The sequence below is a fragment of the Xyrauchen texanus genome, chromosome 2, assembly GCF_025860055.1.
Source record: "Xyrauchen texanus isolate HMW12.3.18 chromosome 2, RBS_HiC_50CHRs, whole genome shotgun sequence".
Classification (NCBI taxonomy): Eukaryota; Metazoa; Chordata; class Actinopteri; order Cypriniformes; family Catostomidae; genus Xyrauchen; species Xyrauchen texanus.
Genome location: NC_068277.1, coordinates 58,928,953 through 59,001,041, shown reverse-complemented (window position 1 = coordinate 59,001,041; position 72,089 = coordinate 58,928,953). Strand labels below are relative to the sequence as shown.

Sequence of the window (72,089 nt, the reverse complement as noted above, 5' to 3'; positions counted from 1 at the left end):
ATTCAATTATTTTTTCATCCCTGGCAATCTCATAATATTCTGTTTACTGTTTATGTTTGCTATAATTCATATGCAGGACCATTTCATGTGTTTCCATTAAAAAAAGAATTTTTGTCTGAATCTATCTTGTCTATTTATACGTTTTCCATCTGTGTGTCTGTCTGCCTCCCTGTCTTGGTCTTTGCAGGCTCATTGGCAGCTGTAAAGTTGGAGAACATAATCACGAAGACTGCCTTACTGAAAGATGTTCGACAGCTGTCTCCACAGCATCAGACATTCTCCCTTGAGGTTTACCACTCCCACATCTTGCACTTCGCACCCAAGCACACAGGGTTTTCATACGTTGAGATGTATAGCAGGTCAGTGCTATCCAAGGAATAATACAGCCAATTATTATGCCTTTTATAGTAATAATAGTACCTATTATCATGCCTATTGTAGTAAAAAAAAATCTCAAATGTGTTATTTTGTAGGCTTCTCTTAGCGGCGCTGCATTACAATCACAATGCCAACCGCGAGACAGCACGGAAAAGTGATGGGACGGAGAAGTACTGTGTGCGGTATCCGCGCTTCAGAAAAGGTGCCCATGTGGTGTGTCCCATCAAAGAGGCAGCCTCATACGGTAAGCAGTGTCATGCAGTTCTATCATATTTTGAGATGGCTCACGAGACATCTGTGATCAGTGGCAATGATCTTTATTCAGTATTATTATTATTATATCTGCAGGTTATGCAACATCATTGATGAAGGCCCTTCAGGAAAGCTACACCCATTCACCTGCAGCTCTTCGAGAGGTTAGCGCTAATTTGTCCTCCGATGCACCCGCCCCCATCGCTAAATCCTTCGAACAGGTTCCTAAGGAGGAGGCCGTCAGCCTCTTCCTAGCCCGGCAGTCACGCTACAAGAGAACCTAAATTCACATTATTATTATTATTTTTTTCCACAGACAAGTCCAATGATTTAGTTGTAAGTATTTATTTTAGTTGTTATTTATCTTCTTTCCTTCTGTCCCTGTCATCTCATATGGTGGTGGTTTCCTGTATTCTGCATGTTTTGTGTGTTGTTGCTTTGGTTTTACTTTGCACTAAATCATTACTTTTTTCGTCTTTGTAAGTGGCATTAATTGTCGCTGTACCCCATTCAAGGGGTCCTGCATGCTGCATGTCTGCTCCTCTGTCTGTTATTTGCATGAAATTTGTTTTATGTAATTCAAAATAATTTACCAATCATTTTACCTGTGCCTTGTCAACCTCTGTGTGCGGTGTTGTCTGGGTTCACTGTGTGTCAGCTTGATATGCTTTTGCATGTGTCACTGCATATGCATTCATGAAAGAGTGTGAGTGTGTGTGAGTGACTGTGTGTGAGTAAGTGAGTGTGAGTGAGTGCGAGAACCATCAGTTGACCCTCAGGTAAGACTACACTTTTGCAGGCAAAAGAAACAATGTGCAAAGGTTTCAGGTCTAGCCCTTCATCAGTGGGCTTTTTTTATATAGATTTGTTTACTTGCAACCTGTGTCTTTGTTCAGTAATCCTTGTCCTTGTTCAGTAAATGTTTAGTAACCCTTACAAGCAATGCCAATAAACTGTTTTTTCTTATTAAAATTCATGTGTTCTGTGTACTTTATAACATTTTAAGGGCAATTGGGCGATCACAACAGAATAAACAATTATTTTTATTCATTCTCATCCAAACGAGGCCATTGAAAGCCCTGATAGGTTTGGTCACCACTTTGGAAGTTTTGTCTGATGGTTGAAACCACACAAGAGGGTAGAGGCTTCCTTATACTCCTCCCTAAAACTCCATAAGCCCAGCGTATAGCCTGCCTGTACGCAGTGTACCGGTATTGCCTAGGAAGAAGTAGGAAAGATTCTTAAGTTTTAAACTCTGTAAGTAGGTTGGAAACGTCATTTGAAGCCTGTCTCTTATGCATGTTTGTGCATGCAACACATCTTCTGTCACCTATTGCTGTTGTTCAAAGGACTCAGTGTAAAAACATTGGTAAAGTAAACATAAACCATGAACATACTCGTGCGTGCTGGCTTGAAGGGGACCATGATCCTGTCTGAAGTGTGAATATGCTATTTGTAGCACAAACGGATTCAGGCAGCATGCCTCAAATCCAGGATGCTGCGTTAGGCACGTTACATCTGCTGGCCGAGGGGTGAGATCCTCGACCAGCGACCAAAACGCACTCACCTCCCTACAACACAAGCTCTCCACCACAGTTTCCATGGGACGACAACGCCCACACAGACACCTGCCAAACACAGCGACACAGACGCTTACTACTCACTCACTCCCTCTCCCGGTAAGCCTGACGGTGTCAATGACAATCAATCACGAGGAAAACTAGTTGGCACTATCAACAATAATCACAGTGATGACGCCTACTCGGCGTCGGCTACGGCGAAACAACATTTTCACCGGAGAAAGAGGTAAAAGCTTAGAAATAAAGCATAAAAGTTATTGTATGCACTGCTGTTCATAGACTACTAGCTCCAGCGGTCATTGCTGCATTTCTAAATGATAGCAACTCACCAGGACACTACACCAACTCTCCATTCATTCTCCTCTGACCATGCATCTATTTGTCTTTGACGGCCATCTGCTCTCGGTATTTCCTCATTCGCCCTCTCACGTCTAAACGGTTCGAAATTGTATGGCTGTGGGCCATCATAAATGTTAACTGTGGGTCTTGCCACCTCTTCCTCATCCCAGTTAGACGCCATAGTAGTCAGTGCTCGTCTGCTAGAATTAGTTCAAGTAGCTGAGAACGGCTGAGGCTACATTCCACCGCGTCTACCTCATGTGACGTCATCGCCGAATCGCGAAAAAATAACCGTTTCTAACCAAAAACTGGACTTTAACACCATTTTGGAGACATTTCTAACTTTATATACATATCTTGACTGCTTTATCTACCCATTAATCGACAGTGGTGTTTAACCTGCACCATGGGCTTTAATGGTTTAAAATACAATCTAAGATGGCTTCATGAGGGGACCAGGCCAAAATAATAATCCTCCTCCCTACAATTTTCTATATAAGCAAACTGTTCAAAAAATATAAATAAAGTCAAGCAATTTAGTACTTACATTTAGCACACTTCACAAGAATGTAGAAAAATACACAAAAACACTCAAACACGACAGTTTCTGGGGCAGGAGAATCAAAAATCCCTGACGACACACTCCCTCTTCCACGAAAGGAACGTCTAGGTTATGTATGTAACCTCAGTTCCCCGATGGAGGGAACGAGACGTTGTGTCAGAGAACGACACTAGGGGTCTCTCTTGAGCGCCGATATTCACCTCTGTACTATGAAAAAAGGCCAATGAGAGTTGGCAGCCAGTATTTGCATGTCCCGCCCCCGGACATATGGGTATTTAAGCGGCGCAAATACGGGAGTTCATTCAGGATTTTTCTGTGGAGCCGGAAATGGTCCGGCCACAACAGGGGCTCGGCTCAGCGACGTGGCAAGGGGGACACAACGTCTCGTTCCCTCCATCGGGGAACTGAGGTTACATACGTAACCTAGACGTTCCCCTTCTGTCGCTCTCTTACGTAGTGTCAGAGAACGACACTAGGGGTCCACTTAAAAAGCGCCATGCGCTGAGCCGTGTACGTGATCCGCTGATACAGGAGCGAGCAGGTATTCCTACGTGCAGAACGACCAACTGTATCAGGCCGCGACGTACCCTTCCCCAATGCCCCATTTAAGCCATCAGGATTCCTTATCGTTACCCCGGAGGGGGAACAAGGTGACGGCCGCCAACATGGGAACGGGCCAGCCTGGCTGGGCCTCTTTTCTCTCTATGTTTCTTGCATAGAGCAACTACGGCCGGGCCCTTACACGCATTGAGGGAAGGGGGTCTTAGCCCTTGGTAGGGTGGGGAAGACCCTGCGGAGGCCACACCTACCCGGAGGGGAGGCAAATTTGAGTGGCACATACATCGCATGGCCTATACCTAGGCCTTATGCGGAACAGTAGTGCGGTGGTAGCACCAGCCTCAGAGAGGGGGAGCACACAGCACGGCACCTGAGGTAGCTGTGACTGCCTAAGGGAAACACGCGCCAACTCACGTGAGGGGACAGAACCGTGGTTTTACACACAGGGGAGTCCGAGCAGGAGGCCTTACCTGTGGGGCCCCTATACCAGTACAGGGTAGCTAGCGGTACCCGCAGTGGTTTGGGTCGGCGAGTCCCTCCGCGAGAACTGCGACCCGCAAGGGCTAGGGGAGGAGCCAACCAGTGTCCCAAGCCTGGGATCTCCTGGGAAGAAGGCGCACTGTTTCCCCTGGTTAGGGGAAGGGCGCTGGGTGCAAGCGATCCACCCGGTCAGATCGTCGGCATGCCACTGAGTTCCTACGGGCTCAGTACCTGAGAGAACACGGGACTAAACTGACTCAACTCGGAGATTGTAGAATCTCGCAAAAGTGTTAGGTGTTGCCCAGCCCGCAGCTCTACAAATGTCTGCTAGGGCAGTGCCCCTAGCCAGTGCCCATGAGGACGCTAACACTCCTGGTGGAGTGGGCTCGGACCCGCAAAGGGGGGCACAGCCTGGGTGTGATAAGCCAGGGAAATGGCATCGACAACCCAGTGGGCGAAGTCTCTGCTTGGAGACAGCTGCCCTTTCTGCTGTCCCCCAAAGCAGACGAAGAGCTGCTCAGAGCGCCTGGTGCTCTGTGTGCGGTCCAGGTAAATACGTAAGGCACGTACCGGACACAGCAGTGAGAGGGCTGGGTCTGCCTCCTCCCGGGCAGCGCTTGCAGGTTCACCACCTGATCCCTGAAGGGTGTGGTAGGAACCTTGGGCACGTAGCCCGGTCGCGGTCTTAGGATCACGAAAGTGTCTGCCGGACCGAACTCCAGGCAGGCGTCGCTAACAGAGAACGCATGCAGGTCCCCGACCCTCTTGATGGAGTGAGCGCGATCAGCAGGGCAGTCTTGAGAGAGAGGGCCCTGAGTCCAACTGAGTCAAGCGGCTCGAAGGGGGGTCTCCGGAGTCCCATCAGGACGACCGAGAGATCCCAGGAGGGAAATAGGTTAGGCCGGGAGGGAATCATCCTCCGGGCACCTTTTAGGAACCTGACGATTAAGTCGTGCTTGCCAAGAGACTTGCCGTCTACCGTGTCATGGTGGGCCGCGATAGCAGCAACATACACCTTGAGGGTGGAGGGGGACAGCCTCCTCTCCAGCCTCTCCTGAAGAAACACGAGCACTGACCTAACTGCGCACTTCTGCGGTCTTCGGCTCGGGAAGAACACCAGTTCACGAACAGACGCCACTTCAGGGCGTAAAGATGCCTGGTCGAAGGGGCTCTGGCTTGGTTAATAGTGTCTATGACGGCTAAAGGTAGGCCGGCTAGACCCTCCGCGCCCGGCCCAGGGACCAGACGTGGAGTTTCCAGAGGCCTGGGCGCGGGTGCCAGAGCGTGCCCCGTCCCTGAGAAAGAAGGTCCTTCCTCAGGGAATTCGCCAGGGAGGGGCTGTCATAAGGAGCGTGAGATCCAAAAACCACGTCCGGTTGGGCCAGTAGGGGGCCACCAGAGTGACTTGCTCCTTGTCCTCCCTGACCTTGCATAGCACTTGTGCAAGAAGGCTCACTGGGGAAAAGCGTACTTGACGCAGCCCCACGGGCCAGCTGTGTGCCAGAGCATCTGTCCCCAGGGGAGCCTCTGTGAGGGCATACCAGAGCGGACAGTGGGAGGTTTCCTGGGAGGCAAACAGGTCTACCTGGGCCTTGCCGAACCTGTCCCAAATCAGCTGGACCGATTGGGGGTGGAGCCTCCACTCTCCACCAGGCAAGGTTTGTCTTGACAGCCGTCCGCTATCACATTGAGGTTGCCGGGATGTGAGTGGCGCGCAGCGTACTCCAGTCGCTGCTGACTCCAAAGGAGGAGACGACGGGCGAGCTGTGACATGTGGGGAGCGTACTCGCCTTGGCGGTTTATGTAAGCCACCACCGTGGTGCTGTCTGTCCTGACCAGGACATGTTTGCCACGAATCATCGGAAGAAATTTCTTCAGGGCAAGACGAACGGCCAGCAGCTCTAGGCAGTTGATGTGCCAGCGCAGCGGCCTTGGTTCCACCGGCCTGCGGCTGCGCGCCCGTTGCACACGGCGCCCAACCCAATTTGGAGGCGTCGGTTGTAACCAGAACGCGACGGGACACCTGCTGCAAGGGTACCCCTGCCCGAAGAAAGCAGAGGTCTGTCCAGGGTTTGAAGGTTTGGAGGCAGGCAGTGGTAATTTCCACGCCGCGCGTGCCGTGGCGCCATGCTCGCCTCGGACTCGAAGTCTGGAGCCAATGCTGAAGTGGTCGCATATGCATCAACCCTAGTGGCGCGACCGCCGCGGAGGATGCCATATGCCCCAGGAGCTGTTGGAAACGCTTCAACGGGACCACGGTGCCTGGCTTGAAGGAAGCGAGGCATTCCAGCACTGACTGAGCATGCTCGTTGGAGAGACGTGCTGTCATTGAGACTGAGTCTAACTCCAAACCGAGAAAAGAGATGCTCTGGACTGGGGTGAGCTTGCTCTTCTCCCAGCTGACCTGAAGCCCCAAGCGGCGGAGGTGCTCGAGCACCTGGTCTCTGTGTGCGCATAGTAATTCCTGCGAGGGGCCAGAATGAGCCAATCGTCGAGGTAATTGAGTATGCGTATGCCCGCCCTCGTAGCGGGGCAAGAGCCGCCTCTGCGACCTTCGTGGAAGACGTGAGGGGACAGAGACAGGCCGAAGGGGAGGACCTTGTACTGATACGCCTGGCCGTCGAATGCGAACCGTAGAAAGGGTCGGTGTCGAGGGCTGAATTGAGACGTGAAAGTACGCTGCCCTTCAGGTCTACCGCTGCGAACCAATCTAGATGCCGAACGCCAGATAGGATTTGTTTCTGGGTGAGCATTTTGAACGGGAGTTTGGACAGGGTCCGATTGAAAACTCGCAGGTCCAAGATCGGTCGTATGCCACCGCTTTCTTGGGTACAACGAGCAAGGGCTGTAGAAACCCTTCTTCGTTTCGGTTGGAGGGACAGGCTCTATCGCGCCCTTGATTAGAAGGGAGGCGATTTCTCGCACAGGGAGAGGGCATGTTCGGCGTGCACTGTGGAGGAACGAACGCCCAGGAAGGGGGCGGAGACCTGGCAAACTGAATTGCGTAACCGAAGTCGAATGGTCCGGTGCAGCCAGCGTGACGAAGCTGGGCAGAGAAAGCCATGCCTCTGCGCTCTGTGCTAGGGGCACCAAGGGGACAAGTATTTTGGACGCATCCGGGCGGGCTTCGCGAGCGGTGCGGAACAGGTAACGCAGCGCCGGGAGGCTCTGTGGCGCCCCGAGGCTCTGGTGCTGAGAATAAGCTCAAAGCACTTACCTTGTTCCACGCACCGCAGGGGCGGTTCGTGACAGAGGAGGAGGTCTGATGTCGGTGTCCTCTGGACTCGTCTGAACCGCCGCCGGGAACAGTCGTGGGCTGAGGGCGGAGCACCGCATCCTGGGCACGGACTGTTGAGGCCTGAAACAAAGTGCCGGAGAATGGCATTTGCGGCCATGTGACCCAGAGGTAAAGGAAATAGCTCTTTATTGAGAATTTGGGTACCGCAAATGAAAAACACAAGATTCTCCTCCCGCCCTCCACCGGGGACGGAGCTGTCTCACCATCTCCGAGCTAACTTCTCGCCCTCTGGGTCCGCTGTCTCAGGGACGCCTGGGAGCCTTCCGGGTCCTCGACGGGTCCGTGGAGGCAGGGGGCGACGCTTCCTGCGGTTTGCTCGACGCTGAGGCTGAGAGCTGGGCCCAGGTTGGGGCGGAGCAGAAGGTCTTCTGGCCGCAGGAGGACGCCTCGGCAAGCAGATGGGGCCTGGGCCGTGGCGGCAGGCTTGCGGCGCGGCATGATGTGAGAAATGGCCTCCGCCTGCTTCTTCACCAGGGAGAACTGCTGGGCAAAGTCCTCCACGGTGTCACCGAAGAGGCCGAACTGGGAGACAGGGGCGTTGAGGAAGCGAGTCTTGTCGGCTTCACGCATCTCAACCAAGTCCAGCCATTGCTGACGTTCCTGGACCACCAGAGTGGCCATCGCCTGCCCGAGTGCCCGCGCTGTGACCTTCGTCGCTCTCAGGGCGAGGTCGGTCGCTGAGCGCAGTTCCTGCAGCGTGTCGGGATCAGGGCCACCCCTGTGCATGTTGCGGAGTGCCTTGGCTTGATGGACCTGCAGGAGAGCCATGGCATGCAGGGCGGAAGCGGCGCGTCCGGTAGCGCTGTAGGCCTTCGCGGTGAGCGAGGATGTTGCTCTACAGGACTGGAGAGGGAGTACAGGGCGGCCCCGCCAGGTGGTAGTGCTTCCGGGGCATAGCTGGATCGCAACAGCTCTATCCACCTGGGGGATCTCCGTGTACCCGTGGCGCGCTCCGCCGTCGAGGGTGGCGAGGGCGGATGAGCAGGTGGCACGACGAGTGGAGAGGCTTTTTTCTTCTTTTTTCTTTTTGGTGCTCTCCACGAAGACGTCAGCTCATCATGCACCTCCGGGAAGAAAGGTACTGGGGGGGCGAGGCTGTGAGCGCCCAAAAACCAATCGTCTAGCCGTGATGGCTGCGGGGAGGATGGAGGGTTCCAATCCAGGTCCACGCTATTGGCTGCCCGGGAAAGCATATCGGACATCTGCGCGTCGGCCTCCTGCTGGGCGTGCAAGCCCGGCGGCAGCCCAGAGGAGCCCTCAGCGTCAGAGCCCACGCCTCCGATGTCGCGGCAAACTCATCTGCTTCCATCGCCTGAGGGTAGGCAGACTGGCTGTGAGGCGAGTCGCCGCCACCTCGAGCGAGGACGGAGTCAACGAGCGTGCCGGGCGCTGGTGGTCCGAGGGGGCATACCCGGCGAGCTGCACCCGCTGCCATCCCCAAATCGCCTCCATCGCCAGCCGCATCGTCCTCAATCCCGTGGGAAGAAGGAGCGACACGGGCGGCTGAGTGGCTTGCTTACGTAAGCAAGCAGCGATCGCTAACGTTGTCATGGTCATGTTCTCGCAGTGAGAACATGAACCATCCACAAACGCAGCCTCTGTGTGATCACTGCCCAGACACACGAGACAACGCCTGTGGCCGTCGGAAGCGGAGAGTACTCTACCGCATCCAGGAACAACACAGGGGCGGAAGGGCATCTTTAAAAAGACGCGCCCTTAAAAGGACGTTCACGCTGCTGTGTTTTTGCTCTTTTAGAGAAATTACTCTTTTAGAAGGAAATAACTCTTTTATGAAAGAAAGTCTCGTGAGAGATCTTTCTTATTTCTGCAACTGTCGATGCGCTCAGGGGCAGGAAGTGCACAGCTGTGCAACCAGGAGAAAGCCGCTGTTGTGCGCCGCAGAATCCAACAGCATGCAGCAGAGGATAGCAGGAACTCGGTGTGTAGTCACGCAGCAAACTGCAAACACGACCATCGGCTCCGAAGAAATTTTCTGAATGAACTCCCGTATTTGCGCCGCTTAAATACCCGTATGTCCGGGGGCGGGACATGCAAATACTGGCTGCCAACTCTCATTGGCCTTTTTTCATAGTACAGAGGTGAATATCGGCGCTCAAGAGAGACCCCTAGTGTCGTTCTCTGACACAACGTAAGAGAGCGACAGAAGGGGAACTCTGGCTTATATAGCTCAGATCCTGGTCATATTGATAATGATTGCTTGCAGCTTCTGCTTCAGCTCCTTCATTGAAGAGAGAAATAAGAAAACACAGTGAAAACCTGCCCCCAGCAGGCATATAACAGCATTACAACAACAATACCACGTCAACCCGCATAACATTAAAATAGGTCTCAAGGACATAACAATACATATAATTAGTGTTGTCAAAAGTTTTTTTTTTTTTTTTTTTTATTGCAATATAAGAACAACAAAAATAATTTACATACAAGAGTACATATAACCATACAAGTCAAGGGTTAAAAAAATAAATAAAAGAAAGGCATTTTACAGAAAAAACTTATATCTATTAAATAGCTGTAAGGTTTTTCTTGCTTTTAAGTTTTTACTTTTAGATATTGTTTCTAAATATATTTTAACATCGCATTTTTCTATTCCATTTGACTTTATGAATATAATAACGGGCAATTATAATAATTAAATCAAATATACTAAACAGAATATTTTTATCACCATCAAATGAAAAACATTTTAGCATAACATCAACTTCTTCAAAGTTAACAAGAATCATATCTTTTCTTTGTAAATAATTATTGAGTTCTTTCCAAAACATTTGGATCTTGGGACACTCCCAAAATAAATGAACCATAGTCTCAGGGGAAATTTTTAGATTGAAGAAGAGAATGCAAGAAAATATTATTACATCCAGAACTTGTGAAATCCTTGCCCTGCAGCTTGATACAAGCAGTAAATTCTTCAAATGTTTGTAAAGAAGAATAATTATTACATTCTAATAGCCTCAAAATTTCCTTGGGGATGGCATGTAAAACCAAAAAATATTGGATAGGATCAACTGAAAAGTTATAAATATGAACAAATTCAGGATAATTGTATAAAACACCATCTTTTTTGATCAACTGTTTAACCCAAATAATTCCCTTTTCAAACCAATTCTCAAAAAATATTGATTTGTTTCTAATCCTTATACATCTATTATTCCAAATGGTACATTTATGGGGGGAAAAATTATGACTATATATAAGAGTCCATGAAAGTAATGCTTGTTTGTGGAAACTTGCAAGTTTAATGGATATTTTGTTAATATCATAATCACATTTCAATATGAACTCTATACCACCTACTTTTTTAAATAAAAATTTAGGTATTGTATACCATATACTTTGCTTATTTTTAAAATAATTTTGGAGCCATTTTATTTTAAATATCATGTTAGAGGTCTTAAAATCCAAAACATTCAATCCTCCTTCAGTTTTTGATCTACATATATTTTCTTTTTTAATATAGTGTGATTTGTTCTTCCAAATAAATCTAAAAAGTTTGGTGTCTATCATTTTAATTAAAGAGGGGGGTACATCTAACACTTGAGCAATATAAACCAACCTAGATAAACCCTCAGCCTTAACCAGTAACACACGACCATTTAAAGAGATATCGCTCATCAGCCAAGAATTACGTTTTTTTTTTCAAATGATTGAATGACAGGAGCGAAGTTTAACTCACTTCTGACTTCCATATTTTTAGCTATCTTGATCCCCAAATATTTGACAATATCTTTCACTGGAATATCGCATACTGCTGTAAAATTACAGGAACCTAGTGCCATAAGCTCACATGTATTAATATTCAGGGAAAGACCAGATACAGATGAAAATAACTGCAGACACTTAATTGCTTTTTCAATTTCAGTATAGTCTCTTAAGAAAATAGTGTCATCGGCTAATTGTGTGCATTTAATTTCTGTATCTTCTATTCTGATCCCACGAAAAGTATCTTTCTTAATATGAATGGCCATAACTTGTGTAACCAACAAAAAAAGCAATGGACTAATAGGGCAGCCCTGTCGAATCCCCCTTTTGATTTCAAATCTATGAGAAGTTCCATATGACAGTTTTACAGAGCTATTAATCTTATTATATAGGGTTCTGATTACTTTTTGAAATTTGTCCCCAAAACCAAAAAAATCAAGGGTTTTAAAAATAAAGTCATGTTGTATTGTATCGAAGGCCTTGTAAAAATCGACAAACAGAATAAAACTATTTTCATTGATAATTTCATTATAATCTATGAGATCTAATACAAGTCTAATATTATTACAAATATGTCTTCCTTTTATAAAACCTGACTGCCCCTCATCAATAATAGTTTCTAATCCTGATTTTAACCTTTCAGCGAATATGGAAGCAATAATTTTACTATCATTATTAATTAAGGTGATAGGTCGCCAATTATCTAGTAATAATAGGTCTTTATCAGGCTTTGGAATTAATGATATTAGACCTTGTGTCATGGAGGGTGGCAAAACATCCTGATCAATAGATTCTTTAAAGACCATTAACAAAAATTCAACTAGATCATCTTGAAATATTTTAAAAAATTCAGCAGTTAAGCCATCATTTCCGGGGGATTTGTTTAATTTAAGTTTATTTATAGCTGTTCTAATCTCTAAAATGGAAATTTCCTGATCACAAAGGTCTTTAAATTCTTCATCGATACTATCTATATTATGTTTTAGGGGTATTAAAAATTCATCTATTTTGTCTACAGAACATGCACTGCTGGAATATAATTTACCATAAAAATTTGAGACATATTTTGAAATAATAACAGGGTCCTGTGTTTCATGGCCATTAATATTAAGCTTTCTAATAGATGTATATTCTCCATTCCTTTTCTCCAGATTATAAAAGTATCTGGAATTAGTTTCTCCTTCTTCTAACCAACGTCTTCGTGATCTAATAAATGTTCCTTTTGCTTTGATTATATATAATTTATCTAACTCAGCCTGCAGATTCATTAACAGATTAGAGTTCCTGTCATTAATATTATCAGTGATTTTACAAATAGCTCTAATAATTTCCTCTTTCTTTGATCTATTAGATTTTGCAACTTCTTTGCCTTTATTAACTGCACTAAGTCTAATCTGAAACTTCATAAACTCCCAATTCTTACAGTATAAATTTGTCTGCTTGGCTTGATTCCAATATGTTTGTATTATTCTCTTAATTTCATGTTTAAAACTATCAATTTCCAATAATCTATTATTAAGTTTCCAATAGGTCTTAGAGCCTTTACATGAAGATACATTATTCCATATAATGAGAAGATAAATTATTTTGTGATCAGATAATACTGATGGTTCAATGGACACTCTGCTTGTATTTTGTTCTAACGAATTAGAAATTAACCAAAAATCAATTCTTGACTGTTTAGACCCATCCCCATTACTCCATGTGTACTCTTTCAAAAGTGGGTGTTTAAATCTCCATATATCAATTACCCCCAATTTATCACAAAATCCAGATAACTCTGAATAAGTTGCAGATGGTCTAATTGGAATAGGAATTCTATCCATCTTAACATCTAGGACAATATTAAAGTCCCCACCTGGAATAATTTCAACATCATGAAATCTTTCTCTAACCTTATTAATCTCATTTTCAATATCAGAGAACAAATCAACATTATATTTTTGAATATTTGAGGCATATACAGTACCTAACAAAAACATCATCCCATCAATGAATACTGTTAGAATTATCCACCTACCCCCACTGTGGACTTTGCTACTAACAATTTTACCTTTAAATGAACCTTTTAGAATTGCAACTCCTGCTGAGTGATTACTTCCAAAAGAATGCCAAATTTCACTACCGCATTGAGACTTCCAAAAATTCACATCTGAAGAACAAGCATGAGTCTCTTGTAAGAAATAAAAATCTACAGTATATCTCTTGCAATACAAAAAAACAGCCTTTCGTTTAGTTAAATCTCGAATACCCCTGACATTAAAGGAACAAAATGATAACGACATGAACTTTTAACAATCAAAATTACAGAAGAAAGAAAAAAAAACTTAAGAGCTAATGTATATGTAACTCAAAGGGTGCATAATTCCTATTAGTTTACAATTTAACCTGGGAGATTATTATTTTTTATTTAGTTTTTCCTCACTCCCCCTCTACCATTCTCTTTCAGATAGTATTGCTTATTCTTTGGACAGAAACCATCAAAACCAAACTTTTATTTTCATTTGGGGAAAATTTCAACGCCATCAACAAAGGATCTACTCCCCACAAAAAAAGCTTTACGACCTTTCTCTCTGTCGTCTTTCACCATGGGCCACATGAGTTTTCGTCTCTCCACGTCCAGCGCGGTTAAATCTTCTGTAAACCGCAAACGCTGCGCTTGAAGGAATTCACAGTTCTTCACCCGTTTCCAGAGTAGATCCCGAGTAGAACTGTTCGTGAACTGAATAATCGTTGTTCTTGGGCTTCTGCCCTGTTCTTTCCAACCCAATCTATGAACAATGTCCACATCAACCTGGCATCTATCCTTCAGCTCTGGAGCAACTGAACCACAGATTCCAATCACCAGATGCTTGAGATCTTCATCCGTTTTCTCGGGAACACCGTGCAGCCTCAAGTTCCATCTCCGCCGATATCTTTCAGCTTCGTTGACTTTTCATTCAAGCTCAGCTTGAAAAGAAGCTCAACTTTCTGCTCGTGTGATTTAGTGATTTCTTTCACCACTTTCATTTCGTCTTTTAAGTCCTTAACTTCATTCAGCGTGAAGTCAATTGACTTTTTCAGGGTAACTTTTCAGGGTTGCAATACTGAGCGTATTTTCTCGAATCAGATTCTCCAGGTGCTCCGAACTCTCATAAATTTTCTTGGATAAGAGAGTTACAATGTTCTCTTGCATCTCAAGAAGCGACGGCTCGTCTTTAATTTTTTTGGAATGAGGTTTTCTGGCATGTCATCTATATCTGGCATACGCTGAAGGTCTTTCTCGAAGGTGTACGAGTATGAGTGATCTGCCATCTCAATGTCATCACTTATCCCTTCATCTTGACTTTTTTTGTGTCTCCACTGAATTCGATGTTTTAGAATTCGTCTTCTCTTTTCGTTTAATGGCACCACCAGAACTGTCATCCTTATTCGGTTTCATTTTGTCGAAATTCGACCGAGGGGGAACTATTCCAAAATCTATCTTCTAGTTAACAATCCAATGTAAACCTCATGTAGTCTATAACGTATGACAATGAATTTATCCCATCAACAAATATTTGGAAAAAACACCACTAAAACGTCTGCAACTAAGAAAGATCACCCACCTTGGCCGCCATCTTGCCGCCCCTCTAGTGTTGTCAAAAGTACCGACTTCGGTACCAAGTCGGTACTGAAATGTAAAAAATGTGACCTCTGATTGGCCATTGTGTTCACGCGCTCATCGGATATGTCTGTGATTGGCTACAATGATCAACGCACGTGAGCGTTTGAGAGTACACGGAAGTGTTTGAAAGTTTTTTTTAAAAACGGGAGTGGGAGCTTTTGAAAGCATAAGCAGCCGTCTATCAGTGGACCGGTCCTGCTTTCAAACGCTCCCGTGTGTATCTGTGCAAGCGCTCGGTGAAGAGCGTCATTGATGTATATTTACAACGTGTTTTTGAAGCGCTGATCATTGTAGCCAATCACAGACATATCCGATGAGCGCATGAACACAATGGCCAATCAGCGGTGTTTACGATTCCGCTCAACAGCGCTCAAAGCATCACATTTTTTTACATTTCATTATCGACTTGGTACCGAAGTCGGTACTTTAGACAATGCTACATATAATTAGTACAGAAATTAACTGGCACAAACTACTGTCTACTCTCATGCTACTGAAAAATGTTTTGTTTGTTGTGTCTGATTGTTTGCTCAGTTTGAAAACTATTTGATTAACTTGTGGCCCTTTTTATACACTTCTCAGCAACTGTCTATGGTTTTGGAACGTACTTTGCTGTGAATGCGAGCTACTCTGCCAGCACTGTCTACTCAGTCCCTGCCACAGATGGCACCCAACTCATGTTTGTGGCCCTTGTGCTTACTGCTCATTACGACAAGGGTCAAGGGAACATGAAGACACCCCCTGTTCGCCTGCCACCCGACCATCTCTTTGACAGCGTGGTTGATAACATGCAGAACCCCACCATGTTTGTGGTTTTCCACGACTGTCAGGCCTACCCAGATCACCTCATCACATTTAAATGAACCATATCACTTAATGGACACCTGAACCTGGCCTGCTCCATTAAATTGTACATCTTAGGACCGAAAGAACTAAAAGCATCTACTGAAAACATATAACGGAGGAAGGTTGTTAGTTTGTTTATCAGTACAATTTATCCAAAGTTAGTTCACCCTAAAATGTATATTCTCTCATCATTTATTCACTCCCCTGCCATCGCAGAAGTGTATGATTTTCTTTCTTCTGTTGATAACAAATGCAGATTTTTAGAAGAAAATTTCAGCTCTGTAGGTCCTTTCAATGCAAGTGAATGGGGTACAAAACTTTGAAGCTCCATAGCACATAAAGATAGCATAAAGGTAATCCGTAAGGTAATACGACTCCACAACACTCCATGAGAGTGGTCAGGGTTGCGAATTATAGGAATACGTGTAAGAGGATTACGTAATACAGTTACATTCAAAAAGTAGTTTGATTGCTAAAGAGATTACTTTTAATTTACTTGCCATTTGTTTCATTTAATATTTTGTCTGTTCTGTTGAAAACATTTATCCATAAACGATGCGATCCAAAGTGCATTTGAACAGCGGTGAAACACTTTCTTAAGATGTGTTACATTCAAGCGAGCAGACAGAGTAGGTTTGAAGTAAGATTGGAGCTGCAGAAATAGAAACAAATTAAATTGTGTAAATTGTGATGTGAACATTTAGCTTTATGCTATGCTAACATGCTATTTCTAGCCATTTTACATGCACCAGGCATGATCATATATTTTTTTTATCAAGAAAATCCACATTAGATCATAATTCTTTTCTCTAGTAAGACCTTTCATGTTAGGGCAAAAATCTTATTCTTGATGAGATGTTTTCATTGATTTTCTGTAAAAAGGTCTAAAAATCCTTAAAACAAGATCAATCTGCTTTATCTTGTTTTAGAAGCAACACTGTAAAAGATATTTTGAATTTTTCAGAGAATTTATTTTTAACATGTGTATTTTGTCTCACTGTACTGACAGAGTTTTTATAGTCAAAACAAGTGAAAAAATCTACCAGTACTGAAGAAGTAATCCAAAGTATTGGATTACCAAAGTATTGGATTACCGTTCAGTAATCTAACGGAATACGTTACAAATTACATTATACTGCATGTATTCTGTAATCTGTAGTGGAATACATTTAAAAAGTTACCCCCCCCAACCCAGCCATTGGTTAAATCCATATCTTCAGAAGTGATATAAAAGATGTGGGTCAATCAGATCAATATTTAAGTCCTTTTTTTTTCTATGAATCTCCACTTTTGATCAGTTCCTCTATGCACGTTCACGAAAGGATCAAGTTCTTCTTCTTTTGTTTTTAGCGAGTCGCCAAAGGTGGGACATAGAAATGGAAAATAAAAAATTTATCATATTTGCACAACAGCCAAGTAGGTGGCTAAATGCACGAAGAATATGAATCACCAAAAACAAAACAAGAACTCTGTCCTCTGGTGAACGCGCATAGGATAATTGTTTGAAAGTGGAGATTTATAGTAAAAAAGGACAGAAACATTGATCCGTTTCTCACACACACCTATCATATTGCTTCTGAAGACATGGATTTAACCACTGGAGTTAAATGGATTACTTTAATGCTGCCTTTATGTGCTTTTTTGAGCTTCAAAGTTTTAAACCCTGTTGACTTGCATTGCATGGACCTATAGAGTTGAGATATTCTTCTAAAAATCTTTGTTTGTTTTCAGCAGAAGAAAAAAATTCATTTACATCTGAAATGGCATGAGGGTGAGTAAATGATGAGAGAATTTTCATTTTTGGATGAGCTATGCCTTTAAATATTTTCACAATATTCACTTACAATTCACTAAAACATTTGACAACAAAAGGAAAAATGTTTTACATTTTGACATGTTTTGACATGTCAGGTGATGTCAAAAAATTTCTGTAGACTTTGGAAATGTTACACGAGTACAATACCACTTCCGTTTTTCTGTCAGGCATAGTTTTCGGCCAATGACGATAATCTCACAATGCAGATACTTTAGTCTATCATTAGCGTAAATAGAGCTGACAGAATGACGTGGATCAATGAAACTGATTCAAAATTTACATATTTCTGATGTATACCTTCAGGGCTATCCCCTCCAGAAAATAAGCAAAGACATTGGAATGTATATTGGTGATACTCTAACACTGCCCTCTCAGTTCCCATGTCAAATGGCCTTCGTCTTGGCAGACTTTCAACTCTCTGATGTGTTGAATGACGTGAGAATGTTTGCGTAATTTTAAAGGTGCAGTTGGCTCATCAAGCAGGGTAACTCTTGAATAAAAAGTATTTCTATTTTGGATTTACCTCAAGTGTGTATTGTTATAGAAGAGAAACATATTGTTCTTTGTATATTTTTCTCTTATAATCTTTGACTCCAATCTCCTTCATGCTGCAGTCTATACAGCTGAAGGAAGCAGTACATGAAAAATTGTGTTGTATTAAAATGTTATTCCCTCATTGTGTTCATAAATTATCTACCTGTCCTGACAGCACATACTTATGTTATGACACACTTTGTCAAGTTTGAGTTTTCTTTGGATAAATTCACCAACTGTATGTACAATACTAGTCAAAAGCTCAGACACATCTAATGTAAACACATTCGTTCCTGAATATAAGTAAGGGTCTAAATAGAGTAGTAGTAACACTTTATATTAAAGCTCCCTATGTTCAGAGGTTATGAATAGGTTTATTATAGCAAGGGACATTATTAAGCTGATTTGCATGCAATACTTGCCAAAAAGTGTTAGATGTTTAACACAGGTGTAATACATGTTTAATAAACAATTAGTCATACCTATTTAAAAAGAAAAAACAAAAAATGTCATGCCATGTTTACTTTTATTTGTTTATTATTTATTGAAATTTTTTTATTGTAAATGTAGTTATCCAGTAAAATGTACCAAAAGGGTGTTTGTTAGATGGGAGGTAAGGTTTTTTTTAAAGTTTGAGCTTGCATAATTGTAAGCAATATCAAACTCGCAATCATGCTGTATGGCCCTAAATCGGCAGCGCTGTGATGACCTATGGCACTCCAGTCTGTTGTGTCTCTCAGCTGTGATAAGCCTGTAGAGCTTCATTAATATTCAAAGGGGTCATATTACAGCAAGGGTTATCAGGATGGTCTGGGGATACTAAGTTTGTAATTTTATTTTGTTTTGGATTGCTGTGATTTGGCACTTTGTATGCAGTTTGATTTATTTGATTTGTTCTGTGAGGTTTGGTTTATTTGAGTACCCCAGCCCATGTGTGATGTATTGTTAAAGTAGCATGACCAGTCTGTGAAGCTTAAGATTTAAATGACCTTTTTAACCATTTTGACAGAGAAATATTAAAAGACCCTGTTTTGTTATTGGTAGCCGTGTGCCCTTCATTTCTACATGCACCACAACACAGGTAATCTAATAAGAAATATGTCAATCACTCTGGATGCCACTCCCCATTACCTTTTTGAACTGTTGCCTTCTGGCCGATGATTCAGAGCTCTGAGCACCAGCACCATCAGGCACAGGAACTGTTTTTTCCTCAGGCGATCCATCTCATAAACAGTTAAAGCTGCCCCATTGAGCAATAATTATGTGCAATACACAGTTTAAGTATTTATATTATCTAACATTTCCTCTTCTGCCATTACATACAAGGGGGAAAAAAAAAACTTTTTGCACTGTACATAACATACTGTATTTTTGAACTATATATAACAGATTTGTTTTAGATTTGTGTGTATGTATGAAAGTGTTTGTGTGTATGTACATATATGTATACTTCTTTATTTGTTATGCGGCCAAGCTTTCATTACTAGAAGGAACTGTAAAAGACACCAATAATTATACTAACATTAGACTACGCCACCCGGTATATACCGGGAACTACCAGCCCCAGAACAGGGGGCGCACAGGTTCGTTACCGAAAAATGGGTGAGCAGGGAGACATAGACCAGGGAGTACCAAAGATGAGGCTGCTTTATTCAAATACAATAATTAAAACCATCAATACATTAATATCTGAAGGGCGCAATATTCACATGTCAAAATGAAACAAAAAAAACAAAAACACTTTAAAAAACTTCAATATACAAACAATAAATACAAAAAAAAATAAACAAATACAAAAGAAAGCTTAAGGGAGGGAGATGGCCTGCTGTGACCCTAAATTTACACACCACGCTTAGTACCCCAACACACACACGCACTCTGGTGAGGTCAATTCAAAGGAGCATGGCACTCAAGGTGAACACTGTTAAACAGCAGCTAAACCCCTCCTCTATACACTTCCCCTACCACCCCAATTACATAGGAGTAAAGGACAAACACTCAACACTGATTAGCTGGTACTAACCAGCTCCAAATAAAGAAAAAGTCAGTTCACAAACATGAAAAAAATATGCAAAGACAATATTCAAACTCACCTTGTAGCTAAAAATAAGTTTAAACCTACAAAAAATAAATTACCTACAATACAAGCAAAAATTAACACAAAACAAAAAGGGAAATTATCAATTACAATTCACAACAAAACAAGAAATAAAAATAAAAGAATTAAACAAAATAAGGCCACGATCACACGCACGCTCGACTGGCAAGCCAGACAGAAAATAGTCACGACTACCTTCGTTCTCCCTCTGCGGCGAGCAACCGTCCAGGCCCGCTGTTACAAAGAAACACAAAGTTCACTCCGTAAAGACAATGACCGGAATAAGCGCAGGCAAGGCAGACAGTGCGTTACATCAAAAGACGCACATCTAGTCCCGTAATAGAGATGAAACCCTTGATCGTGTCACTCAACCGGGAGATGTTCAAAACGCGGTACTATGCACGGTCACTGACCATAACATGCAGTTGTTTGTTCGTTGACGAGCTTAAAGCCAGGGGCAGCCTATGCACAGCAGCACAACACAGAGACGGCACTCCAGATACTATCCCATTCAGAAAAAAATGGCAACTTCCTTAATGGGGCGGTACGGGTGACAACGCATCCCCAGTGACAAAAACCTCCCCATTTTATACCATAACACCAGACTGCTGATAGGTTCACTGTTTTTACATGACACTGGCCAATGACCAACATGGGTACACTTTACCCTGCTACATTCATGTAATGGAATTTGTTCTGTAGTATGTTGTCTATGCCTGTAGACTGCACATTAGTGGTCTGATCAGAGAGTTTTCTACACTTGTACGTGAAGAAAGACACACTCAGCAGCATGCATCGTGTTGTGAACTACATTTCAACTCGCGGTGTTATTTCTTGATGTTACAGATAATGCAGTTCAAAGAGCAATAAACACACATTTCCACCAGAAACAAGAGTCTAGTCTGTGTGGGCAACAAAAGCAATCACCTGTAATAAAGTTATGATTGTGTGATGACACAATTGTTTATGACACGTGTGATGACAGTTGAGACAAATGTGTTCAGGGCTGTTATCAGAATCAGAATCAGAAAAAGCTTTATTGCCAAGTATGTTTTTACGCATACAAGGAATTTGTTTTGGTGTTGTAGGCCTGTGTCACACATTCTCTAAATATAAAAAACAAGTATTAAAATATAAGCAATATATCTTTTGTAAAAAAAAGTTATCTTTACATTCATCATTTCAACCCATTCTCATTCACAAGTAGGCTTGGCCATATAGCTAAAAAAAAAATCTCACTATTTTTCAGCTTATTGACGATATCTGGGGCCGGTTGCATAAACATAGCCATTAACTTAAGACTGCATCTAACAAATAGTTTGAATAGCTAAAGACACCATAGAAAGCATGTTGCATAAAACAAGCTCACAGTTGTCTTTAGTAAGACAGTCTAATTTGCATTGCATTGTGGGAAAATAAGACACTGAACAGCTTAAGAAAAATGGCCGACAGTGGACGCTCAATACATTTTTTATTCGCTGAGAATATTTGCTTATTAGAGGACTACAATGCTTCAGAATGTATTTTAATGAAAGTCTTTAATTAAGCTGATCTAAGTTTTTATGCAACTGACTGAAAAAATTAAGACCAACATTTTAGAGGACTAACTAGTAAGACTTTAGTCTAAAACAGTTTTATGCAACTGGCCCCTGATATATATCTGATATATATTTATATAGCCTATATATAATGTTGACACCAGTGAGCTCCACCCCATCAGGCCTTCAGAATTTCCACAGAATACCCCAACAGTGCAAATGAATGGGCAACTAAAGTCAGATTCAAATCAATCAGACTGATCTATATGTTCTTGGTGGGTGTGGTCTTTAGGATATGTTCCAGTCCAGGCCTTCTAGCTGGCCTTGAGTGATGCAATCAAGCTTTAAGCGATGTACGTAATTTCAAAGAGAAAAGCACGAGATCTTGCTGATGAGTCGGCTGTCATCACTGTTGGTATTGCCGTTGAGAAAGAGATCCTTATGGATTTAAAAACCTAAGATATTCTGCATGACCACGTGATTAAACAGGAAAGGAGGACTGGTTTTCACTTCAAGTCAATTGGTAAGTGCTTTTTGCATTGTTTTAGCAATATCAGGAGTTTTCTATTTTTAAATTAGGCTGCTTGATCTTTCAAGTGTCAGATCAAGTTTTGAAAAGTAATCAGGGACCCTGACAAAACAAAATTTATTGGAAGCAACATTTAAATCGCAAATATTATTTGAGAGCTTTTTCCTCATATTAGACCTCCTTGGTTCTGGCTTTCATGCATGGACCTGTTCTTAAAATGAGTATTATTAGTTGACTGCCACGTAATTTATACAGTGCCGTACCGATACCAGTAAACTTTCACGATTCTCGATACCAATTTAGATAGAAAAAAGGTAATATGCCATTGAACACACTCCTTTAGCCTATTCAGAGTTTTTATTTCAATGTAAATAATACATTAAAACAAAATAATATTTTCTTTCGAGTGTTCCTTAAAGTTTTTTCAGTAATACCCTATGAAATCAAAAGTTTAATTTTGAATTAAGTTCCCCCAAATTCCATGTTTTCTTTTTAGAATTGTTTTGAACTTGAATTCAATTTCATCATAAGAATTGTGTCTTATTAAATTAATCCAAACTTTAATCAAATGAAAATAGAAAAATTACTTGTCAACATACCACTGCATTTTTTTATTTTTTTTATCAAATTAAGTGCTTTAGTAAAGATACTCACAACATAATCTAAAACATAACATTGGTCTTATTTTTGTTAAATAAAGTGCTGCGCAACAGAGAATCACATTATACAGTGCATCCGGAAAGTGCTTCACTTTTTCCACATTTTGTTATGTTACAGCCTTATTCCAAAATGGATTACATTTATTAATTTCCTCTAAATTCTACAAACAATACCCCATAATGACAAATGGCAACTTGAAAGATGTTTGTTTGAAATCTTTGCAAATTTATTAAAAATAAAAAAATCACATGAACATAAGTATTCACAGCCTTTGCCATGACTCTCAAAATTGAGCTCAGGTGCATCCTGTATCCACTGATCTAAATTCAGTTGATTGGACATGATTTGGAAAGGCACACACCTGTATATAAGGTCCCACAGTTAACAGTGCATGTCAGAACACAAACCAAGCCATGAAGTCCAAGGAATTGGCTGTAGACCTCCGAGACAGGATTGTATGGAGGCACAGATCTGGGGAAGTGCACAGAAAAATGTCTGCAGCATTGAAAGTCCTAATGAGCACAGTGGCCTCCATCATCCGTAAATGGAAGAAGTTTGGAACCACCAGGACTCTTCCTAGAGCTGGCCGCCCGGCCAAACTTAGCGATCGGGGGAGAAGGGCCTTAGTCAGGGAGGTGACCAAGAACCCGATGGTCACTCTGACAGAGCTCCATAATTTCTCTATGGAGAGAGGAGAACCTTCCAGAAGAACAACCATTTCTGCAGCACTCCACCAATCAGGCTTATATGGTAGAGTGGCCAGACAGAAGCCACTCCTCAGAAAAAGACACATGACGCCCGCCTGGAGTTTGCCAAAAGGCACCTGAAGGCCTCTCGTACCATGAGAAACAAAGTTCTATGGTCTGATGAAACAAAGATTGGCCTGAATGGCAAGCATCATGTCTGGAGGAAATCAGGCACCGCTCATCACCTGGCCAATACCATCCCTACAGTGAAGCATGGTGGTGGCAGCATCAAATTTGGGGATGTTTTTCAGTGGCAGGAACTGGGAGATCAGTCAGGATCGAGGGAAAGATGAATGCAGCAATGTACCGAGACATCCTTGATGAAAACCTGCTCCAGAGCGCTCTGGACCTCAGACTGGGGCGAAGGTTCAACTTCTAACAGGAAACGACCCTAAGCACACAGCCAAGATAACAAAGCAGTGGCTACGGGACAACTCTGTGAATGTCCTTGATGGCCCAGCCAGAGCCCAGACTTGAACCCGATTGAACATCTCTGAGATCTGAAAATGTCTGTGCACTGACGCTCCCCATCCAACCTGATGGAGCTTGAGAGGTCCTGCAAAGAAGAATGGGAGAAACTGCCCAGAAATAGGTGTGCCAAGCTTGAAGCATCATACTCAAAAAGACTTGAGGCTGTAATTGGTGCCAAAGGTGCTTCAACAAAGTATTGAGCAAATGCTGTGAATACTTATGTACATGTGATTTATTTATTTATTTATTTTTTAATACATTTGCAAAGATTTCAAACAAACATCTTTCATGTTGTCATTATGGGGTATTGTTTGTAGATTTGAGGAAAATAATGAATTTAATAAATTTTGGAATAAGGCTGTAACATAAAATGTGAAAAAAGTGAAGCGCTGTGAATACTTTCCGGATGCACTGTACATTAAAACCTTGATGAAATCTTCTGTAAAACAGCACTCTTGTGAGATATAGGTGCAACATAATAATAATACATTTAATTTGACTAAATACTAGTAATATATTTATGTCGCAATTTCTTAAATTTCACACGTAAAGTTTTTATTTTGAATCTAACTATTATTTGGATGTAAAGGCGTTTCTGGTTCTGATAGTCTGATGGTAATTTCACACTTCCGTATAAGACATTGCTGATATGACCCGGTGTGATTATTGAAGCCCTAAATGCTGTGATTTAATTCTCTGTGTACATTACAATAAGCATGTGATGCTCTTAAAATGTGGTTTTTTGAGCGTATGAGCGGCTTCAAACAGTCACGATGTTAATTAGAATGTGATACTTTCCAAATGAAATGTTCTTAAACAGACATCTCTGAGATGTCCGTGTGCTACCTGGGATATATACATGTAATAATAATAAAATCTTTTTTTTAAAATTGGAATGCAAGAATACGAGTTGTGAGAACAGGACAGATTGGCACAATTGTGAAATGATTGCTCAATAAGCTTGTTCAATGATAAGGGGATCAAACAAACAATACGCTGACTTCAAAAGCCACATATTATAGGCTATAGCCACATTGTATAATCAAAGATTTACTTGTCTGCCACAATAATGCAATATATTGTAATATATATAATGTATGAAATATATTGTTATATATTTCAATCTACTGGCGACCTGTCCAGGGTGTCCCCCGCCTTTTGCCCAATGTTAGCTGGGATAGGCTCCAGCCCCCCGCGAACCTGTACACAGGATAAGCGGTTGACGATGGATGGATGGATGGATGGATGGATATTTCGATCTGAAAAATAAATAAATAAATAAATATATATATATATATATATATATATATATATATATATATATATATATATATATATATATATATATACACACAGTACTGTGCAGAAGTTTTAGACACTTGTGAAAAATGTTAATTATAACTTTCTTTATTTTCATGTTGTTAGTGAAAGTTAGTTTTAATGTGTTCTTTTAGTATAGAGTGAGATTTCCCATTCATAGCACAATATGACTTGGAGGTTCCTTGGAAGAAAAGATTACTGAGAATTCTTCATTGAGCAATAAACAGTCAGATATTGTGTGGGAGGCGTCCTATAAAAGGGAGAGTGCAGGCCTGTGCTAGACACACATACAGTAGACTACAGTAGACAGTCCAGCAAACTACTCGATACAAACGACGTCTACTGACATTGTTCTGCATAATATTGATTCAAAACGATGAAGTTCTCTGTAGCCTCCCTCGCTTTTCTGATCTGCACGACACTACTGTCCACAACAGAAGGTAAGCACACTAATATTGATAACAGTGTTTGATGTGTTGTTTCTAATATGCACTGGATTTGATCATGGTTTATCGATTAGCTTGTTTGGCTGTCTTCTTCACTCTAAACAATACACTTGCAGGTCGACCCCTACGCCCACAGCTACGATGCAGATGTGCTGAGAAATATGTAGGAAAACCAATTCCTAGCCATAAAATACTAGCATTGAATGTTATTCCTGCTGGTGTTCAGTGCAAACATGTGGAGATCATGTGAGTACAAAATCTATTTGTTCTAATAGAACGTAATCTGATAAATTGAATAGACAGAAGAAGATCAGCAGTCACAAAAGTCTGTTTTTAGGATACAAATGTCAATTTTTAAATCTGCAAAACATTTTTGATTGTGTCATCAGTTTAAACAGAAATTTAAAATAGTGGTAACACTTTCTAATAAATTTCCATTTGTTAACATTAGTTAATGTATTAGGTATCATGAACTAACAATGAATACATTCATTTTTGACAGCATTTTTTAACCTTATTTAATGTTAGTTAATAAAAATACAATTGTTCATTCGTAGTTTATTTTAGTTTATAATGCATTAACAAATGATAACTAATACAACAAATGGAGCCTTATAGTAAAATGTTACCAAAATTGCCTTACTGTCTATTTGGAATAAATTAACTTTAAATCAAAAGGTTCTTAATATAAAGAGACACAGAAATTCAGTCTGTAAAACTCCTGATTTTGTGACGTTATTACTGTTCAGAATATACCCGGATAGTGTCTCTCATCATTTTATAAAACAATCTCAAAAAGAAAAAAGTTCTGCAATTTTCTTAAAAAAAAAAAAGGATTTTTGCAGGTTGTTCAGTTCACTTAATTATAATGAACTAACACAATTTTAGAAAACAATTTCACAACTTGATTTCATCGTGTTCTATCAAATTATATCTGTAAAAAAATGTAAGTTTACTTAATCCATTTGACCTGAGACTACATAAATACTTTTTTTTAGCATTGTTAAAACTGATCAGGGGATTTGCATTTCCCCGCATGGGACTCGATGGGGTGAACAAATGTTGAAATTAAGTTGGACCAACATTAGAAAATTGATTAAATTAAACATTATTAAATAGAGTTAGACTAACCTAATAAAGTTGAGTTCAAACTACAATTGATTTGAATTAATATAACTAAATTATGCTTGCTCAATGAACATTACTTAATCTGAATGAAAAAAAATGAAACTGCTTGTAAAAACATTCACATATTCAATAATGTAAGGGTAATGATTTTAAAGAAGTGCATTTGTTTTTGTACAGTGCCACGATGAAGAAAGGAGTAACTTGTCTGAATCCCAAAGAGAAATGGGTGAACACTCTCAAGGAAGAGTAAGTTCTCATCTGTGTTTATGTTTTGTTTTAAGATCTTACACAGTAAATTTTTCTAATGCATTAGCATTTTCTGATTTCACCCACAAATGAAAAAAAGAAATTATGAAAAACTGTCATTATTTACTCACCCTCACTTTGTTCCAAATGTATGCTGTTATTTTATTATGTGGAACACAAATTTTGAAATTGTAAAGAATCTTTCTGCAGCAATATATAGAATGCAGAATATGTGTACAATGTGACCATTTATATTGATCACATCTGTCAAGCTCCAAAAAGGAAAACACTTTAAATTCTGACACTGCAGAAAATTCTATATTTTTAGGGCACCAGCTTTTATCCTTCAGATGCTAACAAAAAAACTGTTTATCTCCCATTTGCAGAATGAAGAAAAAAACATCAAGAGTAAAGAATTAAGGAATATTACAGTTCTTTGAATAAAGCACACAAAGACAAACACTGGGACTGAAGGAAGATCATCTGTTGTTTGTAAGAAGCAATAGACTACAGAATTATAGTTTTAATATAATAATTTAGTTGTATGTTTGTGGTTTATTTGTTATTATTTAAAATATTGACTGCGATATGTTTTTTCCAGAAAAAAATGTGAACGGATTTTGTTTTACTTCATTTATCATGTCACTGAATTTTTTTTGTAATTTTATATAGCTTTGTATTAGTTTGTACAATGGCATAAAAACATTTATAATAAAGGGTGTTTTGATTGTCACAATGGGTGTTTTAGTTGATCTTTATTGAACCTAAATTAAATGCTACAGAAACAAAATTGATAGCTGTAACAAATGTGCTTTCCATTTCAATTTAATTTCCCATATCATTTCTCTATATCTCCAAGGGCTCTCCATTCCAGTGAAATCTCAAAATAAAATTATATGCAAAAATATGGCACTGTTACTGACATACTGAAATTTGTCTAATGACAAACAGTTGCAATTTTTATTTATTTAAAAACACAAATGAAGCAAGATTCTAATGACTTCTGACTTGTTTCAAGAATTAGTCCTTTGAGACACTCGAATCCTATCACCCCTGATTGTTAACATTTGTTTAGTTTTAAAGCGAAGTTGAGTCACTTGCAAGCTCTTTATTATATCTGTAATCATTTGTTTAAGTTTGTTTATAGTTTAGGCTTGCACAAAAACCTGACAATCCAAACTAAATATCTAGCTGCATAATAGAAATGTTTTATATTTGCCACATTAACCCTTTATTAAAATTAAATGAATTAATCATCCATCCATTCCTACAATCACTTAACTTCACACTTTTAACTGTCAACATTGGACATTTTTCCAAAATCCCTTTGTGCAGGTATATACAGATGTCATCAGATAGGCTCATCTCTGACAGAAAAAAAAGACATTGCCTCGTTCACTTAAAAGAAATGTGGCATAGTTTGCAGATAATTGAAGGCCTTCTTAAAATATTTAAATACTTCAAGTATTTTCACCTTTTTTAGCTTTGTTCCAGTGATGTAGATTTCATGTGAACATTTGAGGGAATAACCCATCCCCACCCCAAAAACCCACAGAGATAAATTCAACCTCATAGAATGAACATTACTATAATAAGTGTTTGCACACAGTGTTTCATTTGCCACTTTCTAAATTTTGCTGCAGTTTCCTGGTGACATGATCACTAGAAGTGCTACATCCAGGGCTCGAGTTGGGGAAGAGGGGTCTGTCGAGAAGGATATATAGCTCCAAAAAGGGGTGTAAGCTCCAAAATGCCATTAAAGGGAGCCCATAATCTAACCCTTTCCCTAACCTTAACCCTTTTGGTGTAACCCTATCCCGCAGCCAGGGCCTCGTGAACGCGGCCTCCCCGCCTTCGTGTGCCCGGCCGCACCAAACCTATGGCCAGCCGGTTGTGACGAGTCTCGAGGATGGCACAAGAGGCCCTCCTCCTCAGTCGCTAAACCCACCCTATGCCGGTTTCGCAGAGCAAGGTAACCCCCTCAGCACAACTGCGGAGAACGCAGCCACCCTGTGTGCAGAGATTGTGACCCTTCTTCGAAAGGGTGCGATAGAGCATGTCCCTCCAGCCGAGATGGAGAAGGGTTCTACAGCCCTTACTTCATCGTGTCAGAGAAAGGCAGTGGGTTTTGGCCAATCTTGGACCTGCGAGATCTGAACCAGGCCTTACACAGACTCCCATTCAAGATACTGATGCAGAAACACATTTTGACGTGTATACGGCTTCAAGATTGGTTTGTGGCGTTAGACCTGAAGGACACGTACTTTCACATCTCAGTTCTACTTCGACACATACCCTTCCTATGGTTTGCTTTCGACGGCCAGGCATATCAGTACAAGGTCCGCCCCTTCGGCCTGTCCATGTCCACTTACTTCTTCACGAAAGTCGCAGAGGCGAGTTCACGCAGTCTGTGCTTAACTGCCTGAAGTCGTTCAGGCGGAGGACAGCGGTTCCACTTAAACACTTTCAGAGCGCACATTAAAGATGATAAACAAAAAGGTTTAACATAAAATGTGTTTAACATTTTTATTTCAACAAATACTATTTTCAATAAAATATCATGCATTCAATTTTTAATGTATCTTTAGCACAAAGAATCTTAATTTTTTTCTGATCAAAGTCCTTTGACAAGAGCTTCCTGGCAATAATGAGTTCTTGCGGGTACCTCAGAGGCCTGGGGTGGGAGGGGTTTCTAGTTAGGTACATACCCCCTGTTCACACATTGATCAGATCAGACGGGGTCTTGTGTGATCCTGTTCAGGAAAACAAGATGGTGCGATGCGTTTCCTGGCCTTTTAGGATTTCCTTTCACTGAAAAAACATTGTGACAAGCAAATGTTTTAAAGGAAAAGTTTTATTGTCTCTTTTGCCCTCTTTTTTCTTCAAAGCAAAATGTTATGAAACTGTTTTAAAACATTGTACATTGGTTTTCTCTGGTATATATTTCTGTTAACGTGCATTTTATTACTCATCATGGCTTTAAGAAAAGTATAACAGATTTGCAACATCTTTAACAAATAGACTAAAATAGGTCTCTAAAGTGGAAAGTGTTTTCACATTTAGTTTGTAAAATCTGAAAGTTAAATAATTAAATATCTCCAAAGAAAACTATATCCATTTCACACACTGAAACATCAATTTAAACAGTTTTAGTATAGTAGTAGTAGTACTGATTTAGTGATCAGGCAGTGTAGCAAATGTTAGTCAAATTACAAATAACAGAAATATGACACGTGTAGGTTCTGTTGTGTATGTTACCTATATCGTAAATGTACTGAATATTTTAATTTAGAAAACACAAGCAAAGGTAAAAAAACAAACAAAACAGTTTTCTTTTTTTGTCCATTAAGTGCTCCATGAAGGCATACTGTAAACAGTATATGTAGCTAAAGAAGTATTACCCTTTGTAATACCGGACAACAATTCAATATAATTACTTTAAAGATCAGAAAGTAGTTCGTAATCACTTGGAAAATCAATAGTTAAATTCAAAGTTTTTTATAGTTTACTGTACACAGTTATCTTAAAATTCCATGTAAATTCAAGTGTGAACATTACAAAGAACAATAAAATGATTTGTGTTATGCACACATAAGGCATCCTAACCCTAATTATTACTATGAATCTATAAATTCATTTGAATGTTGAGTCAGAGGGGTGTCACAGAAATGCACAGGCTGAGTTTACTTTGACACTTTGACACGTTTTTGGTATGAATTCCTCATTCCTGGATCAAAACACACACTCAGAAACTTGTACAAGTAAAACAAAATGTGTACTGTTGTGATGCCAACTGATCTTAACTACAGGATCTTAGCTTTACAGGGTTTTATTTCAAGAAAACAACTAAACTTCTACCAATAAATTATTAAATAACAAGTTGACACTACTGCATTTACTCACAAAGATATTCTGTTACCACAAATAGATTTTTGTTTGTTGTAGAGTTATTATCAATTGTAAATAGTTGTGTTTTTTTAATGTTGTGGTTGTTTCTAGTTAAAAATGCTGTCAGTTTTGACACATACACATTTGAAAGGTAAGTATCATTATAATATCAAATTCACAGTGATTAGTCTTTCTTATGTGTAAAGTTGTTAAGCCATACAGACACATTAACTTTGAGTGAACCAACAAGCCAGTGCCCATTCCTGCCACGGTTAATTAGCCAGTGCCCACTCCTGCCAAGGTGAATGAGCCAGCGGCCATGCCTGCCATGGTTAACGAGCCAGTGCCTATGACTGCAATGTTACCGTCCCAGAGCCAGTGCCAATAGCCTCGACCATCCCAGAGCCAGAGCACATGCCTGCCACGGTTAATGAGCCAGTGCCTATGACTGCAATGGTTACCGTCCCAGAGCCAGTGCCAGTAGCCTTGACCATCCCATAATCAATGCCAGTAGCCTCAACCATTCCTGTAACATGGCTCCCAGTTTTGCAGAAGAAGAGGAGGAGAAGAAAGGCTCCTACTTCCCAGTCTCTATCTATGACCACGGAGGTCGTTCCCAAGTTTCTGTCCATGTTTATGACCACGGAGGTCCTTTCAGAGTCTCTGCCCATGCTCATGACCACGGAGGTCATTCCAGAGTCCCTGCCCATGCTCACGACCACGGAGGTTGTTTCCTAGTCTCTGCCCCTGTTCACAACCATGGAGGTCATTTCTCATTCTCTGCCCTGTTCACGACCACGGAGGTCATTTCCCAGTCTCTGTCCCTTTTCACGACCAAGATGGTTGTTCCCCAGTTGCTGCCAGTGCTCACTACAATGGAGGTCGTTCCCCATTCACGGCCAGTGCTCACAACCACAGAGGTCATTCCCCAGTTGCTGTCAGTGCTCACGACCATGGAGGTCGTTCCCCAGTCGCTGCCAGTGCTCACGACAATGGTGTACTGCACATAATGCAGATCCAGTTAACTGCCGGATTGCTTCAGTTCTGGGCTTTCTGCAGGAAAAAATATCAGCAGGCACACTCTCAGGGTTTATGTAGCCACTCTATCGTTTGCCAAAAAACATCCTCTGCTCGCTCGCTTCATTCGTGGAGCCATGCGATTGAGACCTCCTGCTAGGACAAGGATCCCTTCATGGGACTTAGCAATAGTCCTTGAGGGTCTGGTTGAGACCCCTTTTGAACTTCTAGAGTCAGCGTCTGATAAACTTCTGACTCTCAAGATGGTTTTTCTTATGGCGATTCTCTAAAAAGAATTGGGGATTTGCAGGCTCTGTCTGTCTTGCCATCCTGCTTAGATATTGCCCCAGGAATGGCTTAAAGCAATATTGCACCCTCATCCTGACTACCTGCCTATGGTTCCTTTCTCGGCCTACATCCGGTCACTCTTGAAGCCTTCTGTTCCCGGATCAGGAGAGACTTCATGTTAGACTCCATGGAAATAATGTTAACATCTAACGTTACATCCAAATTGTGATGGCTAGCGTTCTCTCTCATTGTTTTGTTTTCTTTTATGACCAAGTCCATTTTTTCGCTGTATGTTTTGACAGTTGCTTGAAGTGAGTTGTTGGATTGTTCTAGTTTTTCAATGTGATTGTAGGCGAATTCCAGGCTTGACCGGAGCTCTTTTATTTCGTTGTGTAGTGTGACCAGTAACTCTAGTTTGTTGTTGATTGAAGTAAGTACACTGACCTCGATTTCTGTCGATTGTAGATCGTTTGTGTCGGTAGATGATGTCTTTTTCCGTTTGTTTGGTTTCGGAGTGTTTTGCTGAGTTGCGGTGGTAATTGTATCCATTTCGTAGTGGTTGTAGTAGTGATCGATGTTTGCTTCTAGGTTCGTTAATTCCTTCAGAATATAATGTGTATGTCCCCGTGGTTGTCAGAAGTATTATTTGGTAATAGTTTAAAAAATAAATAAAGTTGTTTGTACAGTTTGTACGAGTAATCCAATTCCCTTAGTGACTGGCTGCCGCCATGATGAATCTCACCCTCTCTGTTTGAAGTCTCACGTTACTCAGCCATGGGATCTCCGTTCTGTTTCTCAGCCATTTGTCCTCCTTGGAGATTAGAAAGTGGCTAGCGTTCTCTAAATCAAAACAACTCAACCTTATCAGGCTAATTAACTGTCTCAAGCTTGACATATCATCATATAAGCCAATTAAGGTTATCATAACGCTACTGTAAGGGATTCTTACCTTAAGGCATGCGGGCAGTAAAAAACTGACCTCCCAGAGATGGCCCTCTTCAGTCTTCACTCTTCTCTGGTGTGTTGCAAGTGCCAAGCACAGAAGCCAGGAGTTGGTTCTCATTTCATTCCCTGTGACTCTGTCCTCGCTGACCTACCCATAATTGAAAAAAAATACATAATTTATTCTACACCTGCCCTTGAATATATATTGTCCATAAGTCTTTTCACCTGCAAAGCATATAGTAGTTTTTCCAGAGTGGTAAACCCAGCAGCCTTTATCTTCACCTACATTGTAAGTTGTCTGTTAATATGACTTGTTTGATTATCTCACTTTTCTTTGTAAATAATTTGGTTATGAATCACAGCCCTGAACTGCTTCTAACTACCTTATTGTATTTTATAAATTTTTTGGGTAAAAAAATTGTAATGTCTTTGCCAGGCATGGATTTAGAAAGCAGAGGCCCCTGGGCACAAAATCCACCCCCCCAAACATTTTCAGAAATATGCTCGTGGAGACAGAGACATGGTTGAAATATTTCTCCTAATTAAATTGTCTCTGCTATCCTTCTCCCTTTTAGCTTTCCGTTTTGTGGCTCCACTGCCCCACCATTTTTTATCCATGTTGTTTGTTTTTTAGATGTCCTCAATTCTCTTTTTTTCACACTATCTTCTACTGCCGGTCTTGCCGCTATCAACAGTTTCCGCGGTAACCTGACTCATAGTCATCATCAGCCACAGCCGACACAGCCAAAAAACTGATCATGATACTTTTTTGTGTGCAAATAAATTATTGTTAACACACATATACACAAACACACACTCATTCATTAATACAATTTTAATTTGATTTTAAATAAAAAAAAAAAAAAAAAAGGATGAGGCCACACCGTTAGTAGGGTCTTGGAGGCCCCCTACAGGTCGGAGGCCCCCGGCACCGGCCCAATCAGCCCGGTGGTAAATCCGGCCTTGGTCTTTGCTGACAACATGATTTACTCAGCACGTGAACTTCCCTCATGTCCACAATTAACACCAATGATCTGTTCAATTCCAGAACTTGCAGCAGAGCAGACACTAAAATATCTCTTGGAGAGGATGTGAGGGAACTTTGTTATGGATTGGAAAATTAAAGGGCTAACGATTTAACATGTTAATTCTGTGTGATTAATTATATAAAAACATATAAAAACATTAAAGCAATTAATCATGCCCCCTGACCATAATAATGAATATTTCCTACCACTGGAGCAATTCAAACTTGAAGACTCATGTCTGCAGAGGTCAGTGTGTGCAACTCCAGCTCAGAGAATGTGAGCGAAGCGGAGCGGTGTGACGCTCAGCTCAATATTCCGCTCTGTGCGCGTGCGCTCCACTCAGTCGCTCGCGTCCCAAGCGAATGCTCCACTGATGAATCGCTCACGCTCACCGGTAAAACAAATCCCGCTCAGATCCCGCTCAGACATAAAATGTCTCTGTAGGCTACTTGCTTTCTGTTTGTACTTTGTAATGAATATCTGGAATACATGTATAAATTACAGTACAATATAGAATGGTGGTGGCGTAGTGGTTAAAGCACAGGGCTGTTAATCAGAAGGTCACAGGTTCTAACCCCACGGCCACCACCATTGTGTCCTTGAGCAAGGCACTTAACTCCAGGTTGCTCCGGGGAATTGTCCCTGTAATAAGTGCACTGTAAGTCGCTTTGGATAAAAGTGTCTGCCAAATGCGTAAATGTAATGTAAATATATATATATATATATATATATATATATTCAAGTTTCATTCTATATATTCAGACTTTCATTCCATATACTCAAACTTCATATTATAAATACAATAAATTCCTGAATGGCATGCCATAATATATATATATATATACAGATGAGCCAAACATTATGACCATGCACAGGTGAAGTGAATAACGTTAATCATCTCCTAACAATGCCCCATATCATGGTATGTGTAGATTAGAATGCAGGAGAAATGGGCAGGAGTAAAGACCTGAGTGACTTTGACAAGAGCCAAATTGTTATGGGTCCGAAAATTTCTGAAAAGGCAAGGTTTGTGGGATGCTCCCGGTCACCAGTAACAACAAAAGGGAAAGAGAAAGCAGAAAGGGGAGAGAGAGGAGCTCGCCGACCCCAGATACGCAGTTGAGTGGTCCTCGGCCTGCTATCCTGCTTCCATATGCTTCCGGTTGCCATGGGGCTTCATCGCCACCGGATCGAACACTCCCTCAGCATCTTAACCCTCAGTCAGTGGCGAGGACTCCTTGGACAGTGCATCCTTCCTCCTTCCCGGGTTTTGGCACCAGTGTAACATTTAAAAATGGCAAAGGAAGAAGATGTGACCTGCTTGACAAACACATAGTCATTTAATGCCACTTTTCAGTGTATAAAGAATCAAAAACATGCACTGCTTTTCAGCCAGCTACGTCAAATCATAAAACACACACAAGAACGCGGACATGCTATGTGCATCTCTCTTCTGTTTGCCATTGTCTCTTCTCTTTAAATACTCCCGCCTCCCCTTGCTGTAATGCCCAGACGTCGCTCGGCTCCACCCTGCTCACCATAGCTCGTTTTCCCAATAAAGCATTAAATTAATAATTATTATTAGGCTATTATTATTATAAAATATATATTACAAATAATTTGCCCGTAGACACACAGACACGTGCTTGGCACACTGTTTGTGGAGGAGTGCAGTCTCTGTGAACACACGCATGTAAAAGTTTCTCACTCTTTCTTTGTTTCTGTCTTCTGAAATGTTAATTTTTTGCAAGAACAGAATAAGTGCTGCAAATGACATCTCAGGAGGGGCTTTGAGTTCAGTTCACTTTATTTCCACAGAACAGTTCATTGTGACAACAATTCTGCCGACTGTAAAATAATACAAACTATATAAAATAATACAAAAACAGGTACACCTCGAACCATGATTTATATTTCAGTGATTATTATCATCATTATAATTATTATTGAAATACCTGTCCGGTAGAGAATGCACAGATGAAGTAGGTTCTTTGCCAGATAGATGTTGAAAACTGTTGTAAAAACATCTTTCTAAAATTTGATCCACACACATTTTAATTGCACTTAATATTTTTCCAGTTTCATTAGAATTTTTTGTTAAAATAAATAAAAATAAAGTTCAAAGTTTGAAATCAAGGTGTTTTGCTTTATTGTGTAGGCTTAACCCTAACACTGCTCAATGAAAATTACCCCATAGTACCACCAAGTGTCCAACCAGTGGTAATGCCGGTGTTCGTCGGTTTACAGTTGAGTTTTTTTTTTCTGTGACCAACTGACCAATCAAAACTTGGTGACCAAGAATCTTCTAATCGACTAACATTTGGTCGACTATCAGGAGGCAGTTCTAGTAGCCGCAGACCGGTCAGAGTGCCCATGATGGGTGCCTGGTCCAATGACTCCCGTTTTACCATCATATGAACAGTCGTGTACGTGTGTGCCATTAACCTGGGGAAGTGATGGCACCAGGATGCACTGTGGGAAGACGACAAGCCAGTGGAGGGAGTGTGATACTCTGGCCAATGTTCTGCCAGGAAACCCTGGGTCCAGCCATTCAGGTGGATGTTAATTTGACACATGCCACCTACCTAAACATTGTTGTAGACCAGGTACACCCCTTCATGGCAATGGTATTCCTTGGTGGCAGTGGCCTCTTTCAGCAGGATAATGTGCCATGCTACACTGCACACATTGTTCAGGAATGGTTTGAGGACATGATGAAGAGTTCAAGGTGTTGCCCTGGCCTCCAAAATTTCGAATCTCAATCAGATTGAGCATCTGTGGGATGTGCTGGACCAACAAATCTGGTCCATGGTAGCGTCACCTCAAAACTTATTGGATTGAAGGATCTGCTGCTAATGTCTTGGTGCCAGATACCACAGGAGATCTTCAGGAGTCCATGTCTCTGCTGGTCAGCGCTGTTTTGGCGGCACTTAGAAGACCAACAGCATATTAGGCAGGTGTTCAAAATATATATTATAGATGTTCCTTTTTACTGTTTTCAGTAAAATGTTAAATCATGCACTGAGGTTTGGACATATTTTGTCAAAAATAATTTTAAACTCCAGGGGAATTTTGAACTCGGTAATATGAAGAACATGAATCCACATGACACATGTCTGAGGAACATGTGAACAGATCCAAACGAAACCACATATTTACACATGAGCCTTCACACGCACATATACAGTGGTACAAACATAACGGCCATGGGGAAGTGAAATAAAATCACTACTTTTAAGATCACGAGGCCATTGAAAACATAATATATAAGGCTAAGTACAGTGACCCAAATTAACAACATCTGATTTTGAGTAATTTTCTACAGAGGGTGACTTCAGATGCTTTAAACACCATGAACTTCCTTTTGATGTTGACCTTGATTACAGCCAGCATTCTACTTTCTAATGGTAAGCTTGATATGACTATCTGTTTATTATTATTATGCTGGTTTCATTATTGCAGTGTCATAGTTTAAGTTTTTGGAAAAAGTAGCTGGTTTGGTAGTAGTCAAAGGTGGTTCTCCAGCAGGTTGCTGATTTCCAGAATCACTTGACAAAACAACTATATTATATAAAATAACTATATTTACAATGTGTCTACATATTTTCACATGAAATTATCTCCTAAAACAACCAATGATTCTCATGTGTGTTCTAATATATTCTAGAGTTCAGTAGGTTCTGGGGAGTTATGATTCATTTGTGTTCCATTTCAAGTGATTACACTATTCCAGTGAACATTTTTTTTTTTACAATTTATAATTCTCTTACCATTTTTAGCTAGAATTATTTCATAAGAAAAGTGATTTATGCAAAAGCATGTGTAGCTTTGGGCTGGTTTCCAAAATAAGCCTCAGTTCTACAGGACTCTTCAGCTATGTTCCCTTGTTGGGGATTATGACTCCCCTTGATGGCATTCTTCAGAAGTTCCACAGCTATAATCATTCAATAGTAATTTCACAACACTCAGTATGTGTGAGAAACATGAAAAAGGTTGCGTTTACACACAGTAGGCAGAGGAACTCGAGTTAGGTCATCAAAGGCATGTGAAAATTCTGTGTTTGTGCAACATCGTGTCTACTAATATGCTTTCATGTGGTTCATTTTTGAGGGAAGCACATTGTCAGATTGTCATTATCAGACATTTATTTTCTCTTCTGGAAAAACGGACCAAAAATATTGATGACTCATGCCACACTATAGAGATATTTGTCTTGCCCCCTCACTTTCACCACTGGTTCTCCCATTTGGACAACATTTCGAACACTGACATTTTAGCACAATGGATGAACTTTTTAGACAGTCCCTAACACACAGTAAGGCAATACTTAACAAACATCAAACCTAAATAACCCTGCTTAGAAATAGTGGTCTTCCCATAAAAAAGTATCTTTAATAGAAACCAAAACAGGTGAATTGATGATAATAGTGCTGAACAGTACAAGTCAAGATAATCAAACGACAAATTAAGATGTGCCCCTGTGCCTTATAATGTCTGCATACGCTGACATGGTTTATTTTTTTAAACAAGAAAAATTAAGTCTTGAGCTCTTCACCAGCAAGAGGTAAAATATATTTAGCATATAATTTATGAAGAATCTATTTGTCTTGTGTCATGAAATGTTCTTTTTTATTGTTTTATTATCTTCCCTGAGGTCCACTGATAATGTTAGTAAGTTTTTTGTTTTGTTTTTGCACCAAAACAGTAATAATTTTGTAATATATAATCATTTTCCACCCTGTCTATGGCCCTCTGAAATGCTCGGTTTTGGTCTAAGCCCCTCCTTAAAACTTCAACATAAACGCCCACTGTTATGAATGGCTAACATCAGGCAGCCCCTTGAAATCAGCCATATTTGAAAATCAATCGAAAGAGAATGAACAATACCACATTATAAAACTAAATTTCATGGTGTACACATCCAACACATTGCATCCGAATATATTAAACTGCTCATCTTAAGCACAACTGTTTACACTACCAAACAGTCATGACATTTGAAATATTCATGAATGGAATGGAATGGGGTCCAACTGTTTTTAACTGCCCCATCCTTCAGTAATATTTGCTTTGCAAAGCTTGAATCATTTCATGTCTGGTTCACAAGCAATCCACACTGACATGAGCCAAAAAACATACAATCCATGCTGAAATACAATGAAGACACATACACATGACTCACACATATAGTCGGAAGCATGGTGTGAAGTAGACGAACACACATACAGCTTCATATGACTGGAAACTAGTGCTGTCAGTTGATAAAATAAATGTAACCGCGAATAATCGCTTAATTTGTTTTTAGTTAATCGTGATTAATGCTGAAATCTGACTCTATAATGATTATTCGTTTATTCTGACATCTCGTATTAAATTGGTCAAAGACGTCCATCTAGCAATTGGTTTCATACACCAACAATCAAAAATCGCACAAAAGGTTGAAAGAGTGCATCAAGAGGCAGCAGCTGAATGGAACTGAATGGAGTCTCCTCTTCGGAGTTGTAACTTGAAACCACATCTTTTAAAAGTGGTGAAAGATGTGTCAAGCGGTCAAAGATGTCTGTCTAGTGCATGAATATACACAAAAATAATACAAAATAGTCCAGATGGGTCCCCTATGGTGTTCAGAATTAGTGAGGCCACAGTAGGTTCTGCTCTCTCTCTCTAAGTACGAACTGAGCACCAGTGGGAAGGCCAAGGATTTGTTGATGTAAAAGTAGACAATGAAGTTTTTGAGCTGTAGTGGTGGTCATGTATTAATGTACCCCTAGAGACATAGGGAAGTTGCGTAAGTAGAGAACGAGGCATTTTTGTAGCTTGGTTTCAATAAATGGTTTAATTGCATTGGGGATTACATTTTGAGATCTGAAATGTATAATATGTTTTTATAGTAGAAAGACCTCTTATATGTCAAAATATCAAAGAAAATTTGATTTCTCACGACATGACTCCTTACATTTTTCAGTTTCTGTTAATTTTATTTTATTTTAGTATATTTCATAGCAAGGTATAAAGGTATACATTTTATTACGAGCATTTGGTATGTATTTCCACCTGCTGCCGACTCTGAAGAACACTCTCCCCGTTTTCCATTAGTTGGACAAACGGATAGTCCCCCCAAGAGCTAATCAGCCTGGTTGGAATGCTGAAGAGCAATGATCTGATAGTACCACAGAGCAACAGTGTGTACACTTTTCAGGAAATCAACCTACAAATATCTATTTGTATTTGTAGTAATCTTACTTGGTTGCCTTTGCATAATAAGCTGGGATAGGGACTGTGATGTGTTCTAGATCATAAGACATGATGTTATGATGCTTTAAAAGATGGTCTTAAACCAGTTTTCTTAAGAGGTACTTTCAACACAGTCAGGTACTAACTCTGCAGTGATGCAGAAAGGTATTCAGTTTTGGCCTGTAACCTGTTCATTTTGTTGATTTACAGTAAGTTTTTATTCTTTCCTCAGCGATGCAGCCTCTTGGCGCAGGTTACAACAGCCACTGCATGTGTTTGAAACTTGAGTCGAGGGTAATCCCAAAGGACAACCTCCGAAGTGTGGAGATCCTGCCTAGAGGTCCTCACTGCAAAGCTACAGAGGTCATGTGAGTACTACTTTTTGTTCTAAAATATTATAATATTGTTAGCAGGTGCATTTTTAATGGCATATGAGCAAATCATATTCAGAGCCAAACAAATGTCTTCACAAATTTGTAATTAATTAATTGAAATGTGATCCTTTTTTTTGGGGAAAATATGTTTGAAGTGATCTTACTGCATGGCTATCATGATTGTTCTCCCTTTGAAGTGCCCTTCGAAGGCTGATTTATCCTGATTGGTACGCATGGTATGACACATAGCGATCTGTTTTATGGAGACATCAATATATTCCATCAAAAACACACAGAAACTGAAAGGGCTTCAAAATAAAAGCTTCTGCCAAATTAAAGCTCAATTTTAATTGAAAAAAGTCAGACAGAAATATATCACTACTGTATATGTATGTAATATTTACTGTAACACTACTACTAATAATAATAATAATCATCATCATCTAAATAAAAATAAAATAAAAATCTTTATTTGACAATAAATACTCCAATGTCGTATTTTGGATTGTGCTGTAAGGTTCTGTATATAATCAGTTCTTTTGATAACAATAATACAATTGTCACGAACCCCTTTCCTCTGCCCCATCTCCGCTTCCTCGAGCACGCACACATACACTCCGCGAGCGTGCTCGCTTCCCGCTCCCTCGCTCCGCCCCCTTGAGCTCGTACGCTCTTTTTCCTCCCTCAGGCTTCCACGCCCGGTTTTGCTATTACGAGCTCTCGCTCGTAAACTCTCTCCCCCCTCTGACTCATGCTCGCTTCTCACGCGCTTCAGCCTGAACATTATGACCACCTGCACTCACGCGCTTCCAATCCTCACACATTAGTTTCACCTGCACTCATCTCGTCACCTTTCATTGTTTACACCTGCACCTTCCCCTATAAATACCCAGCACTTCCGTTTCACGGGTGTTGGTTATTGTATGTTTAGATTCCCGTGTTTTGACCCCCGCTAGTCTCATCTAGTTTTGCCCCCGCTAGTCTCGTCTAGTTTTGACCTCCCTACTTGTTACCTCTTAGCTTGCCAGCTCCTCTTGTTCCCCTGTCTTTTGCTCCCTCTAGTCCCCTCTTGCTACGTGTTTGTTTCATCCTGTTTACCCCGACATTGACCCTCGTTCCCCTCGACTACTCTCCCAGATTTGCCCCCTTTATATCTTTGAATCCCCGGCTTTTGACCTTACGCTCCCCCTTGACCATTCTTCACTGGACTTGCCCCTTTTTGTACTATTGCCTGCTTTATTGTTTTATAAAGCAGTTTTCACTCAACATTGTGACTGTCTCTTTTTGTGTGCGCGTTACAGAATAACCAACCTCACCGTAGACAGTCACAATGCGTCACTCCACGGATTCGCGCAGCTCAATAGAGCGGATTGTCGCGGCGCGTTCTGTGCGCGGATTTGCAGCTGGGAGGGATGACCACGCGCTCACGGCCCAGGGGCAGCAGGTAAGCGCTATTTCTGATTTATTTCACCCGGTTTCACCTGTGTCTGCCCCTGAGCCCGTATATGCGTCCTATGCATGTCCGAGCGCCGTGAGCTCTCCACCCCCGGAGAGGTTTTTCGGCTTTTCAGACGCTGACCAAGGGGTTTTTATGCGAGGCAGCGGTTGTGTAACCCATAACCCCGCCCTCGGCATTATGGACCAAGCGGCCCAACTCATGGGTTTGCGTCAGGGGTGCCAAACCGTGGAGGCTTATATTATGGATTTTTGTGTCCTGGCGTACCAGGTGAATTTTAATGAGGTGGCTCTGAAGACCATTTTTCAATGTGGACTGAATGAGCCAACCTCATCATTAATGCCTGGTGGTCGCTGCCCCCTTAACCTGGTTCAGTTTATTGACCTCACCCTACTGTACTCTGGTTCCTCGTTCACTGTGGGGGAGGCAGACACTGAACCAGCGCTCCACACCAAGACCCCCGTCTCGAAGCCTACCCCGGCCCCCGTCTCGAAGCCTACCCCGGCCCCCGTCTCGAAGCCTACCCCGGCCCCCGTCTTGAAGCCTTACACGGCCCCCGTCTTTAAGCCTTACACGACCCTAGCCCCGAAGCCTGTAACGGCCCCAGTCTCGAAGCCTGGCACGGCCAGCGAGTCAACGCCCATGCCTGCCACGGCCAGAGAGCCAGCGCCCATGCCCGCCACGGCCAACGAGCCAGCGCCCATGCCCGCCACGGCCAGCGAGCCAGCGCCCATGCCCGCCACGGCCAGCGAGCCAGCGCCCCTGCCCGCCACGGCCAACGAGCCAGCGCCCAGGCCCGCCACGGCCGGCGAGCCAGTGCCCATGCCCGCCACGGTCAGCGAGCCAGCGCCCATGTCTGCCACAGTCAACGAGCCAGCGCCTGTAGCCTCGACCGCCCCCTTGGCCACGTCCCCTGTTGGCCAAAGACGTAAGAGAAGGAGGAGGGCCCCTTCTCCCCAGTCTCGTCTTGTGCTCAAGACCGCAGAGAGTCCCTCAGAGTCTTCCACGACTCTGCAGACCTCTGCTCCGCCCTCAGAGTCTTCCACGGCTCTGCAGACCTCTGCTCCGCCCTCAGAGTCTTCCACGGCTCTGCAGACCTCTGCTCCGCCCTCAGAGTCTTCCACGGCTCTGCCGGGCTCTGCCCCGCCCTCAGAGTCTTCCACGGCTCTGCCGGGCTCTGCCCCGCCCTCAGAGTCTTCCACGGCTCTGCCGGGCTCTGCTCGCCCCTCAGAGCCCTCCCAGGCTCCGCCTCTCGAGCCTCCCAGGGCTCCTCTCGAGCCACCCAGGGCTCCTCCTCTCGAGCCTCCGAGGGCCCCTCCTCACGAGCCTCCTAGGGCTCCTCCTCACGAGCCTCATAGAGCTCTACCCCTCAAGTCCCTCAGGGCTCCATCCCTCGAGTCTTTCACGGCTCCACCCCTCAAGCCTCTCACGGCTTCGCCTCTCAAGTCTTTCAGGGCTCCATCCCTCGAGTCTTTCGTGGCTCCACCCCTCAAGCCTCTCACGGCTTCGCCTCTCGAGTCTGTCAGGGCTCCTCCGCCTCTCAGGGCTTCCCCTCTCGAGTCTTTCGTGGCTCCACCCCTCAAGCCTCTCACGGCTTCGCCTCTCGAGTCTCTCAGGGCTCCCCCTCTCGAGTCTTTCGGGGCTCCTCCTCCTCTCAAGCCTCTCAGGGCTCCGTCTCTCGAGTCTTTCATGGCTCCCCCCCTCAAGCCTCTCGAGCCTTCCAGGGCTCGGCCACTAGAGGCTCCTATGGCTCTGCCTCCCGAGCCCCCTACGGCTCCCCCTCCAGAGCCTCCTACGGCTCCACCTCCCGAGCCTCTCATGGCTCTGCTCCCAAAGACTCCAGAGCTTCCTAGGGCTCCGCCTCTCGAGCCTTCCACGGCTCCGCCACCCGAGCCTCCTACGGCTCTGCTCCCTAAGACTCCAGAGCCTTCTAGAGATTCGCCTCCCGAGCCTCCTGCGGCTCTGCCTCCCAAGCCTCCTACGGCGCCACCTCCCCCGGCTCTGCCTGCAGAGCCTACCAGGGCTTCACTCCTGGAGCCTTCTACGGCGCCACCTCCCTCGGCTCTGCCTCCAGAGCCTTCCAGGGCTTCACCTCTGGAGCCTCCTACGGCGCCACCTCCCCCGGGTCTGCCTCCAGAGCCTACCAGGGCTTCACTCATGGAGCCTTCTATGGCGCCACCTCCCACGGCGTCACCTCCCTCGGCTCTGCCTCCAGAGCCTTCCAGGGCTTCACCTCTGGAGCCTCCCACGGCGCCACCTCCTTCGGCTCCACTTCCAGAGCCTTCCAGGCCTTCGCCCTAAAGCCTCCTTCGGCTCCACCTCCAGAGCCTTCCAGGCCTTCGCCCCTAAAGCCTCCCTCGGCTCCACCTCCAGAGCCTTCCAGGTCTTCGCCCCTAAAGCCTCCGTCGGCTCCACCTTGCCGCCTTTCACGGCTCAGCCCGGACTTCCTGACCCTCTACCTGTCCTGTGGCCTCTTCCCTGGCCTCCGGACCCTATTCCTGTCCGGTGGTCACCTTCCAGACCCCCGGACCCAGTCCCTGTCCTCCAGTCGCCTTCCAGACCTCCTGACCCAGTCTCTGCCCTATGGCTGCCCCCTAGACCTCCCGACCACCCGCCTGTCCACTATGTTCCCCCTGACCTTGCCTTGAACTGCCCGTTGACCCCCATGGACTGTTTCATTTCCCTTTTGTGCCTTCTGTCCCCGCGAGCTTACACGCTCGTTCTGCCCCCCGCGAGCTCACACGCTCGTTCTGTCCCCTCGAGCTCACACGCTCGTTCTGTCCCCCACGAGCTCACACGCTCGTTCTGTCCCCCACGAGCTCACACGCTCGTTCTGTCCCCTCGAGCTCACACGCTCGTTCTGTCCCCTCACGCTCCTCGCAGCCGAGCGTGGCCGTCAGGAGCCGTCCTATTCAGAGGGGGGGAGTACTGTCACGAACCCCTTTCCTCTGCCCCATCTCCGCTTCCTCGAGCACGCACACATACACTCCGCGAGCGTGCTCGCTTCCCGCTCCCTCGCTCCGCCCCCTTGAGCTCGTACGCTCTTTTTCCTCCCTCAGGCTTCCACGCCCGGTTTTGCTATTACGAGCTCTCGCTCGTAAACTCTCTCCCCCCCTGACTCATGCTCGCTTCTCACGCGCTTCAGCCTGAACATTATGACCACCTGCACTCACGCGCTTCCAATCCTCACACATTAGTTTCACCTGCACTCATCTCGTCACCTTTCATTGTTTACACCTGCACCTTCCCCTATAAATACCCAGCACTTCCGTTTCACGGGTGTTGGTTATTGTATGTTTAGATTCCCGTGTTTTGACCCCCGCTAGTCTCATCTAGTTTTGCCCCCGCTAGTCTCGTCTAGTTTTGACCTCCCTACTTGTTACCTCTTAGCTTGCCAGCTCCTCTTGTTCCCCTGTCTTTTGCTCCCTCTAGTCCCCTCTTGCTACGTGTTTGTTTCATCCTGTTTACCCCGACATTGACCCTCGTTCCCCTCGACTACTCTCCCGGATTTGCCCCCTTTATATCTTTGAATCCCCGGCTTTTGACCTTACGCTCCCCCTTGACCATTCTTCACTGGACTTGCCCCGTACTCGTTCTCAAAGAAATGGTGTAAAATCTCTAAATGAAACTATAAATAAAACAAACAAACAAAAAAATCATTAATGGTCATGTGTGTAATTATTGGATGTTAAAATACATTAATAAAAATTTAAAAAGTATTTTTACACTTTTAAGAGCCCTCCAACAAAACCCTGAAACATCTACTATAATATAATTGTATTATATATATATATAGAGAGAGAGAGAGAGAGAGAGAGAGAGAGAGAGAGAGAGAGAGAGAGATATTTGGACTGTCAATCGATTAAAATTTTTTAATTGAATTAATTACATGATGTCCCGAATAATTAATCGCATTTAATCGCATATACAAATATTTGCTGAGAAAGCCCCTCATATAACAATAATTCAATATATGATGAAATAATTATTTAAATAATAAAAAATTATTATATGTATACATTATATATATAAAAATGATATATATATATATATATTCAGATAATTAGAATACAATGTATTGTTTACTACCATATTATTAATTATAAGTCAATCATTGGCATAAAGTTCACAGCAATCCATTACACAAGTGAATTTGTCAATCAGTTGGAGATTTATTATGAGTGCTTGTTTAAGGGCCTGTCAATTTACACCAACGTCAGACGTCTCGGGTGCGTTGCATCATAAACATAAAATGTTTAGGTCACTGTGTCAAGTTAAAAATAGTTTAATACTCAATCTTTAAACACATCTTGAGATCCCTTAGATCGCATTTGCACTCTTGTGTTTTTAATGCAAGAACATAACACATGTTTGTGTTGTTCTGCCTACTGAAGTGTTTTTTTCACTGTATATACGCATTGCTCATACAGCTGAAATTTCACTTACTGCCCTCTGGAGTAAACAGGTGGTACTACAAGCTTGCATTTCTCAGGATCCTTATTACGGTCCGGGGGCATGCGATTAATTGCGTTAATTAGTTTTAACCCGTTATTTTTGGTTAAAATTAGTCTCCAGGAAGTAGAATGCCTGAAATCGCTTGCAAAATCTTTAAGCAGTAATTTTATTTAATTTTTTTTGTTGTTGTTGTTTGTTTTCAGTGCTGGTTTATGGAGTGGAGAGAAGATCTGCCTGAACCCCAGAACACCATGGGTTAAAAAACTAATTCACTTTATTGAGAAAAAACGACGAGGGATCATGAAAGAATAAAGGACATTTTATCTTTTTATCTTTTCTAACTGACATTACTTTGCTTCTTATTGCTCTCTAGACACTTTGTATGTTATTCATATGGTATCACTGACACCTCTGTTGTGGTTAATAAGACTTATGGGTTCTTTCTAAATAAGTTTCAAGAACTGATAAACATGTATTTTGTGTAGAACTAGTATTTTATTCTTTATCTAGAAATGTATGTTGCAACATCACACAGACATCTGGTTTCCATAAAGTCTCCTTTGTTGACATCACTTAAAATGGGATAATTATCAGATACTGCACCCCCTACACACGTACAAACAAATAGCAGATCTACAGCAATACCATCTGAGAACTACAACTTTACACAATGGTAAGACACTAAAGAGAATGTAAATACAGCACACTTCGATAGTACAGTTAACTAAAAACACCACCCAAAACCTGTTTTGCACACTTTAAGGTATTCAGTCCAACCTCAGTCAGTCCTTACCCAGCCATAATGCATGCTGCGTACCACAATATGGATGATTGTTGTGTTTTTTAATAAATCCTGTGAACAAAAATTACATTTTCTGAGGATGGCTGTGGTCTGTGCAAGTCTGATATGATTTAGAATTTAAGAAAACAATTTAGGGTTTCCATTAGCATCCAACATCCTCTACAATATCTATCTTGATGATAGCTCAAAACAACAATCTGTAACATCTGTAATATATTCATATTATTCATATATTTAACATATTCATACCAGATGTTTTGCTAAGTAATCAGAATCACAATTTTTTTTTTTTTTTTTTTTTGCAACTGCTGTTGCCAGTCTAAGCTGGCAGGCACAAAAGCCACCATATTGCCAGCCTGATCACATTATTATTCGTAGCCATTCGTACGTAATATTTAAATGCAAAGTTTAATTTTGACGTACTTACAGCTTTAGGAATGTAAAAATAATTTACTTAAAATGTAAGTAAATCTTTACTTACATTTTAAAATATTTTCTAGAAATTTTAGATGTGTGTACCCAGATAGCAATAAGTCTGCGGGCCGCTGGCGGTGCGCCGGCGGCAGTAGAAGCGGCAGAATGGCGATATCGCAAACACGTTTGACGGCGCACCGCCGGCGGCAGCCGCCTTCCTACCGCCTTCGTTCCGCGGCCGGCCCGCTGGCTATCCGCCGTTCCGCCGCCGTTATATCGAAGGCGGACCGTCGGAGGCAAACGCTTTTATCGAGCGATCTGCCGCGCTTATTGTATATATATATATATATATATATATATATATATATATATATATATATATATATTTTTTTTTTTTTATATATATATATATATATATATATATATATATATATATATTTATAGCATGCAGTTTATCAAGAATAATGATTGATCAAACCAGACAAATTTCCATTTGCCGTTTTAATTCCACATTTCAAAGTACAGTAACTGTCATTGAAACAAGATGTCAGATCACTGAAATATAAATAAGAGAAAAATACAAACATTATACACTCACCTAAAGGATTATTAGGAACACCTGTTCAATTTCTCATTAATGCAATTATCTAATCAACCAATCACATGGCAGTTGCTTCAATGAATTTAGGGGTGTGGTCCTGGTCAACACAATCTCCTGAACTCCAAACTGAATGTCAGAATGGGAAAGAAAGGTGATTTAAGCCATTTTGAGCGTGGCATGGTTGTTGGTGCCAGACGGGCCAGTCTGAGTATTTCACAATCTGCTCAGTTACTGGGATTTTCACGCACAACCATTTCTAGGGTTTACAAAGAATGGTGTGAAAAGGGAAAAACATCCAGTATGCGGCAGTCCTGTTAGCGAAAATGCCTTGTTGATGCTAGAGGTCAGAGGAGAATGGGCCGACTGATTCAAGCTGATAGAAGAGCAACTTTGCCTGAAATAACCACTCGTTACAACCGAGGTATAAAGCAAAGCATTTGTGAAGCCACAACACGCACAGCCTTGAGGTGGATGGGCTACAACAGCAGAAGACCCCACCGGGTACCACTCATCTCCACTACAAATAGGAAAAAGAGGCTACAATTTGCAAGAGCTCACCAAAATTGGACAGTTGAAGACTGGAAAAATGTTGCCTGGTCTGATGAGTCTCGATTTCTGTTGAGACATTCAGATGGTAGAGTCAGAATTTGGCGTAAACAGAATGAGAACATGGATCCATCATGCCTTGTTACCACTGTGCAGGCTGCTGGTGGTGGTGTAATGGTGTGGGGGATGTTTTCTTGGCACACTTTAGGCCCCTTAGTGCCAATTGGGCATCGTTTAAATGCCACGGCCTACCTGAGCATTGTTTCTGACCATGTCCATCCCTTTATGGCCACCATGTACCCATCCTCTGATGGCTACTTCCAGCAGGATAATGCACCATGTCACAAAGCTCGAATCATTTCAAATTGGTTTCTTGAACATGACAATGAGTTCACTGTACTAAAATGGCCCCCAGAGTCACCAGATCTCAACCCAATAGAGCATCTTTGGGATGTGGCGGACGGGAGCTTCGTGCCCTGGATGTGCATCCCACAAATCTCCATCAACTGCAAGATGCTATCCTATCAATATGGGCCAACATTTCTAAAGAATGCTTTCAGCACCTTGTTGAATCAATGCCACGTAGAATTAAGGCAGTTCTGAAGGCGAAAGGGGTCAAACACAGTATTAGTATGGTGTTCCTAATAATCCTTTAGGTGAGTGTATATATACACACACACACACACACTAAAGAACATGCAGGTTTCCAAATCAATTTTGGTAAAAAAAAAAAAAAAAAATTCTTTTAAAAAACACTATTGTAACACTTACAATAATTGTTAATAATATAAAGAGGTCAGCTCTGGGATGAAAAGAATTACCAGTAAACATAAGCAATGAGGATATTTGGTACCAAATAAAGTGCAGGATACCAAATAAATTGAGGTATAACAAGTCATTTCTAACAATAGGTTAAGTGGTAATAATTTAGAGTAAAGCTCTGGAGTAGAATATACCATTATAACTGCAATGCTGACCTGTGGCACAAGGATTTACAAGCTATATTTAACAATAGAATAGTTAAGCACTGTAACAATGAAATAAGCAGCAAATTGTATATGAAATAATTGAGATCTTTGGTATCAAGGAATGTGCAGGATAACAGGTATAATATACATTTTGACATTCAACTTACACATGACAACAAGTGGGAATAAATATAATTAACAGCAGAAAATCTGGCTGTAGAGAACACAGCCAATCAGAATGTCTGGAGAGGTTGGGGACTGCGTGGCGTAGTGGGCTAAGAATCACCGGTTTTCCCCGACCTCCAGAATGAGGCAGTGCAAATTGGCATATCTTCAGTGATTCCTCGTGTGCCTGTATAAAAGGACAAACCATCCCATATTCATCCAAGGAGCTGCCCTCAAAGCAGGGTCACGAGAGAGAAAAAAATAAATAAATAAATAAAAAGCAATTTCCACAGTGAACAGTTTGGGTTTGGGTGAGTGTAGTCTGACACTTTTAGCAGGCTTTTTTAGGGGTCTTGATGTTACTGACTGCAGGATAAAGAAAGGGTTCCAGTTGTCAGTGATGCTGGGGTGTCAGTAGTCAGCCTAGGTTTAAGGGGTCGGCTGTGGGTCCCTCTCAGCTGTGCGGCGCCTTTTTCCACCTTCATGTTCAGATGCTCCTTTCAGGTAACGCGTAACTTTAACCTGGATCGCCTCATCAGTGGCATCCTGGGTTGCCGGGTTCTTCGGATGGCTCCTGTAGAAAATAAAGATCTGTCATTCCATTTGAATGGCATAAGGTCATACACGTCTACTTAAATATAAAAAAATATCCAACTTACTTTGAACAATGGTCTTCAGGAACATGTCTCTAAAACATGCTTTATCCCCTACACCAGTCCAGGTTGTATTGATGGAAAGGTGATTAGAGAAGATACTCTGAAGCATTCACCACACGGTTGTCTTTAGGTCCCTCCCACATTTGATTGCCAAAACCGAAGCTGAAAATACAAAAAAAACATGTTACAAATTACATTTCTCTGAAGCTTCTCAATTTAAAATGTGACAGGCTGTGGATTCAGACTGTAGAATATGCAGTGTACGATCTTAATTTTACTTTTTAGATTACCCTATGGCGTTATAAACGAAATCGGCACACTTACAAATCGTTGCTGGAGCTCTTTATCCTGCCTCAAACTGTTGTCAAGCAACGCCAAATCTTCCTGGGTGTCTAGGGGGGAGTAACAGATCCCCTGGCAGTGATAACTCTCCAACAGACACATTGGCAAAGAAATTTTGCAGCATAGCATTTTGTTGTCCATGCTACGCACAACATCGTCAAACTCCAAGACGTCGCAGCATTAGAGTTTGATCTGCACCTACAGGGGTTCCCAGAATAAAAGAATAAAGTAGTCAGTCCTGGTCCTTCAACTACTAAACTATGACATTTATATCTAGGTCTAGTACATGTACAGGTGGCCCCAGTGGGAATTAAACCAACAACCACAGGTGTTGTTTGCAAGTTGTACCCGATTGTCCAGTGCGAGCAAATGTCTTCAACATTGTCCCAACTTGCTTCACCTGCTCTTGAAGTGAGCCGCTGTCACCTGGGAAGTAACAATATATTGATTAGCGATACACTAAATATAATAGTAATATAATATAATCACAATTATCATACCAGTAACTTTCCCTGTAATTTCTATCCACAGTATGTTATGCATGGCATACAAGTTCATAATGAAGAACCCTTATGATAACATCAATTTCATTTTTTTTCTTTGAAGCAGAATATTTGTTTGTAAAAGGGGAGGAAAAAGAAAATAATGAAATATTGGTATACAGATTTTGGTTGATATATCATACTGTACAGTGAAATTTGCTATTGTTATATCATTCCCTACTCACCTGAAGGATGGATAGATCAGGCAAATCTCCAGTCAGGCCTTTGTAGAGTGTGTGCTCCTGCATATCCACAGGTATTTTAATTCAAACATGCAACATATTGAAATAAATCTACAATATTCAGCCTTTACCTTACACCCTCGGTTGTTGCTCTACACTTTTATTATATTAAATAGTTATTTATATAGCTTGCTCACTGTATAATCATGATAGCCTAATACTTATAACACAAGATTGCATCTTAAACGAATGACTGAGTTGAAAACTTGAATAAGAACGCATTTTACACAGAGGGGACCAGTTTGGGAAACTTACCTGCCTACAATAACTGTTTTCATTTGATTTGAGTTTCATTAAACATGAATAACGTTAGCCGAGTCCCCAGGAACATCGGGCTATTAAAGTAACAAGCCTATAACTGCGGTCTTATCAATTCTAGCTTCACCATACACTCAAACTGTGAGGTTTATCTGCTTTTCTCATGGACCTGTAGCACAATGCCCTGACAGTGACTTCACCTGTGCCCTGATCTTTATTAGAAACTGAGAGGAGAGCAAGTTAATATAATTTATATTACAATTATCACAAAAATTAACAAACAGTCTGCTTTAAAACTAAGAAAAAACAAGCTTCTATACTAACCTTACATAAAAAATGAACACGTGGCAAACTAGCTTAGCCGCTATCTGCCGGCACATCACATTAGATTCAAATACTTACCCTTGTAGTTGTGCAGATAACTCGATATGTAGAGTTTAAAGCCCTTGTCCCTCTTGCTTGTCGGAGCAGGGGACCAGGCATCAACAATGCGATGAACATCGCTGACGCGTATTTTTGGAAGATTCTGGAGACATCGAGTAAAAACAGACATTTTGGGCGACGCGCAAGTAAACCGGAAACAGATATGGCGACAGCGGAACTTCACAGTTCAGTCTTTGTAATGTGTTTTAGCAATACATTTTTAACATTTATGATGCGTTTAGATTTTTTTTTTATTGCCTTTACAGGGACTTTAACACTTTCTTAAACATTTGTACAGGTCATAATTGCAAAACCTGTAAAAGGTAAAATAACAAAAAAAAAATCGAGGTTGGAAAAAATGTAGACATAAACGAAATTTCTGCGCAACTGTGAAACCAGAGGATAATTTCGCTTTTTCATTGAGTTTATCCTTCACGTCAAAACAGGGATTTTCATGTTTATGACAGATATCACCATGGTTGCAAATTAATAAAAAAAAAATTAAAGTATACCAATTCATATAATTATAAATAATTCAATATATTTTACATATATTACTGTATAATCGCTTTTATATAATATAATCGCTCTGTTATAAACCCTAATGGCTGTGGAGCAAAAAATAATAATAGCCAACATGGCTGGTCGATTTTGAGAGTAGAATCCTTGTATTTCAAAGCGGCCCGCCAGCGTTTCGCGGGCGGCATATCGCAAGAAATGGGAGTGACGAATTCGCCGGCAAACGTTTCATCCTCAACCACTATGACGATAACGTTGGTTTGTAATGTAAATTATAATGTGTCTTGTTTATTGTAATTCTGTGTAGTAATGTGACTTAAAGCTGTTATGTTGTCATTGTTAAATATATTGAAGAAGAAAAAGGGTTGTTTATTGATAGTCACATGATTAACCCCGGAAGCTTTGAGAGCAGCGTGTCAGAGAGAAGAGAGAGTGGCGGGTGAAAGCAGCAAACTTTTAAGCTCCGTCTATTTTCTACAGCTGGTTTACCATGCGAACACGGTAATAGTTATCGAGTTATCTTGTTAATCAATGTTAAAGTTTGTGTACAAGGGATGTGAGACATGTTGTATTAGTCTGTATAAGACATGGAGTATATGTGTGGTGCGATGAATGTTTGTATTTGAAAACTGTTTTGTTTGTCTTTTAGTTTTCACGGTGTTCCATGATACGGCAAAGAAGAATAAATCTGAATGTGAACATCAGTAAGAAGCGTGGACTCATTTAAAACCAGTGTAGTTACAGTGAAAACGTGGCCTAACTCCATACAGAGGTCTTCAATGTGCGGCTCTGCTTCATATCCTGTGGTGAAATTCAGGCCTTTGGTGTGCGGCTCTGCTTTGTATCCTGTAGCGAACTTCAGGTCTTCAGTGTGCGGTTCTGCTTCGTATCCTGTGGTGGAATACAGGTTTCAGCGTGTAGTCTGTTCAATCGTATTCAGTTTTACTGCAGCGGACAGCACTCATTTCAGGTCAGACTGTACAATACTGAAATTCAGAATAAGTCCTCTGGCAAAGATGGACAGGTCCACAATAATGCCGTAAAAAAAGATTGATTGCTACGAAATAAAAGTCAAAAGTTGCTCGAGACTGTGTGAAAGACATTGAATAAGAATAAAAGTTCCTAATTGTACCGTCCTGTTCGGCACTAAAGCCTTACTATAAATTTAAGGACATTTATAAATCACAAATGTTGGCACAGTTGAGTTTATCTGCCATTTAAGTGTCAAATTCTAAATGAGCAACAGTGTTAGTCATATGTTAAAGGTGTAACAAATTAAGCCTATTCAAAGTGCTGCATTGTCTATCACAGTAATTTCACGTGCTTGTAATTTACCTTTCTCCCCCTTGAGTGTCAAAATGTCAGTTCTCAGAGAATCGTTGTCTCAGGATGGTGAGATATCTAGGCAGGTTGATTCCCTGTCAGAAGTGCAGGGCGTTTTAGACTCTAATTCTAGGGCAGTAGAAAAAGAGGAAATAACAGATCATACTAGAAATAAGAATGCTAAAGCAAAGCTCAAAGAGCCTTCTGCAGCTGAAACACAGTTAAATGAAGAACTAAGGAAATCCTCCCGTGACAGACGTCCAACACTTAAAATGATAGAGCTGATGGAGCAAGAAGTAATTCAAAGAGAAAGGAAATTCAATTCAGTGTATGAGAAGTGGAAAATACGAGTCAAGAATGCTCGTTCAAGATTGAAGCAGGCATGCTCTGAGAGTGATTTATACGACATGATGGATGAGGTTGAGAAGCTTGAGTCTGAATTAAGGGAGTTATATGACAACATACGGCTCAAAAGTGCGCCAAGCCAAGAGGTACGGAGGAGAATTGATGCAAGTGTAGCGGTGACGGCGGAATTGTTAGGATTAATGAGAGTTCGTCTTACTGAGGGAGATGGAGAGTTCGATGGTGAGGCGGAAGGAACAAGGTTACGCATGCTGCTTAATAGTGAATATGCCAAGTTCATATATGGATCCACAGTTTCCAAGGCGACCGCACTCAGCCATCGCTCTAACCGTCCTTCAGAGTCACCAAGCATTTCAGTTAAGAGAGCTGAAACAGCAGCCCAGCTGGCTGCAAAGAAAGTTGAGGTTGAAAGAGAAGTAGCCATTGAAGCACAACGTCTGCAACTGAAAAGGCTAGAAAATCAAAGAGACATTGAAGTCATTGAAGCACGACTCAGAGTGTTTACTGAGGAAGATTTAAGAGAAAAGAGTGAGAAATACAGTCCTCCATGCAGTGAAGGAGATGTTCCTGGACAACTCACTCCCTCTGCAGGATGTCTGAAGGAGCGAGTTATACAGAACGAAGCATCTTTAGTTCAGAAATTACAGGAGTCAATGGCCCTTACTTGACTTCCATTACCAGAACCTCCTGTATTCTCTGGCGACCCACTGAAGTTTACAGAATGGAGCACAAGCTTCAAAGTCCTTATAGAGAGACGATGTTCAAATCCGGCAGATAGGTTGTTCTACCTACAAAGGTACATAAATGGAGAAGTGAGGTCTGCTCTAGAGGGTAGCTTCTACAGAAAAGATGAAGAGGCATACCAGCAAGCATGGCAGAAGCTGAATGCAAGGTACGGTCACTCCTTCGTGGTGCAGCGTGCTTTCCGAGAGAAGCTTAATAAGTGGCCAAGGATAGGTGCTAAGGAGTATGTCAAGCTGAGAGAGTTTAGCAATTTTCTGCAAACATGTAGTGATGCTATGCCTCACATCAAGGGTCTTCAGGTCCTGAATGACTGCGAAGAGGATCAGAAAATGCTAGGGAAACTCCCTGACTGGATAACGTCCAGGTGGAATCGTCTTGTCACGAAGCAGTTGGATCAGGACAAAGACTATCCAAGCATCAAAGAATTTGCTTCATTCATCTCAAAGGAAGCACGCATAGCATGTAATCCAGTGTCATCATTACATGCACTAAAGCCTGAGGAAAAGTTGTTAAGGGAAATAAAACGTCCAAAGGCAACTACTTTCGCTACTAATGTGAAAGCTTCAAACGCATCAAGTATCACAGTCAAATCCTACAATGTAGATGAAACCAAGTTGAGGGATTCCAGTAAGTCAAACAAAGGAGGTATACCAACTTATAACTCAAACACAGTCAAGTGTATGTGTTGTGGAGAGAATCATTCCATACATAAGTGTAAAAGCTTAGTGGAAAAGTCTGTGGAGGATAAGAGGAAGTTCGTCCAAGATAATAAGCTATGTTATGAATGTCTGAGGAAGGGACACATTTCGAAGGACTGTAGGAACAAAGCTATATGTAATATATGCAAAAGGCAACATCCCACTCCATTGCACGAAGACCGTCCCTCAGTGGACCACGCTTCCTTGCAAGGTGTCCAACAAGCTGAAGAAAACACATCCTCACTATCGTGTTGTGTGAATGGAGGTGAGGGTGGGAGCACCTCAATGATTGTTCCAGTATGGATCTCTTCACAGGGAAACCCAGAGTTTGAAACCCTGGCTTATGCTCTATTGGACACTCAAAGTAGTCACATTTTTGTGGACCAGGAACTTTGTGGAAGGTTGCAAGCATCTATGGAATCAGTAAAATTAAAGCTTTCCACTATAATGGGAAGGGATTCCGTTGTGGAAAGTCAGAGAGTCAGTGGACTCCGAGTCAGAGGATTCTCTTCAGATTGCCTCATTAACCTGCCTCCCATCTACACAAGGGAATTCATTCCACTCGAACGTGCGCACATCCCCACATGTGAGACTGCTAATAGGTGGAAGCATTTATTAGTCATAGCCCCCGAGATGCCTCCATTAATGAATTGCGGAGTGGGACTTCTGATTGGTTACGACTGCTCCAGAGCCCTGGCACCGCGAGGGGTCCTTACTGGAGGTGACTATGAGCCTTACGCTGTAAAGACTGACTTAGGGTGGAGCATCGTAGGCAGATCACCACGGCGCTTGAATTCCAGGGATGTGACTGGGCTGTGTCATCGGATAGCTGTCAGGGAAGTTCCGCAGATGACACCAGCTGCTGCTATTAAAGCCCTCGAATCTGATTTTGCAGACACTAAATCAGGAGAGAAAAGTATATCTCAAGAAGATATTCAATTTCTGCAAGTCTTAAAGGATAGAGTCCATCAGAACGAGTGCAGTTATCTTGAGATGCCTCTTCCATTCAAAGTACGTCCTCATCTTCCTGATAATAAGAGGCTTGCTTTAATCCACCTGAAGCATCTTAAAAGGAAATTGGATAGAGATCCTAAATTTAAGAATGATTATGTAAGATTCATGGAAGGCATCTTCAAGGATGGGGAAGCAGATGAACAAGCGGAGTCAGGAAGTGTGTGGTACATCTCACATCAAGGTGTTTATCATCCGAGGAAGCCAGATAAGATCAGGGTAGTTTTCGACTGCTCTGCAAAATATGAAGGCACCGCTTTAAACGACCATCTGCTGACAGGACCTGATCTTACAAACGGACTGATTGGAGTGCTCTGCCTTTTCCGCAAGCATCCCATTGCTGTTATGTATGATGTGGAAAAAATGTTCCACAAGTTTCACGTCAGCAAAGAATATAGAGACTATTTACGATTCCTCTGGTGGGATAATGGTAATACAGAATCAGAGCCCAGGGATTACCATATGAATGTCCATCTCTTTGGAGCATCTTCATCCCCAGGCTGTGCCAATTACGGTATGAAGCATATTGCCAGTCAAAATGAGGAGAAATACCCTGAAGCAGCTAGCTTCATCAGAAAGCACTTTTATGTTGACGCCGGCCTTATAAGCTTAGAGTCAGTCGACAAGGCAATCAGGCTGGTAAAAGAGACCCAAGCATTGTGTGCTGAAGGAAAGTTGCACCTTCATAAATTCATCTCTAACAGTCGAGAGGTACTTAAGTCCATTGGTGTTAATGAACGTGCTGCTGAGGTGAAGAATGTAGATCTCAACTGTGATGATCTTCCATTCCAGAGAGTGCTAGGAGTTAGATGGAATGTAGAAGGTGACGTCTTTTCCTTCAATGTTTCACTTGACGAGAAGCCAGTTACACAACGTGGAGTCCTTTCAGTTGTGGCATCAGTATATGACCCATTAGGATTCTTGGCACCATTCATCCTACCAGGAAAACGGGTGCTGCAAGAGATGTGTCAAAAAGGCATCAGTTGGGATGAGCTACTTCCAAGCGAATTGAAGCCAAAGTGGGAGAGCTGGATCAGTGATCTAAGAAATCTTGACAAGATTCAGATTCCAAGATGCTTCACACCAGAAAACTTTGGAAAAGTTCTGAGAGTAGAACTGCATCACTTGTCAGATGCCAGTAGACAAGGCTATGGTCAGTGCTCATACATTAGACTGGTGAGCAAAGATAAGGTGCATTGTACTTTGATTATGGGCAAAGCAAGAGTTGCTCCTATAAAAATAGTCACTATACCAAGACTAGAATTGACTGCTGCAGTAATCTCTGCTGCTATGAGCAGTATGCTAAAAGAGGAGCTAGAGATCAAGATCGACAGAGAATATTTCTGGACAGACTCACAAGTAGTTCTTGGTTATATTAACAACGGTTTCATGTCTTCGTGGCAAACCGTGTCCAGAGGATCCGGGAAACCACTGACTCAAGGCAGTGGTTCTATGTTGATACAGAGCACAACCCTGCTGATCATGCCTCAAGAGGTTCAAAGTATCAGAGCTGATCAAGTCTAACAGGTTCACCGGACCCAAGTTCCTGTGGGAGAGAGAGGTAGTTACAGCCCAAGGAACCTCAGAGCTACTGATAGGAGATCCCGAGGTCAGGTTAACCCAAGTCTTGAAAACGGACGTTTCAAGGCAAGTCGATTTTCAAGAGAGACTCGCAAGGTTCTCAAAATGGTCTACGGCCATAAAGGTCGTCGCTCGGATACAACGGTTGGCCAAGAGAATCAAGGTCACAGATCCTCTTAATGTTGAGGAGAGAAGGAGAGCCACTCATACTCTCATCAAGCTTGCACAGAAAGATGCCTTTGGAAAGGAGTTACACATTCTCCAGACATCGGGAAAACTGCCTTGTAACCACCAACTGTATCAGCTAGACCCATTCCTCCAAGATGGTATAATGAGGGTGGGAGGACGTCTGAGGAGAGCATCCGCACCTCTGGATCTGAGACACCCTATAATCCTCCCAAAGGATGGTGTTGTCACGCGCCTTGTCCTTGCGCACCACCATGAGAAAACGCAACATCAGGGCAGAGGACAAACGTTGAATGAACTCCGGGCCAATGGTTACTGGATTATTGGTGGCAGTAAGGCAGCAGCCCAGCACATAAAGCAGTGTGTTCTGTGTAGAAGAGCCCGTGCACCTCCAGAGGAACAACGGATGGCAGACTTACCCAAAGACCTTATTGACCCCTCTGCACCGTTCACGTACTGCGGTATGGACTGTTTTGGTCCCTTCTGTACCAAGCAAGGTCGTAAGGAGAACAAACGATACATTCTCCTTTTTACATGTTTGAGCTCCAGAGCAATCCACATAGAGATGGTGGATGATATGACGACTGATGCATTCATCAACGCTTTACGGTGTTTCTTAGCTATTCGTGGGGTCGTCAGACATATCAGATCAGATCAAGGATCAAACTTTGTTGGAGCACGAAATGAAATGGAAAGAGCCCTCAAAGAAGTAGATAAGGAAAGAGTGGCTACATACTTGGCGGATAAACAGTGCGATTTCTGCATGAATGCACCAGCCTCGAGTCATGCCGGAGGTGCATGGGAGCGGCAGATCAGAACAGTAAGGAGTGTACTCAACTCAGTTCTAGCTCACAGTGCTGGAAGATTGGATGACACTTCTTTAAGAACCTTCTTTTACGAAGCTATGTTCATTGTAAACAATCGCCCTCTAACTGTTGACAGTATTAGTGATCCCACTAGTACAGAGCCATTAACACCAAACCATTTGCTCACTATGAAATCCTCTGTTCCTTTGCCCCCACCTGGCAACTTTGTTAAGGAAGACTTGTATGCCAAAAAACGTTGGAGACGGGTGCAATACCTGTGCGAGCAATTCTGGAAAAGGTGGAGGAAAGAATATCTGGTCAACATTACTCTTAGACAACGATGGCATGCACCAAGGCGCAATGTGCAAGTCGGAGATATTGTCATTGTAAAGGAAGAGGAGCTTCCTCGTAATGAGTGGAAACTTGCCAGAGTTCTTAAAATACATGAAAATGATGATGGACTGGTGCGAAGAGTTACAATACAGATTGGAGAGCGCAAGTTAGGAAAAAGAGGTGAACGCCTCAACAAACCCATTCAAAAGTTAGTTATTCTCGTAGAGAGCAGCTAAAGTTCTACTTCATAATTCTGTTACAGTTAGTCACTAATTACATATTTCTTCTGTGTTGTTATAGGAAATTTTTTTCTTTAACCTTTGAGTAGTGAATGTAGTATATTTTTTATCAAGTTAAATTGTTGTTTTATACCACAGTTATGTCTGAGGAGCAAACATGCAGTTTACTGTGTGTAAAGGCCTGTGACGTGATGAATATGTGCTCACATAGGTTTGACTATTTGACTGTGTGTGCAGAAACATAAATAGCATTACTTAGGGGGGAGAATTGATCTCTTCCAAAGGACATTCTGTTACTTCTTAATATGGTCAAGACCAGAGTCAATGAAGAGCATGATAGATAATACATGTAAGCCCCACCTTGTTTGAGGAGATGTATTTAAGTAAAACCAAACCAGAGATGCTTCAGTTGTTGTTGGTACTGTGGTTTCACCGTAGGCAACTCGGCTTTATTGTGTGATAATAAAGTCTATTCTTCTGAAATCAAAACCCCAAAGATGCTGAGTGATTTTTCACAAAATTGGCATGAAAAACTACAACAATTGGCGCCCGAACAGGGACAGAAGAGAGCAGAGTCGTTACATCGCGGGCTGGCTGGGAAAGCAAACACAAACACGGTGGCCACCATTAAGAGGTAAGCATATTTTGCTTATAAACGTTTGTGTTACTTGCCAGTTTGCCTGTGGTGGTAAGAACGCTCAAAAAGCTCTTCTAAACCAATAAAGAAAGGAAAATAAGAATAAAGGGTTTTGATTCCAGAAGAAATAATTGCATGCAATGATGCATGCAACAGCTTATTTGCTGTTAAGGGCTTAGATGAAATAACAGTAAATAAGGGCAGATAAAGTTTAAGAAAATATTAATATAGGCATATGCGGATACCGCTCTTGGGAAATATTAATATAAGAGGTCTGAATAGGCATATGCGGATACCGCTCTTGGGAAATATTAATATAAGAGGTCTGAATAGGCATATGCGGATACCGCTCTTGGGAAATATTAATATAAGAGGTCTGAATAGGCATATGCGGATACCGCTCTTGGGAAATATTAATATAAGAGGTCTGAATAGGCATATGCGGATACCGCTCTTGGGAAATATTAATATAAGAGGTCTGAATAGGCATATGCGGATACCGCTCTTGGGAAATATTAATATAAGAGGTCTGAATAGGCATATGCGGATACAGCTCTTGGGAAATATTAATATAAGAGGTCTGAATAGGCATATGCGGATACCGCTCATGGAAAATATTAATATAAGAGGTCTGAATAGGCATATGCGGATACCGCTCTTGGGAAATATTAATATAAGAGGTCTGAATAGGCATAAAAGATTAAAAAGTAAATAGATAAATTACTAATAATAAATCCTGCAGGTCACCTAAGAGGGGTGAAAAGTTGTCGTTCACTGTGTTAAGGAAGTGAATCAGTGATGGTAAAATAGGGGTGTTTTAGAATTTTAGTGTATCTTCTGAGAGCTCTGTGTTTATAAAGGCCTTGTGTTTGTAATAAGTGTAATATTTCTGTGCTTGTAAGAATAATTGTGGTTCAAAGAGTGTGCAGAGTGAATGTGTATGAAAAAGTATGACTGAATAAAAATATAAGTTCGGTACAGGGATTGGAATGTGTTATTAGTCGTTGACCATAAAAGGAACACTGTGTGGATGTAATATGAGCCCAATAAATAAATAAGACACAAAGCGAATGGAGTAAAGTTGTTCAATAATGAAAGTGTGTCATTTATATGTTGAATGAATGTTTGAAATGAAAGCTGTCTCATAAAACTGTGGAAGGAAATTTCCGTTGTTAAAATATAGAAAACTAAAAATGTTCCAAAATATCAGCCTGTGCTGCATAAATGGTAAGGTGTATATATGCAATTTACAGCAGGGAAAATATATTTGGGCTATTTTCAACCTTCCATCAATATATGGAGGCAGAAGAGAGCTGATAATTACAGGCAGAGAAGGCACCTAATAAATATTCTAAATATTGCAAAGTGGAGATAAAACCAATGATAAAGATATATAGATAGAAAAATAAATTTAATAAAGTATAAACAAATAATAAGAAAAAGAATAAAAATAGCGAAATAATATAGATGTAAAACGAAATTAGGAAAAAAGAAATCAAAAAGTTAACTTACAACTGTCTGGAAAACATTTAGTCTTGGCCGTTCTTAGTCTAGCAGCTGTTGATTGGAATGGGCTAGAACATAACTCCTAAACTACACTGTAGCATAGAAATGTATTTGACTTCATGCAGATAATCTATACATTCAAGAGATATTGTAGGGTGTGTGACCAAGTTAGAGAGACTCAGCTTTGCTGCGTAGACAGAAAGTTAACTCTCAGCTTGTGAGGTTTTTTTAGAACTAGCAGCTGGCAGTGAAAATATGCTTAACTTCTGAACTGGTCAAATCACAGAAGAGAAGTAAACTTCATATAGAAAAGTTATGAAGTCAAAATAAATATCTGTGCTTAAAGTTTAACATTTCAAGCACAGGGACAAGTAACAATAAAAAATTGAAATTGAAATAAAAAATGAAACAACTGTAAAGTAATTACAATCAGTTTGAGAAATCAAAAATAAAATAATAAATAATAAGAATAAGAATTAAAGCTTTAAGTCCAGTGTATTGCATTTAACTGAAGTCAACTAAGTAATTGGAATTTAAACAAAGGTTGTATATAAGATAAGTGTTGTTATATTACATAAGGTAAAACTCCAGTGGAAAGAGTAAAATCTAGAAGTCCACTGTGTAAAATCTCAAAGAAATGAGAAAGCACAATAAAAGTATTAAAAAGTAAAGGTGAAAGAAATTGGGAAAATTGTTTCAAAATATTGCTGTTGAAGATTAGTGTAGAAGGAAATACATTTAAAGAAGAAATAAGAGACTAATTTATTCTCTAAATGTATTGATTTATCTAAATTAATGGTGCTAAAATAATTTTTCATTTTTATATGCCAAGTAAAAATGAAGAAGGAACAAGTGGAGAAATAAGAACTAAAATCTAGATGAAAACCGATCCTAAAAATTGACAAACATATAGGAAATGTATTCATGTATGGGGTATAATAATTCATATATTAGAAGAAGATAAGGAAAATGATTTAGAAAGACATTTAGATTAAAATGTAAAAAATAAATAAAAAGATAAGAGTAAAAACTAAGAACAGGAAAAATAAAAAGAATAAAGTAAGAGCTATATCCAGAAAATTTAAAATTCACTGAGGAATATGAGACAAGGCAGAGAAAAAGCTGAGAGATGCAGAGGAGGGTAAAAGGACAGGGTTCTTTTTAAAAATACCTCCCTATGTGACCCCAAAGGTCAGCTCCCAAAGGTCAGCTCCCAAAGGTCAGCTCCAAATACTTTGGATAGAATGTGGATGTCATTTCACGTATTGTGGCCAGTAGTTATCAAAGCCACAGAAAATGGGAAAGGGAGATTAAAAAAAAGGATTTTTAAATTGGAATATGAAAAGTAAATCAAATTCATGTGTCTGTTTTATGTTCTGTCTAGTCCAATATGAGAGAATAACATTTTTAACATTATTAAATTAAACTATAATGTCTTGATATATAAATGTTATATAAATGTATATAAACCCATGATTATATGTTTTATTTTTGATGTGTTTAAATATGTCTGGAGAACAATGTACATGTGTGTGCAACTTTATTGGTGTAAACTTGATCAACCAACAAAAATAAAACAGATAGTGTTTATTATTTTTGCTAGGAATGTCTGACTGGAGAGATTGAGTGAAACCTAAGTGCTCTTAATAGAAACCGATCCTGCACTCTGTAAGGAGAAAGAGCAGGAGGAAACCTGGTGTCTCTCATGGTGTCTCTCATAATGTCTCTAGTCAAACACAGGGGGCCCCCGAATTTAGGAAAAAGAGATAGCAGATTCTTTTGAGATTAGACATTTTTCTTTTATTTCTTGTTTTATATATACAGTGTAGGCATTGGTTGATCATGGGTACACTGAAAGTTGTCACTGAGACTAGAATTAAAGAAAATAAATTTAAGAATGATTTAAATCATTTCATGTTCTCTACGTTTCAAATTTACTCAGAAAAGTTTTTTCTTGGGTTTGTTCTATGACCAGTCATGCTAGATAAAATTGAAATAAGTCCCAATATGTGGTGTATTTGATTGAAAAAATATTGATAATGCTAAGGAAAAACTGGAAATTGGTACTGGGTGAAACTCATAGAAAAACATTAAGATTAAATTGAATATCATGAATAATTTGATGTTCATGTGTCTATTCTGTGTGAAATTGATGCTAACTATGTTTTACTCTCTTTGTTGTCAGCATTGTGTAAGTCATTTCAATAACTCATTCTGGAACCAGTCTCTATCATTGCAGATTGCTGAGCCAGATGATTTATTGAAGAAGCTTATGTTACAGGAGACAGTCCAGAGAAAAGAAAAAGACTGAGAAATACAGTATGTGGGCTGTTATATGATTGGCCCTCCTAATATCATGAATGCTGGTAATCATTACTGAATTGACATTTCAATTGTGGATTCAAATTTCTCTTGATAAGTTGATTTCAGTCATATATGACTAATTGGATGTTTGCTTCTCCAAATGCCATCCATGGGTGCAATATCCATGTCGAAATTGTTCTGAGGGTCTAAATTTAAATCCAGCATCTAATTGCTAATTTGTTGGCAAAGTAAGAGTAACATATTGTATTGTTTACTCCCCTAAATTTTCCAAAGACTACCCTCACTTTAAAGAAAAAGATTAATCAGTGCTGTAAGGAGTTAATTAAGTGTCTATTTTCTAGTAAGCTATTTTTATTTTGAGTTACATCCATGAAAATACAATTTTAGAGGTATACAGTTTATGAACAGTGACATCTGTCTCTGTTATTTAACTGAATAATTGATCATGAAATGCTGATAAGTATTAGACGATAATAGCTGAAAAATCATATTATTAAAGGATGATAACATTAGGATATAAAAATGAGACTAGTAAGAAATTCAAAGGACATAATGTATTTCACTGATCAATTATTGCAAAACACAAGATATATGTCTGAACTTCCATTGTGCCACTTTACTATTTTATTTTGTTTAAAATCTTCAATTTATTTTCTGTTAATTTAAAAAGGTGATTTATGTTGGTTTATTTGACATAATGAAAATTCCTTCTCCAGAGAAAGAGTAAGAAAAGGGAGAAAGTAATCATAAGAGAGTTTTAAATGAAAACTTAAATTTCTCAATGGTCTGAATACAAATGCGCATTAATTTTATTGCGCTGAGGAGGGAAGGGATAAGAGAAGTAGAAATTCTAGAAGTTTTCTTGAAGATGGTTTACAATGGCAAAGGTTGAAAGCAGATAATATAATAAAATATATTTGATTATATCATTTTATTAAATTACATTTATCACTATTCTCACTGTTGTAGAATTACGAATGTGTTATTGTGATTTTCTAAGAAAAAAAAAGGAATAACTGTAACAACAGTGTGAAGGAGTGCAATCTCGCTCTCAGTTTAAGTTTTTAAGTGGGCTAAAACCATATCACTAATTTGTTTTATTTTCTTTTGATTTTATTTTACATGGAAAATGATGTGATTTGACAATAATGTTAGATACAGTAATATGAAGGAAAGGTTCAAACAGCTTTCCTCATCATGATTAAAGATTTGTTATTTTCAGAGGGCAATTTGAATCTCATACTAAAGATAAGAGATTTGGTTGAGTGTACATCTGGAAGAATAAATGTAGGTTCTAAAACTACCTAGAAATTATTAAATTAAGTGATGATTTAAATTAAGCATCTTAGAAGCTTGACAGAGGCTGACCCTGTATTTTGATTTGTTCTGATGGATAGTCTTCAACAAGGGACAAGGTCTTTTGTGACCTTTGCCAAAGGAAAAAACATAGCAGCTTGAATGAAAATTAGTGAACTGTAAATGAGTTCAATTGTTGCATTTTACTTTTCATTTGGACAGTATCAATAGATTGTTGAACTTTGAATAATGTTTTGTGAATTTAACCATGTTTTGGACTGTCTCAGTGTTTGAGCAGTTGTAGATGGCTCCATTGGCTGTGATGGTTCTCAGGTGATGCTCCCTAAAACAAGGGAAAATGTTTGTTTACAGATACCAAATTATTAAAGATTGGATAATAAGACTGAGCGGTACCGAGACCAGAGACAAGAGATGATGACCCAATAATGGGTAAAATTCTCCAGTGGCAAGAGGTGACGACCCAATGACGGGTAAAGACTCTCCAATTGCAAAATGAGAGCTGCCTAAGACAGGGCGCCACCGCCCTGGAAACATGCCCAAGAAGGGTGAACGGGGTTTAAGGAAGTGGATGGATGCTTTTAGGAAAGAAGCATCAAAAGGGAGGTCTAGAAGAAACCTGCCAGAAGTTGTGAGTTCCACTCAACCCGACTGTGTCTTAATAACCGCTTTATTAAAATATTTTATCACAGCAATGAATAACAAGCATTCTATCACTGTGTTATCAGGGGATCACACCCTGTGTAGAAGACCAATTATAGATTGATTTTGGAGGTAAAGCTTTGAGAACCGTTGCATACAAAGAAGTGCCTAAATTATTATTAAGCAAACCTGGGACTGTTTGCATGATGAAGGCAAATTATTTTTATTTATGCTGTTATTGAACTCATGTACATTTGAATAATAATGAAGAATGGAAAAGAATATATGGTGGTGACTAAAAATGAACATGACCTGATTGCCAAAAGAAATGGGGTACACAATTAACTAAAATTAATATAATATCTGGATAATAACATTGTGGAAGGAATAAGATTCTGTGTGATCCTTAGTAAAATAATTTTGGATTCAAGCAACAGTAAAGCAGATGACTTTGATTGATGTGAATGGCCCAATGCAATGGCAACTACCCTGAATGGACAGAAAGACCAAATTGGGAGGAAATTGATTCCTTCAATGAATATATAAGAAGATATGAAGAACCACGCCCTGGGTGTAAGTGCTGGTTAACCTCTCCCCAAAGGGTGATCCTCTACGATGCATAAAGCATCTGGGTTGAAGACATCTACACTACAAGCAAGAACTCTTAAAATTAGGATGAATATTTTGTTTAATGCAATCTACATAACTGTGACAACCAAAAACAAGACCAAACCAGGAGCACGTACATGCTTAAATATGTTAATTTGTGACTATAGAAAGTCACAGAGGAGGGAATATGTAGTATATTTTTATCAAGTTAAATTGTTGTTTTATACCACAGTTATGTCTGAGGAGCAAACATGCAGTTTACTGTGTGTAAAGGCCTGTGACGTGATGAATATGTGCTCACATAGGTTTGACTATTTGACTGTGTGTGCAGAAACATAAATAGCATTACTTAGGGGAGAATTGATCTCTTCCAAAGGACATTCTGTTACTTCTTAATATGGTCAAGACCAGAGTCAATGAAGAGCATGATAGATAATACATGTAAGCCCCACCTTGTTTGAGGAGATGTATTTAAGTAAAACCAAACCAGAGATGCTTCAGTTGTTGTTGGTACTGTGGTTTCACCGTAGGCAACTCGGCTTTATTGTGTGATAATAAAGTCTATTCTTCTGAAATCAAAACCCCAAAGATGCTGAGTGATTTTTCACAAAATTGGCATGAAAAACTACAACATGAAGAAAGTGCTTTCAGTTGATATTGTAACATTTAACTTTTATGTGATGTATTCTGCATATTACTCAGTTTCAGATGTTTATGAGTAATCTTAACGACTGTTTTGAAATAACCATTGATTAATGGGATTAATGTACACAAAACACCAAGGTTGTACGATTTGTTATTAATCAATCAAAGGTCATTTGGTGGGAGTGTAGCTGACTGTAGCTGTCCAGTGTAAACTTGTTTCCATGACTACACCGGAAATGTTCATGCTCAACCACTATGACGATAACGTTGGTTTGTAATGTAAATTATAATGTGTCTTGTTTATTGTAATTCTGTGTAGTAATGTGACTTAAAGCTGCTATGTTGTCATTGTTAAATTTATTGAAGAAGAAAAAGGGTTGTTTATTGATAGTCACATGATTAACCCCGGAAGCTTTGAGAGCAGCGTGTCAGAGAGAAGAGAGAGTTGCGGGTGAAAGCAGTGAACTTTTAAGCTCCGTCTATTTTCTACAGCTGGTTTACCAGGCGAACGCGGTAATAGTTATCGAGTTATCTTGTTAATCAATGTTAAAGTTTGTGTACAAGGGATGTGAGACATGTTGTATTAGTCTGTATAAGAAATGGAGTATATGTGTGGTGCGATGAATGTTTGTATTTGAAAACTGTTTTGTTTGTCTTTTAGTTTTCACGGTGTTCCATGATACGGCAAAGAAGAATAAATGTGAATGTGAACATCAGTAAGAAGCATGGACTCATTTAAAACCAGTGTAGTTACACTTTATGCAGGCCGGATGTTTCATCATCCGCCCTGGAGGAGGGGGACCATTGGTACATTGACTTGACGGGTCCTGTTCCAAGCCAAATTATTCCATAATCTGGTTTGGTTATGCTGTAATGGAACTCCCGAATAGAATTACCGAAGCTTAATCACTCCTATATAAATCTGCACAAGCTGCTGAATTGTTTGTGTTGATAAGAGCATGCCAGATGACTAAAGTTAAATCAATCAGTATATACACAGACTCAAAGTATGCTGATGACGTAGCATAGTGGGCTGCAAAGGAAGTTGTGGTGAGCCTAGATCTGAAACAAGCTGAAGAGAATTTTTTCCATGATGCAATCAACACCGGCATTAAAGTTACAGGCAAATCCATCTGAATCAGACATTCAACACTGGCCCTCAAATGAAGTGAAACCAAACCAGACTAATTTGTTAAGGGATAAACAAGGACGTCTGGCTTTGCCCAAGACCGCAATAGTAATACTCTGTTGACATTATCACGGTATTTTGCACATTTCAAAAGAAAAAGAGGAAGAAAGCCCTACTCATCCATTTGTTCCAAAATCAGCAGGTTCTGGTGAAGTTTCTGAAACCAACAAAGTTAGGTTAACCAAAGTATTTGGGCCCAACTACTGGTCTGTCGGTGACCAGAACGGGGATGCTGACTGACCTTCAACTGTAGTGGATCCATGCAAGCTGCGTGAAGCCTGCACCAAAGGAGGGACTTACTGATTCAAAGGTGAATGGTTAAAGCACTGGAGGAGCTGAACACGCAGCGGCAGTGCCTAACCGGGAATCTGCGAATTAGGAGGACCTGAGGAGGGACCCGGTACAGTCAACATGAAGACATTTCTACTGACGCTCTGCATATGGCAGGCGGTCATGCTGGTCTATGCCGTTCAGCGTCAACACAACAGAAAGGAACCACAAGTGTAATTCCAATTCCTAGAAATAATATATGATGGTATATGTTTTATAGTAATGTTACAGGAAGATCTCTTATGAAGCTATGGGTAAACACCCAGAAACGAAGGTACCTAGAAAGTGATGCCTCAAGTGACCCTGAAGTATATCTACACAGTGTTGGACAGCCTAGAGGTATTCCAAACCAGTTCAATGCCCGAAACAAAATTGCTAGTGGTTTTGAATCCATCTTTTTATGGATAAACCCAAATAAAAATATTTAGTGGTCAATTATTTATATTATAATCTGCAATGTTTCTTTAATAAAACTGAACGGCCCTTCGATTTGTTAAAAGAATAATTACCCACTCTCTCTCACACACACACACACACACACAATTTAACTGGTGAGACTATAACACAGGGCTTTATTTTTTACATTTTTCAAAATAATTAAAATAAATCAGTCACAGCGTTAAACACATACTCAGAAAAGAAGGGACATTATTATGCATTTACTATTAAATTTTTTGTTTGAAATAAATTATTGGTAGAAAAATTATTAATCTGTGTCTTCTCTTTGTAACACAATGGTCAGGTTTGATTGCAACAATAATGACATTAACTGCAAAAACTGACACTTTGTGTACATTTTGACTTTTTGAACTTTGACAAATAATAGTGTGGTAATGTCTAAATATATATCCAAATGCATAGCTTGTGATAAAATATAAAATTAGGTTACAACAAGCCATCAGACTACACAGTAGGTGGCAACAAGCCATCTCCCTATCAATGTCTTCCAACTGTCCTCTTACATTCTTACTCCGTTTTCTCGGTGTGTTTGATTTGGTTATTAGTTCTGCCATCTTGGTGCCTGCCATATACTCAGCTTCATCTGTTCATCCTTTTCATTTTCTTCTTTTCATCATCAAAGTGCATTCTGTACCTACTGCATGCAGATGCACAGTGATTCAGCAACTTTTTGGTAAGTGGCACTTTGTTCACTCCACCACACACTGTCACATTGTCACAGATTAGTCTGTGTGAGACAACCATGTCCTTATCCATGTTCCACATTTCCACTTCTTTGTTGACAGAGAATCCACGTTCCCCAGTTGCCTGTCCATGGGAGAGGATAAAAAGCTTTTTGAGTTAGTCCCAGAGTTAGTCCCAAAGTTTTACAAATGAAATGCACGTGTTCATGCAAAAATATGTTAACTCTGGATTTTGTATCTGCACTGTTGAAGCTCTTGAAGACTGGCCCTCTGGCCACACTGAAGAGGAACTTTTCGAATTGTTGGGTGATCTCATCACCTGCATTATCATGAAGAAAAAAACATCTGTTATTAGTTGTACTGACACTATTTACAACACATGTTCCCCTTCTGTCGCTTTCTCCACGTTGTGTCAGAGAAGCGACACTAGGGGTCTCTCTTGAGCGCCGATATTCACCTCTGGACTATGAAAAAAGGCCAATGAGACGGCGAAGCACGCCATGGGTACGAGGCGAGTACGAGGCGAGTCCCCAGGTGGACAGGGCGGTTGCGATCCATCTATGCCCCAGTACCCCTACCACCTGGCGAGGTCGCCCCGTACTCCCTTCCCGGACCTGTAGAGCAACCTCCTCGCTGACAGCGAAGGCCTACAGCGCCACCGGACGCGCCGCTTCCGCCCTGCATGCCATGGCTCTCCTGCAGGTCCACCAAGCCAAGGCACTACGTGACATGCACGGGGGTGGCCCTGATCCCGACACGCTGCAGGAACTGCGCTCAGCGACCGACCTCACCCTGAGAGCGACGAAGGTCACAGCGCAAGCGCTCAGGCAGGCGATGGCCACGCTAGTGGTCCAGGAACGTCAACTGTGGCTGAACATGGTCGAGATGCGTGAAGCCTACAAGACTCGCTTCCTCAACGCCCCTGTCTCCCAGTTCGGCCTCTTCGGCGACACCATCGAGGACTTTGCCCAGCAGTTCTCCAAGGTGAAGAAGCAGACGGAGGCCATCTCTCACATCATGCCTCGCCGCAAGCCTGCCGCCACGGCCCATGCCCCGTCTGCTCGCCGAGGGCGTCCTCCCGCGGCCAGAAGGCAAGCCCCTGCTCTGCC

The 72,089-nt window shown here is 41.1% G+C and overlaps 3 protein-coding genes across 6 annotated transcripts in view; all 3 read left to right on the top strand.

The window, feature by feature from the left end:
- The window catches only part of LOC127654043 (uncharacterized), a 4,742-nt gene extending 2,906 nt beyond the window's left edge, over nt 1-1,836 (top strand). Inside the window, exons 3-6 of one of the 4 annotated variants that reach the window (XM_052141027.1) lie at nt 188-359; nt 474-580; nt 727-794; nt 947-1,836. In XM_052141027.1, the coding sequence (XP_051996987.1) occupies nt 188-359; nt 474-580; nt 727-794; nt 947-964 (365 nt within the window). In that variant the 3' untranslated portion in view covers nt 965-1,836. Of the gene's footprint in view, nt 1-187; nt 360-473; nt 623-726 lie in introns of all 4 variants that reach the window. The other 3 variants (XM_052141018.1, XM_052141008.1, XM_052141000.1) reach the window with 3 other exon arrangements.
- Nucleotides 1,837-25,666: 23,830 nt separating this feature from the next.
- LOC127663393 (C-X-C motif chemokine 10-like) lies at nt 25,667-27,905 on the top strand. Its single transcript, XM_052154961.1, has 4 exons — nt 25,667-25,814; nt 25,937-26,066; nt 27,126-27,194; nt 27,581-27,905. The coding sequence occupies exons 1-4, from the start codon at nt 25,751-25,753 to the stop codon at nt 27,612-27,614; spliced, it is 297 nt and encodes a 98-aa protein (XP_052010921.1). The 5' UTR covers nt 25,667-25,750; the 3' UTR covers nt 27,615-27,905.
- Nucleotides 27,906-37,667: 9,762 nt separating this feature from the next.
- cxcl19 (chemokine (C-X-C motif) ligand 19) lies at nt 37,668-47,727 on the top strand. The gene is made up of 3 exons (XM_052154788.1): nt 37,668-37,767; nt 40,827-40,962; nt 47,083-47,727. The coding sequence occupies exons 1-3, from the start codon at nt 37,713-37,715 to the stop codon at nt 47,189-47,191; spliced, it is 300 nt and encodes a 99-aa protein (XP_052010748.1). The 5' UTR covers nt 37,668-37,712; the 3' UTR covers nt 47,192-47,727.
- The last annotated feature ends 24,362 nt before the right edge of the window (nt 47,728-72,089 follow it).

Excerpts from the sequence above, each read along its gene's own strand:
- cxcl19 (XM_052154788.1), top strand. The coding sequence starts at position 37,713 with ATGAACTTCCTTTTGATGTTGACCTTGATTACAGCCAGCATTCTACTT. Across the intron at positions 37,768-40,826 it reads CAGCATTCTACTTTCTAATG|CGATGCAGCCTCTTGGCGCA; the intron begins GTAAGCTTGATA and ends TTCTTTCCTCAG. Across the intron at positions 40,963-47,082 it reads TGCAAAGCTACAGAGGTCAT|TGCTGGTTTATGGAGTGGAG; the intron begins GTGAGTACTACT and ends GTTTGTTTTCAG.
- LOC127663393 (XM_052154961.1), top strand. The coding sequence starts at position 25,751 with ATGAAGTTCTCTGTAGCCTCCCTCGCTTTTCTGATCTGCACGACACTA. Across the intron at positions 25,815-25,936 it reads ACTACTGTCCACAACAGAAG|GTCGACCCCTACGCCCACAG; the intron begins GTAAGCACACTA and ends ATACACTTGCAG. Across the intron at positions 27,195-27,580 it reads GTGAACACTCTCAAGGAAGA|AATGAAGAAAAAAACATCAA; the intron begins GTAAGTTCTCAT and ends TCCCATTTGCAG.